Genomic DNA, 72089 nt, shown 5'->3' on the forward strand with positions numbered 1-72089 from the left:
CCCGACTTATTTATGACAAGATTAAATGTTTTGATTTTTGGCTATTTTAGCAAAAGGTGGGTTGGACATCACCCGACTTATTTATGACAAGATTAAATTTTTTGATTTTTGGCTATTTTAGCAAAAGGTGGGGTTGGACCCGATGAGGGTTGCCTACGTATCTCACATCCGGTGAGAATCAAACCCGCGTAGTTCGGTCAAATAAACTATTATTGAGAAGACCCTTTTCCATTTTCTATATATATATTTTTTTTATTATTATTATTTTCACAACAATCAAATAGACTATTATTCTATTATTTTTCACTCATAACAAACAAACAAATTAACGAAAAACATAAAACATTCCTTCTTTTTTGAGAGGGTGGGGTTGGACCCGATGAGGGTTGCCTACGTATCTCACATCCGGTGAGAATCAAACCCGCGTAGTTCGGGCAATCAAGGATAAGTAGATGAACTACTTATTATTATCTTTGTGAAAGAACTACTTTAAAAGAAGAAAGGAAGTATTGATTTTCTTTTTAAAAGAAAGACTTCTAAGATATATTTTTTTTGAATTTTCATTTGTTTTTTTCTTATTCTAAAAAGAAAATATTTTTGGAATTCTACTTTAATAAAAGAAATGCTTCTAAAAAATATTTTTGAATTTTGAATTTTCTTTTCAATATTTAAAGAAGAGGGAAAATATTTTCGGATTTTTTTTATTATATATATATATATATATATACGTTTTTTTTAAATAATTAAACAAAAAAAACTTTCTAAAGAAGTCAATAATGGAAAATATTTTTGGATTTTTGTTTTGAAAACTGGGAGTCTAAAAAAAAACTTTTCTAGACTTTGCAAGACAAATATTTTTGCAACAAATAAAGATATATATACATTTTTGGAAATAAAGAAAACTTTTGGATTTTTATATATGTATATTTGCAACAAATAATAAAATCGCTTGCAAAACAAACTATATTTTTTTTTAAAAAAACAAACTATTTTATTTATATTTTTTTTTGAACAACCAAGACAGAACAACGATTTTTTTTCCTTCTATTTTTTCCTTTGCCTTTAATAAAACAAACTAATAAGATGCTTTTTTTTCATTTTCTCAAAATTTCGGCAGAGTTTTGACAGTATTTGAGTATTGGATTTTTTTCAACAATAAACATTCAATTCCCTAACCGCCATTTTTTTTTTAATTTCACAATATTCATAATATTCAAACACCGGTCAGTGAGACAAAATAAATGCGCGGAAAACAAATAGGATGCATCAGGATGGTCTTTTCATATCAGGTTGCTAGTCCTAGACGGACCCAACCCCTGTGTTGAGTCCCCTAAGTCAAATGCACATGATGCAAATAAGCGTTCCTACTAGGGATCCGGCATGAGGCTTTGTTATACTAAGTTGATAACCTGGGTATTTGTTCTAGACCTGGCTTACCCGAGCGGACAACTCGAGCCAAGGATGGGAGCTGTGTACCGGTAACCAAAGGGCCATCCGGTTTTGCAACTCCTCCGAATCCTCGTTCTATTTTGGTATATGACACTAACAGAAAGAAGCCACGACCAGCGTGCACTCCTCAAGAGAGAGAAGAGAGGGGTTTCGGCACAGTTTATATATACAGTCCAAATAATATCAAAGCAGTAAAAGCAGCATTTAGCACATTAGGCTCAAACACGTAAAAAACCAGATAATAAATAAAGCCAAACAATAACAATTATTTCAAGCTCGAATTCTTAACCCTGAACCAGTGGTTCTGGGTATAATCCCCAGCAGAGTCGCCAGAGCTGTCACACCTCCTTTTTCCGCGCCCGAGGGGGCGCAGGGGAGTTTTTTCCAATTAAAGGACAATCGAAACGGGATTTGTTTATTTATTTCAGAGTCGCCACTTGGGAGGTTTAGGGTGTCCCAAGTCACCAATTTTAATCCCGAATCGAGGAAAATAATGACTCTATATTACAGTCTGCGTACCAGAAATCTGGATAAGGAATTCTGTTAACCCGGGAGAAGGTGTTAGGCATTCCCGAGTTCCGTGGTTCTAGCACGGTCGCTCAACTGTTATATTTGGCTTATTTATCTGATTTTTAATACAATATGAACTTATGTGCAAATTTATCTTTTAACCGCTTTACTATTATTGTTTTTAGGAATGTGAACATCGCTTAAAATATATCTTTGGACTGTGTCACATGAAATGCACCCACAATCCGAAACATATTTTATTTGATGTTTTAGGATTTGGATTTGGGTCGCATGAAATGTACACCCAAGTTTAAGAAAGTAAATTATTAAACACACGCCTAAAGAGACTATCGCGTTATTATTTTGCGGAGGCCGTGAAGTTCGCTAAACGACCCTCCTGAATTCTAAGTAATTTTAAACAAAGTATTTACTGAGGGCCCCGCAATATGTGTTTTTTATTTGTCGAGGCTCATCTCATTTTTATTTTTTTATTAGAATTTGCAACGTCATGGAAATGCATCTCAGACCACGTCACAGTCAATGTACTCGTGATTAGAGACACATTTCAATTCCGTTGAGATTTAGATTTGGGTCACATAAATGTGCACCCGAGTTTAGGAAAATTAAATTATTAAAGGCGCGCCTAGAGCAACTAGCGCATTATTCTTTTGGGTAGGGCCGTGAAATTTGTTAAACGGCCCGTCCCAGAATCTAAGTGTTCATTATGATACATATATCTGTGAGGGCCCCGCAATTTGTCCCTTTTATTCGGCGAGGCTCGTCTTGTTTTATTCTTTATTATTATTATTATTATTTTTTTTTTTTTTTAAAAAGGATGCCATTTTTATGTCTTTAACAATACTAAAACTTACGGCCTCTTTACAACTAAAATCCCATGACTTGTTAGAAGTTTAATAAAAGGAGTTTAGTGAATGAGTGTTTCGGCAGCAGTAACAGCATGCAATAATACTATTTTTTTCGAATGATCTAACTGAAGGAAAGGACGAACAGATTAACGTCAAACTTGTGTCATAGAACGACTAGTCCCACTTAATTAAATGGCATCAAATAAACAAGAATCACATAACGCAAAATAAGCAAAATGCATACGATGAAAACACAAGCAGAAAATTATCATACCAATTTCTATGTTTCTATATTACATAACGTAACATTTCCTTATCTAATACTTGAGGTTTACTAACCTTTTGAACCTCGGCAAACTCAGGACGACGAACACGACCCCGACGGAATTCAAGCCAGACCTCACTGGACGCGGAACAACGACGAAACCACGGACAAACAACTCGACGAACCAAAGACGACCTCGATGGAAAGCTTGGACCCTACAACTGTCGAAGCCCCAAGATTGTTGGTTGCTACTGTATCTCCGACGCGGCAACTGGTACGAGGAGATGGGCAGAAGGGATCGTTTGGACGTGAGGATGGCTTGCCTGTTGGTGGCAGTGGGTCGACTGGGCAACGCGACGCCGCGAAAGGTAACAGCAGTCGCTGCTCGACGGAGGCTGGACACGGTGGAGGAAGCTGACGGACTGGACGACGGGGGGCTGGTGTTTGGGTGGTGGTGTTGGGCAGAGGTCGACGGAGAGGGGTCAGCTGGCCGGGCAACGATGGTGGTAATGGAGGTTGCTAGTGGCGGGCTGCTTGGAGGTTGACGACGCTGCTTGCCGGACTGGTTTGGGTGGAGCTGGAGCTCGTGGCGGATAGCAATGGTGGTTGACGGAGGTGCGTCTGGTTCGTGATGGAGGTGGTTTTGTTGGTTGTTATGGGGGAGTTGGTCGGGACGGAGTGGTGGTCGTGAGGCAGTTTGGGAATGGAGTTGGGTAGTGATGGAGGAGTTTAGGGTTTTTGGTCTTGGTTTTCGCTGGTGTTTGCTTCTTCTTCTTCTTGAAGAAGAAGATTGAACAGTGGTCGTCCAGTCGGGTTTTTGACGCGGGGAAGTGATGGTCCGAGCTTTTTTCAGTAGGGTTTTTGTTTGGAAGAAGATGGGGAAGTTTGGGAGGGTTTCGCTGGTTTTCCTTTTTTTTCCGTTAGGTTTTTCTTCTTCTTCTTCATCAAGAAGAAGATGTACAGTACCCTCCCCTTTAAAATTCCAAAAGTCCCTTTCCTTGGTCCCCCCTTTTAAAAAATTTCAAAAATCCAAAATCCCTCAAAGTCTGTCCGTGTTTTGTAATGCTTTGCCCATGAAAATGTGCAACACGCGTGGTGGGGTTCGAGGCATATGTCCCCCACGCGTGGTGGGGTTCCCCACGTGTCCTGGACACGGTTTATTATGGGCTAGGTCCGAAAATTAGGCCTAAAACCGGGTAGTTTAAACCCGAATATTATTCTTTTGCCAGGACCCGAGAAATAGGAACACGTTTCTTAACTAGTCCTATGTAAGCACAATAACTACCAAAAAATAAGACTAGTATTAAACAAAACTATATCTTTTTAAATATTTTTCAAGGTTTAAAATAGCTACAAAATATTAATAAAACTATTTTTTTGCAATTTTCATTTTTAAATATTAAGATAAAATATGAGGTAATATTTTTGTATTTTTTCAAAGTTAAAAATGCCTATAAAACTTTAATAGAATTATTATTTTTGTATTTTTTCGAAATTATATAAGGTATAAAAATAAAGTGCAATTTTTGTATTTTTCAAGTTTATGAGAAATACATAAACTAAAATTTATATATATATTTTTTGAAATTTTCTTTTTGCAACGAAATAAAGTAAAAATAGTTAAAATAGCTATACTAGACTCAATTTCACATATTCACGCTAAACATGTGAAAATTCTCGGGGAGGGTCAAAAATCACGTGCTTACAACGAACATGGTAATTTTTCTCATGGGGCTTCAACTGACGAGAAGCATAAGCAATAACTTTACCCTCCTACATCAACACACACCCAATACCAACTCTCAAAGCATCACAATACACGGTATATGAACCTGAAGCTGATGGTAACACTAACACTAGAGCTGTGGTCAAGGCGGTCTTGAGCTTCTGAAAGCTTTCCTCGCACTCATCCGACCACCTGAATAAAGCACACTTCTGAGTCAACTTGGTCAAGGGCGATGCGATAGAGGAGAATCCCTTAACAAACCGGCGATAATAGCCCGCCAAACCAAGAAAGCTGCGAATCTCTGTAGCTGAGGACAGTTTGGGCCAACTCTGGACCGTCTGTATCTTCTTTGGATCAACTTGAATACCCTCGCTGGACACCACATGCCCCAAGAAAGCCACAAAACTAAGCCAAAACTCACACTTGGAGAACTTTGCATACTCCACGTGCTCCTCCTGACTACATGAATACACCAGAATATCATCAATGAAAACTATGACAAATGAGTCGAGATACGGCCGGAACACGCTGTTCATCAAGTGCATAAATGTTGCTGGGGCATTAGTCATCCCAAAAGACATCACCAAGAATTCATAATGACCATATCAGGTCCTGAAAGCTGTCTTAAGAATATACGAGTCCCTGATATTCAGCTGGTGATAACCTGAACGGAGATCAATCTTGGAGAACACTCTCGCTCCTTGAATCTGGTCAAATAAATCATCAATACGAGGCAAAGGATACTTGTTCTTGATTGTGACCTTTTTCAACTACCTGTAATCAATGCACATACTCATAGTGCCATCCTTCTTCTTCACAAATAGAACAGGCGCCCCAAGGCGACACACTAGGCCGAATGAACCCCTTATCAAGGAGTTCCTGAAGCTGTTCCTTTAACTCCTTCAACTCCACTGGTCCCATACGATACGGTGGAATAGGTATGGCCTGAGTGCCTGGTACCAGATCAATACCAAAATCAATATCCCTGTCTGGTGGCATACCCGATAGGTTTGCAAGAAACACATCGGGAAAATCTCTCACAACTAGAATAGAATCAACACTGGGAGTCTCTACACCGACTTCCCTCATAAAGGCTAAATACGAAAGACAACCCTTCCCAACCATATGTTGGTCCTTCATAAACAAAATCACCTTACTGGGGACAAAATAAGAAGAACCTCACCACTCAATCCATGGCACACCCGGCATAGCCAATGTCATTGTCTTAGCATGACAGTCCAAAATAGCATGACACAAATATAGACAATCCATGCCCAATATAACATCAAAGTCTACCATACATAACAACAACAGATCCACTCAGGTCTCCTGGCCCCCAATAGTCACCACACACGACCGGTACATACGGTCTACAACAACAGTATCACCCACCGGAGTAGATACATGAATATGTGAAATATGAGACTCACGTGGTGTATCCAAATAATGAGCAAAGTATGATGATACATAACAAAAGGTGGAACCGGGATCAAATAACACAGAGGCATCTTTGCGGCAGATTGAGACAATACCTGTAATTATAGCATCTGAAGCAACAACATCTTGTCTACCTGGGAGGGCATAGAAACGAGCCTGACCACCACCTGATCGAACTCCCCTTCTATGGCAACCCCTAGCTGACTGGACCCCACCTCTAGCAACCTGAGTGGGCGGTGGAATAACTGGAGCTGGAGTTAAGGGCTGGCCCTCTGTTGAGATGGACCCTCAAGAAGACGAGGACACTGCCTCCTTATATGCCCAAACTCTCCACACTCATAACAACTATCCGGTGCTGGAGATGGGGACTTAAGGGAATTCCTGGCATCAGAATGACCAGTAGAAGGACATGGCATGGAAGAACCTTGAACTGATGGAGCACGGGAAGAACTCTGGGCTGGAAGGGCACTGAGTGATGAATAGCCCTGTTGAGAACTGTGAGAACCATGACCCAATGATGCCCCATGATAACCTGGGTGAGCTGACTAAGCCTCCCTGAATGGACGACCCCTGTCGTGCTAAAACTAACCCCTCGAAGGAGCACTACCAAAGCTACAAGATCCCCGAGGCCTATTTGCCGCCCTCTCCTCTTGCTCCTGGCGACGAACCGACTCAATCTCATGGGCGATGTCAACAACCTCCTCAAAAGTAGCACCTGACACCCTCTCCCTAGTCATGAGAATCCGAAGTTGATATGTGAGGCCATCAACGAACCTCCTGATCCTCTCTCGATCTGTGGGAACCAACCAGACCGCATGACGAGATAACTCAGAGAACCGCATCTCATACTGTGTCATAGTCATATCTCCCTGATGCAACTGTTCGAACTGCCTGCACAGCTCCTCTCGGTAAGACTGTGGCACATATTTCTCCAGAAAGAGAATAGAGAACTATTGCTAGGTAAGGGGAGCTTCACCAATAGGCTTACGCCTCTTATAAGCCTCCCACCAAGTAAAGGCAGCTCCTGAAAATTGAAACGTAGTAAATGCTACACCATTGGTCTCCAGAATACCCATTGTACGAAGAATCCTCTAACACTTGTCCAAGAAACCCTGGGCATCCTCGCCCTCAGTACCGCTGAAAGTCGGAGGCTGAAGTCTACCAAACCTCTCCAATCGACACTGCTCATCGTCAGGCATAACTGGTACCACATACTCCTGAGCTGGTGCAACCGGCTGGGCTAGAGGTGCCCCTGGTGTCTGAAGTCCCTACACAACCTGCCCAGGTGTGAGAGCAACGGGAGCTTGAGTGCCTCCCCCAGCCTAAATAGTAGTTGCAGACGTAGTAAGTGAGACCGCCTGAGCCAAACCGGTACACACTGATAGAATTTGAGCTAAAGCCTCCTGAAGGCCTAGAATCACAATAAGCACAGCTGGTGCTGCTGGAGCGTCCACAACTAGGACCTGATCCTGAACTGGGGTGGCTGGTGGATCTGTAGGTGCTGCCCTAGCTATTGTGCGGGCTACACCCCTGCCCCGACCACGACCTTGACCGCGTCCCTGGCCTCTAGTGTCCCACGTTGGTGGTTGTCCATCCTAACCGGTAGTACGTGTCCTCACCATCTGTGTGAGAATAGAATAATAGAAGTTTAGTACTTGGATCAACAGATTCACATGACAAGAATTTCAAGAATATGAAGTCTTTCCTAAAGGTTCTGCAGCCTCCCGAGGATAAGTACAGACATCTCCATACCGATCCGCGAGACTCTACTAAACCTGCTCATGACTCATGAGACCTATGTAACCTAGGCTCTGATACCAACTTGTCACGACCCCAAATACCCGATCGTGATGTCGCCTATCATAATACTAGGCAAGCCAACCCAACAAGTAACCACAGTCAATTTTTTTTACTAAATACATTTTTTCTAACATTTAATTGAGTCTCAACCTTTATAAGGAATTCATAAATTACTGAAATGTGCGGAAAAACATTATAGAAAATAGACCAACATAGCCCAAACATCTGGTGTCACGAGTCTAGAGTCTCTAAATACACAAATCCGACTATCTAATACATAACCAGTCTAAAATACAGAAAGAAACAAGATAGGAAGGAGGAAAGCAGGGCTACGGACGCCATGCAGCTATCTTGCAGTCTCTGGCAAACTCCACCAATGCTGGGGACCCTCACTCTGCCGCTCAGGCATCTTGGATCTGCACACAAGGTGCAAAGAGTAACGTGAGTATGCTAACTCAGTAAGTAACTAAAGTAAATAAGGTCTGAAAGCAGTGACGAGCAGTTAAAATAATATAAAAGCAGTTAAAAATTATATAAAAGAGTAAACAATAGAATATCACATCAAACTCAACAAATTTTAAAACCAGTTCCTTCATAAAGCTTTAGTTTCAATTGAAATACTTTGAAATCATTTACTTAGCAGTTTTCAACAGAGGCTCATCATAAAAGGAGAGTGAAATCAGCAAAACTATCATAAATGGGCCCCTCGGGAAAGGTATCACTCATAAATATAGCCCCTCGGGCAAGCCTCTCAGTCACTCGTGACTCAGCTCTCGTCACTCAGTACTCACACTCAGCACTCAGGCTCAAATGCACCTCATAATAGTAATAATCATGATAACTGTTGTGGCGTGCAGCCCGATCCATAGTTTATAATCGACTACGCTCACTAGGGGTGTACAGATTCCGGAGGGGCTCCTACAACCCAAATGTCATATCACTGCGGCGCGCAACCCGATCCAATATATATATCATTGCGGTGTGCAGCCCAATTGATAATATATACATATAATATTTGTTGTGGCATGCAACCCGATCCATAATATATACATATAATATTTGTTTCGGCGTGCAACCCGATCAGTAATATTTATAATCCTCACCATTAGGTCCTCAACCTCTCTCAGTCATTAACCTCACAGCCACTCGGGCATAACAGTGGGAATCAGGGAACTCGGTCAAAACAATTCTCACATTAATGAAGTAGGGTGATAAAATCAGTTTTAAATAATAAAGAAGTAAAACATGTCTGAGGATACACTTTCAAACAAATAGAGTGAGGAAAATAGTAAAATGCCCCTAAGGGTCGCAACAGATCGGCACAAGGCCCCAAACATGGCATACAACCCATAATACAGTATAAATTTCTAAAATACGGGATATCATAAGATTTTAAATCAAGTACACGGCTTAATAGTCGCTACGGGACGGACCAAGTCACAATCCCTACCGTGCATGCCCACACGCTCGTCACCTAGCATGTGCGTCACCTCATTATCAAAACAATTCAAAATACCGAGGTTTTGTACCCTCAGTTCCAGATTTACAATGGTTACTTATCTCAAACCGGATGAATTACTACTCAGTGATGACTTTGCCTCTCGCCTAGGCCTCCACCCACGCCGAATCTACCCAAAATCAAAATCATAACATTAAAATATGCTAAAGGGATGAAGCTCGTGCAAAATTAATCAAATTATACCAAAAATCCCGAAATTGGTCCAACCTGACCCCTAGGCACACATCTCGAAATTCGATAAAAGTCACATCAATGGAATCCTTATCCTTCCACGAGTTCATACATACCAAGAATACCAAAATCCGACCACAAATGACCCCTCAAATCCCTAGATTAAAGTCTGAATATTCCAAGCCCTAACTCCCTAATTTATTCTTCAAATTCCCCAAATTTCATGTTTAATTAGGTAGAAATCACAATAGGATTGAGTATTAAGTCCAAAATTCTTATCTCCAATAAGTTCTCTTTGATTCCCTCTTCAATCTCTCTTAAAAAACTCCAAAACTGAGTCAAAAATGGTGAACTTAGGCCAAAACTCGTGAAAATGGCCTTTTAAACATTCTGCCCAGCGATCAGAAATCCTTCTTCGCGAACGGGGTCAAAGCCTCGCGTTAGCGAAGCACAAAATACCATTGATCAAATATTCTCTTACGCAAACGCAAACGCGCCCACCCTATCGCGAACGCGATGCTTCAGTTACTCGAACATTCGCGAACACGATATACCCATCGCGAACGCGGTGAACAATGAACCGGTCCTTAGCGAACGCGGGGACCACATTACAAACGCGAAGGACAATGCTCCTGCCTCACACCCCATCCCTTCGCGAATGTGAGGGTCCACTCGCGAACGCGAAGCACAAATTGTCTGCAACACTACAACAGATTTCTCCAATTTTCTTTAACTTGAAATGGTCCGTTCAACCATCCGAAACTCTCGAGGCCCTCGGGACCTCAACCAAACATGCCAACATATCTATAACCTTATTCAAACTTGTTCCAACCTTTGGAACGCCCAAAACAACATCAAAACACCAAAATCACATCGGATTCAAGCCTAAGAATTCCAAAAACTTCCAAATTCCGCTTTCGATTAAAAACTTTATCAAACCACATCTGAATGACCTGAAATTTTGCACACACATCCCAAACGACACAACGGACCTACTGACACTCTCAGAATTCCATTCTGACCTCTATATCAAAATCTCACCTATCAACCGGAAAACGCCAAAATTTCAATTTCGCTAATTCAAGCCTAAATCTACTCCAGACTTTCAAAACACATTTCGATCACGCTCCTAAGTCCCAAATCACCTCCCGAAGCTGTCCAAACCATCAGAATTCACATTCGAGCCCTTTTTCACATAAGTCAACATCCAGTTGACTTTTTCAACTTAAGCTTACTCAAAAGAGACTAAGTGTCTCAAACCTTACCAAAACCTCTCCGGACTCGAACCAATCAACTCGATAACATATAATATACTGAACAAAGCAATAAGAAGCAGAAATGGGGAAAACAGAGCTGTAATTCATGAAACGACCGGTCGGGTCGTTACAGTAGAAGAGCCCTACGCGGCCGCACCCGGAAATATGCGGATTGCAGAAACTGAAAAATGCAGATGCAGTCTAGAATTGTGCGGCTGCAAAGATTCAATCTTGTAATGATGAAGCAAAGTGCGGACCACACATGGAATTGTGCGGTCGCAGAACCTCTAAAAGGGCATTTTTGTCTGAAATTTCCAACTTTGTAAAAATAGAATAGTTTCACGAAATTAGGTCAAGTTTTGAATATTAAAAGTGTTGTTTCCATTATTTCTTGCTTCTTTAGGCAACTTTAGCTTATTTTGGTGATTTAACATTGGGTTTTTATATTTTAATCTTGCAATATGAGTTTTATTATCTTTTCTTCTTTGTTTTCTTCTATACCCACTATGAGTAGCTAGATTCTCACTGGGGTTGTGACCCAACCCTAAAGTGTAAACCTAATGGGTGTTTGATTTATACCTTGTTTGTGATTGGGTGTTTACTATTTAGTCTTGTTCTTGCTTTTAATTATAGAATTAATGGTTGCAAACACTAGTTCATGCCTACTTGACTTGGTCTCTACTTGAGAAAGAGAGACTTAGTCTAGGAAAACTTGGCTAACAAGAAATTGGGACAAAATCAAGAGGTTAATAGTCCTAATTAAAGGGTTGAACCTAGAGATAGTAAAACCCGATTTGAGCATTTTATCAATTGTTTGTTCAATACCCATTTGGACTTGAGAAAGCCGAATTAGGCAAAATCACTCTCTTACCAAGAGGTATTAATTAGGTACTTGAGTGTTGATAGCTATAATACACCCCGTAAAACAAAACAAGCTTTAGAGTTTACAACCCGTTAGGCAAACACATAGGTGAAGGTCATAGCATAGGCCTTTTACAATATCTAGAAAAAACAACAAAAATAATTTCTTAGTTTCAATTATTTATCTTGCAATCTTAGTTTAAACTAGACGTAGAATCAACCAATTTTGTGGAAGTGTAATTTAAGATAGTTGAAGCTCATTCACCATAATATATACCTCTAAATCCAATTCGTATAGTTTCCTGTGGAATTTGACCCCGACTCTGTTGGGTATTACTACTGCATCGACCGTTTCATAACCTCAAATAGAGGTGTGACTTGGACGAGATCACCTCTTAGGCATTTTTCCTAGTTGAGAAGAACCGAACCTCCTAGGCATTCTCCCTAATCGGAAGAGTATTTAACTTTTCTTAAGTTCAGGGGTCTCACATGGAAAACAGAGTCAGTTTTTAGTTTCCTTAAGTCGTTAATCTTTAGATTTCCTTAAGTTCATCCCTCCCTCCCTCCCGAAAATAGGGTCACTTATTAGTTTTTCCTAAGCTGTCAGTTTTAGTTTCCTTAAGTTTTTAATCTTTAGTTTACCTTGATTTCAGGGGTCCCGCCTGGAAAATAGGGTCAGTTTTTAGTTTCCTTAAGTCGTTAATCTTTATCTCTCATTAAGTTCAGGGGTCCCGCCTGGAAAATAGGGACAGCTTTTAATTTTCTCAAGTTATTAGTCTTTAGTTTTCCTTGAGTTCAAGGGTCCCGCCTAGAAAATATGGTCAGTTTTTAGTTTTCTTAAGTTATCAATCTTTAGTTTTTTGTGAGTTCAGGGGTCCTGCCTGGAAAATAGGGCCAGATTTTAATTTTTTTAAGTTGTTAGTCTTTAGTTTTCCTTGAGTTCAGGGGTCACGCTTGGAAAATAGGTTCAGTTTTTAGTTGTCAATCTTTAGTTTTCCTAAAGTTTAAGGGCCTTGCCTGGAAAATAGGGTCAATTTTTAGTTTTCTTAAGTCGTCAATCTTTGGTTTTCCTTAAGGTCCGGGATCTCGCCTGGAAAATAGGGCCAGTTTTTAATTTTCTTAAGTTGTTAGCCTTTAGTTTTCCTTAAGTTCAGGAGTCCCGCCTGGAAAATAAAGTTAATTTTTAGTTTCCTTAAGTCGTTAATTTTTAGTTTTTCTTAAGTTCAGGGGTCCCTCCTGGAAAATAGGGTCAGCTTTTAATTTTCTTAAGTTGTTAGTCTTTAGTTTTCCTTGAGTTCAAGAGTCCTGCTTGGAGAATAGGGTCATCTTTTTTTTAGTTTCTTTAAGTTGTTAATATTTATATTTCCTTAAGTTTAGGGGTTCCACCTGGAAAATATGGTTAGTTTTAGTTTTCTTAAGTCGTTAATCTTTAGTTTTCCTTAGGACAATTTTACTCTTAGGAGATGCACTTCCTAGTCTAACTTTTTAGTTTTATTCACAGGAGATGCACATCCTGGTCGATTCTTTAGTTTTACTCTCATTATTGCATCATTCATCAATAACATAGGTAATTTACAATTTTGCTAACAACTCACAAATCTTCCTAGTGCAAACTGGGGATAAAAATTTTGTTCGTTTGATTGTTTTGATTGCATGCATCCACCTGGAGAATGAGGTCAATATTTCAGAAATTGGCTTTAAGTTCAAATCAGAGAAGAATCAAGAGCCCGCCTGAAAAACAGGGTCAACTTTCAGTTTTCAAGTTTGAGTCAAAGACAGCAGGATCCCGCCTGAAAAACAGGGCCAACTTTCAATTTTCAAGTTTAAGAAGCAAGAGCTCACTTGAATATGTAGGTTTACAAGTGCAAACCTACTTCAAGTTCAAGCTTATTTCAAGTTCAAGTCAGAAGCACCAGGAGCCCGCATGAAGAACAGGGTTAACTATCAATTTCCAATTTAAATCAGAAGTACTAGGAGTCTGCCTGAAGAACAGGGTCAACTTTTAGTTTTCAATTTTAAGTCAGAACAATAGGATCCCGCCTGAAGGATAGGGGCAACCTTTTTTAGTTCAAATCCCAAGTAGCACGAGCTTGCCAGAAGAACAATGTTTGCAAGTTCGAGTCTACTCCAATTTCACGTTTATTTCAAGTCGAAGCAGCAGGTGCCCGCTGAAGAACAAGGTCAACTTTTAGTTTTCTTTAAGTTCAAGTCAGCAGGAGCTTACCTGAAGAATAGGGTTGATTCTGAGATTCATGTTGAAGATTCAAGGAAGATTCGAGACAAGAAGTAGATAGGATCTTGTATTTTTCTTTTATTTTTGCTGTAATTTTTCCTTTTATTTTTAATGTAATGGCAAGAACCGCGACCGGAATCACAATGGCACTTCACTCGACTCTCCAACTCGGTATCCTTCTTTATCTTTTCTACTTCTAAACTACACATGGTCTGATTCCTTTATAGCCAAGGATATGTAGGCAGCTCAGATACCGGAGCTCGGTCACAATCTTTTTAGCCATCTTTATTTTCTTTTGAATAAGTGTCGGGTCAGAAATCAATTACATTGCTTACTTAATTCTTTGCACAAAAACACTTTGTGTTTTCAAGCAAAGAGGGGCAGTTGTAAGCATGTAATTTTTTACCCGCATGATTTTTAAGAGTTATTTTTAGTATTCGTAGTATTTTTAGTATCTATTTAAATTTATGAAATTTTAGTATATTTTTATCTTCAATTTTAAATTTTAAACATAAAATTGAAAATATAAAAATAGTACATTACATATTTTCTTATTTTTTACTTTAGGTCATAAGTATTTTGCAGTAATATTTTGATTTTCACCATGATTTCAATTTATTTCTTTTTCTCTTCCCTTATTTGAAAAAATATATATAGCTTCATATTATGATATAGTTGTACTTTAATTAATTGGAATTAATTTTATCTTATTTAACGGTAAGAAGTTTTAGTTTGTTAATATTAGAATTGAATAGTCCAAAAATTTGAGCTCAAATACCGATTAGCCCAGCAAGAATTGAGCCTAATCTCCCCAAACCCCACGACCCATCACCTTGACCCATGACCCGCACCAGCTGACCCAACCTATAACCTTTTAATCTCAGCCCTTTATTACCACTAAATCCAATGGCCAACATTAAATTTCCGAACCATATCCACATCTTCCTTCAAACCCTACCCATAGGACTTGAGAATCCAGCTGCCACCACCTAGTTGAAAAAAAAGAGAACGAAGCAGAGGGGTTTTGGAGTGGGGTGGGGTGGGGTGGGGGGAGTCACGCATGAACATGGAGGGGAACAGACGAGAAAGGGATACAATAGAGAGTAGAAGGGAAAGAAACAGAATTTATAACATGCGCACAAAGCCACAAAAGAAAACAAGAGCATATTCCTCTCCATCTCCGGCCAAACTCGGATTCTTTCACTTTTTCCCTTTTACTTCAGCTTGCTAGTGAACTTTTCTCTTCAGGAATCGTTTGGTTGTTGCTATTGCTGCACAACCACCAGAAGCTCTAACAAACTCCATCAACCCATTGATATTTCAAAAGCCCTTACAAAAGATTCGAGCGACAAAGAGGTGACGGGATTGTTCGTTTTGGTGCTCGAGTTTTTCCGGTTTTGGCTCTTGTTCGTACCACTATTGTTGTAATTAAAAGGGTGTCACACCTTGAGGTCCATTCTTCTCTTAAGTACTTTGCCTTGAATTACATTAATTAGGTGTTAGTTTTATTGAGTTACCCATGATTTATCACTAATTGACTAGAGTACATTGATATGATAATAATTATTCGAGTTGCCGACTGAATTTCTTTGGGTTAAATACATACTGGGATTATCAATTAATGGGTCGCAGATGATGCCTTTGTATTGGTGGTGAAACTGCGTTACACATGGAATATTGGAACGCTGACATGGCATGACACGTGGAACAATGATATGGCGACAAGTGGTTTTCTTAATTGATAGAGGAGAAGGCACAAGAAGAAATACCCACAAGACGGTACGGAAAAGAGAATCGGCCCTAACAGTTGGCAAAGAATAAATAAGGACGAAATGAATAAAGAGTAAAAAAAAAGGAAAAGTACGTGAACCAGAAGTAAATAAGAAAGGGGAATCAGAACAGATATGAGGCATTTCTAGCAATAGATATGCCAGTTATAGATATCCGAGATAATGGGCAATCAATATCATTAATACCTATAATCAACCCAAATTATGTAGGAAAAACTGTTACTATTGTATATTCCTATATAAGGACACATAATTCTATTTGTAGGGACAGATTGGAGGCAATATTGAAATATACTCTTTACTTTTCTGCTTTCTCGAAATTCACTACCTTGACTTTGCAATTGTCTATCAATTATTTCCTAAGTTATTATTATTAATTTTCTTTGATATCGTTGTGAAAGTGAAGTAAAACTTGGTTATCAGTAACCCGTTTTCTTCTAAAATTAGATTTTGGCCAAAAGAATTATTTTGGTTAAACAAATTGGTTCTGTTGCCGGGAAACTGATAATCTTTTCACGTTCCAAATTCACTTTTCTGACAAAAAATCATGTCAACTGCCAACTACAATAATCAATTGAACCAACAGGAGGGAGGAACTCCACCAATCCCTTCACCACAAGAATCTCCTCGACAGTGCCGAGAGGGTACACCTCAAAGATCAACGCCACATACAAATGATCAACAAGGGGACGAGCGAACTGCCGAACATGATGCATTAAAACAATTAATCGCAGAACACGTCAACAGTGCCCTTCGAGCTTTTGTTAGTGGATTGCCAACTGCGCCACCAACTCCTCCTCCAAACAATACCTCAACTATAGAAAACCCACACTCGGAACTTGCTAATTCAGGAAGCGGAGAAACTTCTAATGAATCTCGTGATGGAAGGTCAGGTACACCAAATAATTTTGATTTACAAAGTTAGGTACTAAATTTGAAGAATCAACTGAAAGAGCAGAATGATTGCATAGAACAAATACCTAGCGTACCACCCATGATTAAAGGAGTGAATATTGATAAATATTCACAACAACCATGAAAGCCAAGTGCAGCACCTTTGCTGATTCCTAAGGAGTTTAAAATGTTTGATATTCCAAAATATGATAGAACAACCGACCCACGAGATCACATAACCACGTTTACAACTGGCGTGAAAGGCAACGATTTAACCAAACAAGAAATTGAATAAGTGTTGGTAAAAAAATTTGGTGAAACACTCACCAAGGGTGCATTAACATGGTATTCCCTTTTACCCGAAAATTCTATAAATTCTTTTGCTGAGCTTACAGTTTCATTTATAAAAGCACATTCGGGAGCTCAAAAAGTTGAGAAGAGGATGGAAGACATCTTTAAAATAAAACAAAGGGATACTTAGCTACTCAAGGAATTTTTGGATAGATTTCAACATGAAAGGATGATGCTACTATGAGTACCTGATAATTGGGCAGCCATGCCATTTGAAAGTAACTTAAATAAAATAAATCCCAAAAGCCGCGAGGAGACTTAAGTAAAGCTTACGAGAATTCACTGCTACAACATGGAATGATGTGTACAATAGGTACATCACGAAGTTGCGGATAGAAGAAGACACGATCACTCAGGCAAGTGGTGATGAAAGAATTTGTTCAAGACGAGCAGAATTTGAAAAAAGGTCCGGTAAAAACAGGCACGAACCTTACATGGGATATGTAGGCATGTAATTTTTGACCCTCCCCAAGATTTTACACATTTTAGCGTAAATATTTAATTTAGGTTTAGTATCGCTATTCTAAATAGTGTTGACTCTTTTACTTTATTTTTATCACAAAAAATATTTTTTTTTATCTTTAGGTTAAAGTCAATTAGTATATTTATATTTATAGTATTATAACATTTGAAAATACAAAAAAAAAAGTTAGTTTCACTCGTAGTATTTAATTTTATATTAGTTTATTTTAATTTAGAGTAATTTTTACATTTTTATAGATACATTGTATTGTTTGGTTTTTTTTAGCCTAAGTTCAAACCCAAAAGACATGGTCCAATCCAATTACCCTTAGCCCATTCTTCCCAACCTATTAGACCACTTAAGTTCAAGATTTAATCCTAGTAATTTATTTCCTTCTAATTCAATGGTTATCATCCCTTCCCACCTCCATATAAAATACTCAATTATAAAAACCATACCCTAAATTTACCAATTCCTACACCTAGACTATACACAAAAAAACAGCAGCCTTTCAATTAGAAAAACCAACCCCAAATCAATTTCCCAGACTTCCTCCTTGTTAAATCCTTTCCAGCCACCAGCACATACACCTTTTCCTCTTAAATTCTTTGACCAACTTTCCTTAATCAATCTTTTTTTTTCAATTTTGTTATCTTTCCTCTTCTACGAATGTTATAGCAATTTTCCATCTGACCACCTTTTTCACTAAAAACCTTCCTTCCAAACTCTCAAAATCACGTAGAAATGGTCCCTTCTGCCTTCGCACGTTCGACGGGTCAACCCGGTAGAACACGGGCAGAATGAGTTTACACCTAAAGTTCCGATCAAGATCGCGTCTAGTTGAGCTTATTTTGAGACCTAAAGTTCAAAGGTCTATTCTTTATCTTATCTCTTTAGTAAAGATTTTGGGACTTAAATATGTTCTTTGTGATAAGATTATTCAATAAATTGATTTGAATCTTGAATTTGATCAGGTTATGAATTATTTGTTTTTGCCATTTGTTGAGTTAATTAAAAGCCTTGTGTGGATTTCTTTTGAGTTTATTTTGCAAGTATTATTTTCTATTTGATTTATAACAAAGTAAAGGAACATGAGTAATTTGGTTATAAGGAAAGAAAACGGCACTGCCCGTCATTTTGACAATGGAAATGGCCCCAAATTTTAATCAAGGATTAATAATGAGTGGACAAACTACTTTTATTTGAAAATTGAGTATATTGTCAAAATTGCCTTTGCTTTTATTGAATCTCCTCTGTAGCAGTAGCTACATTTTTTGCTGAGTTTAAGGATCATATGGGAACTAAAGTAGTGTGTTTGCTTTTCTTTTGTCTCTCTTTAGTCTTAGTTTCCCATATTATAACCTTGATTCTTGTTGCACCATTATATATGTGCATGAAAAGGGTAAATTATTTTAGCTTCAGAAGCTTTTACTCAGTATGCTTGGGACTGTCGTTGCCCGGTAGTTGTAGTATTATGCATGTACTAATTTGATTTGAAAATAAGGAGTAACGAAAGTGGGCAGTGGGTTTTTGGACTAAAACTAAAAGAGTTTGGACTCAAGACAATTTCATTACTCCTTGTTCTTATTTTTGAATTGAATCGCTCGGAGCATGCTAGGTCGTTAGCGCTCAGGTAGGCAAACTTTAGCATACTTGAGGAATTTGATTATGTATACGTTCGCGTAACATAATTATGATTTTCATCAAACTTTGACCAAATAATCTTAATATTAGCAAAGCGTGATTAATTGTGTACACGTACGCGTGACATGATTCTTGATGCACCAAACAAAATGAGTACATGTACGCTTGACTCGTTTCAAGATAATTACGAATAATCAAGTAATTAAAAGCGTTAAAAGGTAAAACGTATATAGGTTCTAAAACACGTAATTAAACAATTTAATTAAGCCAGGTAGGATTAAAAGCGACCGTGCTAAAACCACGGAACTCGGGAATGCCTAACACCTTCTCCCGGATTAACATAATTCCTTACCCGATTTTCTAGTTTCGCAGAGTGTAAAACAGAGTCAAACTTTCTCATTTCAGGATTTGAAACCGGTGACTTAGGACACCATAAATTATCCTAAGTGGAAACTCTAAGTTTTAAATAAATAATTCCGTTTCGGTTTTTGTCACTTTAATTGGAGAAACTCCCTTATATTCCCCTCGGGGTGTAAAAAGGAGTTGTGACAACTCTGGCGACTCTGCTGAGGACAAGAACCCAGAACTTCTGGTTCAGGGTTCAGAATTCGAGCTTGTTAATATGATCTATGCTTGGCTTTATTGTTTGTTGATATTACTGTATTTGTGGGCCTAATGTGTACTAAACTGTCTTCTTACGCCTCCCTTCTGAGTCTTCTAAAAATATGGTGCACACGTATGCGTGGCCCATTTTTCTGTTAGAAGTTATACCAAATAGAACGAGGTTGGGTCAACAACAAGGCCGTGTAGACTTTCGTGCTCCCGATACGTTGCCCTCACCTCGGCTCGAGCTGTCCGCTCGGGTAAGCCAGGTCTTGAACCCAATCCCAGGTTTAAACTTTGAATAACATAACCGCGTGCATGATCCCTAGTAGGAACGTTTGTTTGCATCACCTGCATTTGACTTAGGGGACTCAACCCAGAGGTTGGGTCCGTCTAGGACAAGTGTACCCGAAATGAAAGACCATCCTGATGCATCTTACGTGTTGTTTGTATATTTGTTTGCTTCGGCTTGTATGTTGACCGCCTAAGTAAAAAAAAAAAAACAAAAGTGAGGTAGGATAGAGAATTCACCCGGTTCTGAAAATTCCGGTATTAGAAAATGCCTCGAAATTCTGCCAAAATTTTGAAACAAAAAAGAAAGAAAAATGTATTTCAAAAAATGAAAGTGAGTCAATATCAAATTTTTTCCAATTATGTCAAAACTGACCGAACTACGCGGGTCTGATTCTCACCGGATGTGAGATACGTAGGCAAACCTCATTGGTTCCGGCCCACCATTTTTAAACAATTCAATAATATTTTTCTTTACTTTCTTCTTTAGAAAGTCTTTCTTTTAGACCCCAATTTAAAAAAAATATACAAAAATCTCAAAATCCAAAAATATTTGTTTGAAAATTCAAAAAAAAAATATTCTCTTTTTTTGTAGTATTTCTTTCATAAATTCAAAATAAAAGTCCAAAAATATTTCTTTTCTTCTTTAGAAATTTTCAGAAAAAAAGAAAGAAAAAAGAAAAAGAAGTTAAAATTCAAGAAAATATTTTTTTCTCTTCTTTAGACGTCTTTCTTTTCAAAAAATTCTTAAAAAAAACAAATCGAAATTCAAAAATATTTTCTTTCTTCATTGTAAGTATTTCTTTAAGAAAAAACAAATTTCAAAATTCAAAAAAAAAAGAGTTAGTTTATTTACTTTATTTCCGGTCTTCCGAACTACGCAAGATCTGATTCATGTACCCACATGATATGTAGGCAACCCACATCAGGTTCGATCACCTAAAGAGAAAAAAATGAAAAAATGAAAAAAAAGTAATGATAATAATAAGGACTGACTAAGTCTATTCTAACGTGTCTTTTGTTTTGAATTGTGAAGAAAGTTTGAGGTGGTCAGTTTGTGGTAAGCAGACAATACAAGATCTAAGGAAAAATGATAACTAACATCGAAGCTGTTACAAGTGCTCAAGAGACTCAGGGTCAGAGGGTTCAACAAGAGTTTACTATAGTTAAGGAAAATAGAATACTGAAACAACAAATGACCAAAATGTGTCAAGCATGGGCCAACGACCAAGGACAACCTTGTCATGAGTCACAATTTGCTACCCAGCAAGAGCAGTACCACTCTCCTAAGTACCAGTCGTACTTGTTTGATCTTCCTGCAAATATTGAGAAGCCTGCCCGAAAGATGGCACATGAAGAAATGACCCAAAGACTGAAAAGCTTAGAACAACAGTTAAAAACATGCAAGGGTTGGTAGGTCAAAAGAGTATTGCCTTCAAGGATCTCTGTATGTTCCCGGATGTTCGTTTTCCACTTGGTTTCAAGATTCCCAAATTTGAAAAGTATGATGGACACAGAGACCCCATAGCCCACTGAAAAGGTATTGCAATCAACTAATAGGTGCGGGAAGAAATGAAGAATTGCTAATAGCATATTTTGGGGAAAGCCTTACGGGAGTAGCATCCGAATGGTTTATGGATCAAGACACATCTCGCTGGTACGCCTGGGATGAAGTGGAACAGACCTTTTTCAAACAGTTCCAATACAACATCGACATCGTCCCAAACCGTAATTCCCTTTCAAACCTGAAGAAGAGACCAACTGAAAGTTTCAGGGAATATGCTATTAAATGGAGAGAGCAAGCAGCTAGAGTTAAGCCACTCATGGATGACCACGAGTTAATCACTGTCTTTCTTCAGGCTCAAGAGCCAGATTATTTTTAAAACATGATGTCCGCAGTGGGTAAATCCTTCTCGAAAGCAATAAAAATGGGGGAAATGATTGAGGATGGTCTTAAGACAGGCAGAATTATAAGTCAAATAGTTCTCAAAGCCGCAACTCAGGCTGTCCAGATTGAATCTGATAATTTTAGTGACACGAATGAGAAGGATGAAGAAATCATGATGACAACATGGTCGAGAAGAGGTCCCAAGAGAACATCTCGAAGGTATGACCAGCCTCGTCTGTTTTTCAATAACTCCCCTGACTATTACTATCCTCCCGAGAACCCACAATACTCTGCTGCCCCACCTCAGTATGTTGTCCAGCCACCAAAACACCCTAGAAGGCGAGCACGAGCATCACAAAATCTCCACCAACTTCCATAAAATTTTCAAGTGCCCTATTACCCACATCCAAGCTAGGGGTATAACGGGAAATAAAGATTGAAAGATAATTTTACACCAATAGGAGAGTCTTATGCAAGCTTGTTTGAGAAATTAAAGCATTATGACATGATTGCACCTATTCCTCCAAATCATGTGGACCCACGTGCAAGAAGGTTTGACCCTTCTAAAAGGTGTGAATACCATTCCAATGCCCAGGGACACAATGTTGAAAACTATCGGGATTTGAAAAGAGAAATAGAAAGGATGATCCATGAAAAGTTGATTGTGATCCAAGGCAGTGACACCTAGAATATCGTGCAGAATCCTTTACCTGCACATGATGATGCACACTTTATGGGGATGATGCCTGGTGACATGGAGTATGAAAATCCTCTTGGGAGCTTGCCGACTGAAATTGGAGAAGGCCATGGTGATTCTGATGAGCAAATTTTTGGCTAAATGTCAAGCTTAGCAATTGAAAAGTCATTCCCTCCTCACTAGGAAGGAATCTTGGTAGCTTTTTTGATATTTTTTCTATTATCTGGGTTATTTTAGGGTTGTGATGTAGATTTTATTTGTTTTATTGAGTCAAACCCTTCTATCTCCATTCTGTCTATGTGAGTCTTGTCCGTTTGTTCTATTGCTATTTTCATTATTCGGATTATTTTAGGGTTGTAACTCGGATCTTAGGTTGTTTGTCTTGTTTTTAAACCCTTTCATCCTTTACTCAATAAAATACAGTTTGTCCTTTTGTGTCATTCTGTTCTTAATTCTTTTTCCGTTCGTTCTAATGACATGACATGCATGCGGACATTTTGGCCAGATCTTAGGAACTGACTTAATCTATAATTGGATAGCTGGAAAAAAACACTTTTGAGGATGAATAAAGAGTTGAAATACTTTGGAATTAAGGTCGAGTAAAATTCACCTTCAAATCATTGTGAAGATCGGGTTTGAAGATGTTTAATCAATTGAAGTTTAATGGAAAGTTTGACATTAAGGGATGGAAAGTGTCTTGTGACCACGACACACCAAGAAGACAGACATGTTTGTCAATGCTGTGATCGCGAAAAGATACTATGTTTGGCGTTCTCGAGGTTAGGAGGCCCTTTTCAAAATAACAATAAAAGTCCATGCCCCAAGAGTACAAACTGGGGCAGCTTTTAGAAAGTTCTAAGTGAAAAAAAAGAGTAAACGAATTGTCAAAGGTCCATGCCCTCAAAAAATAGAAGCTGGGGCAACTTGTTTTGAAAACAAAAGGAAACAAAAAGATAAAAGAAAAAAACAGAAAGAAAGATGAAAAATAGTTTAGGTCAGATGTTTGAACTACGTTCGACCTGATTCCTTAAAAAAGGGATACGTAGGAAGCCTCACGGTTCGATCCAACCAAATAAGAATTCAAAGAAAAAGAAAGAAAACAAAATTTCCAAAAATCCCCAATAGATGAAATTGGGGCAGAGATTTTATTTCACCTTTGAAAAAGTCGATTCCAAGAATTGTAAGTCTATAATCTCCTTTACTTTGAGCCTATTTTGAGCCTTCATGACGTCCTTTCTTTCCAACATTGTCCAAAATCCTTCCAAATAAAGACCTTCTGATATGCCATCAAGAATGCCAAGAGAAGCATGCAATGAGTAATGGTTGTCACGCGACGTAGAACCCTGTCAAGATGCTCGCACAAGAAAGCAAAAGAAAAATAAAAATAAAAGAAAATAAGAGAGTCTTACTAGTGAAAACCTTCACGGGCACTGTAAGACGATTGTAAGTAGAGGTAAATAAATAAGAGAGACTTGTTGGCGCAAACTCCCCGGGGCACCACTAGTCGAAAGTGATTCATGAAGCCGATGCAAAGGATCGGCACGAACAAGCCCGACTTCAAAGGTCATAAGAATGGAAAAAGGGAAGATTGGATTAGTCTGATAGATCGGGTCGTTGAGTCCAAAATGAATATCATGACCATTAAGGCTAGTTATTGGAAAAAAATAGAAAAGGAAAAAAACTCTTCCTTCTATCCATCCGACAAAGGCATTTCTTGTTAATACTTATTTCTTTGCATCATTGTGTCCTTCACTCGGAGTCAGTCCTTGTCAAAAAAGCAAGAAGAGATTTCAAAATCTGCTACCAGCTTTTCAGTTGCACAAAGTAAATTCGGCCAGCGCACTCGGTTGTTACTTTCAACATGCCTGGAGGATTCATGCAAAGGCTCCCCCCAAAAAGACTCTTGTAAGTCTACTTGGCGCAAGCAAAATATAACTTGTGATTCTCTCTAACAGACAAATTGCTCAAAAGCAAGAAGTCACTGAAGATATCAGAAAAGGTCACTTGAGCAAAGATCTCCAATCGGGATAAGGCTGATTGAGCCACAAATACAAATGGTACTGGGTCTGAAATAGTCAGGGTTGATGCAGAGTAAAAGTCTTTTGAAACTGACTCAAGCCGATTGAGAAAAAGCCAAGCTGCCTAAGACTCAAGGCCACAAACCGACCACCACTTTTAAAACTAACAAATTTTTCTTTATTTGAAACAGGAACAAAGCAGGGCAAGGATAGTGGTTAAAAAAAGAGAAAAAGAAAACAAAAAGAAAAAACAGAAAAAAGGAGAAGAGCCGACAAAGGGAAGTTTCTTAAATTTTTGCCTTTATTTGTCTTGCTATTGTGCATAAAATCTGATCATTGATCTCCACATTTTTTCTCCTAGGATATAAAGTCCTAGTCTGATAGATTTTCCTCCCAATTAAAATTTTAGTCTGATGAATCTTTCTCCTAAGATAACAAAGAAAATGGACCTAGTCTAATGAATTTTCTCCTAGGATCAAAATCTTAGTCTAATGAATTTTTCTCCTAAGATAAAATACCTGGTCTGATGAATCTTTCTCCTAAGATAATACATAAAACCCTAGTCTGATGAATCTTTCTCCTAGGATAAATGTCTTAGTCTAATGAATATTTCTCCTAAGATGGAAGACCTAGTCTGATGAACTTTCTCCTAGGATAGAAATCTTAGTCTAAGGAATCTTTCTCCTAAGATACCAAAAAAAAGAAGAAGAAAAGAGACCTAGTCTGATGAACTTTCTCCTAGGATCAAAATCTTAGTCTGATGAATCTTTCTCCTAAGATAGAAAACCTAGTCTGATAAATTTTCTCCTAGGATCAAAATCTTAGTCTGATGAATCTTTCTCCTAAGATAACAAAAAAAAACAAAAAAAAACCTAGTCTGGATTAAAAAAAAGTCATTTGTTCATGCCCTCGAAAAAAAAAAGCAATGGCCAATTTGTTTTAAAATATTTTTTGTCAAAAAAAAATTCCTTCTTGGTTCATTTTAGCATAAGGTATTCCCTAGCCTTCTTTTCCAACATAGGGTCCCACTCCCTAGCTGATGCCAGCATAACCTGGTAATCTTTTCCAATAGAGGGTCCCACTCCCTAGCTGATGCCAACATAACCTGGTAATCTTTTCCAACATAGGGTCTCATTCCTTAGTTGATGCCAGCATAACCTGGTAATCTTTCCAATCTAGGGCCTCAAATACCCAGTCGATTTCATTTTAGATATAGGGTCTCCAATCCCTAATCTTTTTTTCCCAAGGATACACAATCCTAACTTTTATTGCTTTCAATAAAGAAGTTGTTTAGAATTTTGTTACAATAACTCACGAATTTTTCCTAGTGAAACCTAGGGCAGAAAAATTTTGTTTGTTTGTTTGTTTTGGTGTCTGAGCAGGTTTTACATCGAGACACAGGGTTCGAGAAGACCAAAAGAAGGAGTTTCAATCCAAAATAAAAGAAAAAAGAAGAAAAAGAAAAAGAAGTGAACTCAAAGTTCAGAAGCGGAGAAAAGATGTGGACTGCACAAGACGTGATTGAAGTCACAAGCTTTGCATACCCCCCCCCTTGATCCGAAAAGTTGAAAAAGGAATGAACCAACACCTGCAGCTAACAAGCATCAAGATTCAGATCAGAGTACGCATGAAGAATCAACCAAGACTCAAGATCAAGCTTCAGAAGGCTCATAGATAGGAATCTTGTAACTCGTAGCTGATAGGCTTAGTTAGTCTTTTCAATTTTGATTTTTGATGTAATAATAAGACCGCGGACCGGAACCTCGACAGAACGGAACCTCGCTCGGCTCTCCACATCGGTACACTCTATCACCTCATTCACTTCTGAACTACACGTGACCTGATTCCTTTATAGCCAAGGATATGTAGGCAGCTCAGATACCAGGGCTCGATCATACTCTCCTTTCTCTTAGTTTTTGGTCTCTCTATGTAAGGGTCGGGTCAAAAAGACTTATCTCATCGTTCTTTGTCTGAAAATTCTTCGTGTTTCCAGTCAAAGAGGGGCAGCTGTAGACATGTAATTTTTGACCCTCCCCAAGATTTTACACATTTTAGCGTAAATATTTAATTTAGGTTTAGTATCGCTATTCTAAATAGTATTGACTATTTTACTTTATTTTTATCACAAAAAATAAAAAATAAAATATTTTTTTATCTTTAGGTTAAAGTTAATTAGTATATTTATATTTATAGTATTATAACATTTGAAAATACAAAAAAAAAATTAGTTTCACTCATAGTATTTAGTTTTATATTAGTTTATTTTAATTTAGAGTAATTTTTACATTTTTATAGATATATTGTATTATCTGGTCTTTTTAGCCTAAGTTCAAACCCAAAAAATATGGTCCAACTCAATTACTCATAGCCCATTCATTCCAACCCATTAGCCCACTTAAGTACCAGATTTAATCCTATCCATCTATTTTCCTCTAATCCAATGACCATCATACCTTCCCACCTCCATATAAAATACCAAATTATAGAAACTCTACCCTAAATTTTTCAATTCTTAGACCTAGACTACACAAAAAAACCGGCAGCCTTTTAATTAGAAAAACCAACCCCAAATCAATTTCTCAGACTTCCTCCTCGTCAAATCCTTTCCGGCCACCAGCACATACACCTTTTCCTCTTAAATTCTTTGAACAACTTTCCTTAATCAATCTTTTTCTTTCTTTTCATTTTTTTCTATTTTGTTATCTTTCCTCTTCTACAAATGTTATAGCAATTTTCCATCTGACCACCTTTTTCACTAAAAACCTTCCTTCCAAATTCTCAAAATCATGTAGAAACGGTCCCTTCTGCCTTCGCACATCCGACGGGTCAACCCGGTAGAACACTGGCAGAACGAGTTTACACCTAAAGTTCCGATCAAGATCGCATCTAGTTGAGCTTATGTTGAGACCTAAAGTTCAAAGGTGTGTTCTTTATCTCATCTCTTTAGTAAAGATTTTGGGACCTAAATATGTTCTTTGTGATAAGATTATTCAATAAATTGATTTGAATCTTGAATTTGGTCAGGTTATGAATTATTTATTTTTGCCATTTGTTGAGTTAATTAAAAAGCCTTGTGTGGATTCCTTGTGAGTTTATTTTGCAAGTATTGTTTTCTGTTTGATTTATAACAAAGTAAAGGAACATGAGTAATTTGGTTATAAGGAAAGAAAACGGCACCACCCATCATTTTGACAATGGAAATGGCCCCAAATTTTAATCAAGGATTAATAATGAGTGGGCACACTACTTTTATTTGAAAATTTATATATTGCCAAGATTGTCTTTGCTCTTATTGAATCTCCTCTGTAGTAGTAGCTACATTTTCTGCTGAGTTTAAGGATCATATGGGAACCAAAGTAGTGTGTTTGCTTTTCTTTTGACTTTCTTTAGTCTTAGTTGCCCATATAATATAACCTTGATTCTTGTTGCACCATTATATATGTGCGTGAAAATGGTAAATTATTTTAGCTTCAGAAGCTTTTACTCAATATACTTGGGCATGTCGTTGCCCGGTAGCTGTAGTATTATGCATGTACTAATTTGATTTGAAAATAAGGAGTAACGAAAGTGGGTAGTAGGTTTTTGGACTAAAACTAAAAGAGTTTGGACTCAAGACAATTTCATTACTCCTTGTTCTTGTTTTTGAGTTGAACCGCTCCGGGCATGCTAGGTCGTTAGCGCTCGGGTAGGCAAACCTTAGCATGCTTGAGGAATTTGATTATGTATACGTTCGGGTAACATAATTATGATTTCCATCATTAAAACTAAGGTACACGTTCGCGTGACTTTGACAAAATAATCTTAATATTAGCACAACATGATTAATTGTGTACACGTACGCATGACATGATTCTTGAGCACCAAAAAAATGAGTACACGTACGCGTGACTCGTTTCAAGATAATTACGAATAATCAAGTAATTAAAAGTGGTAAAAGGTAAAATTCATATAGGTTCTAAAAGATGTAATTAAACAATTTAATTAAGCCGGGTAGGATTAAAAGTGACCTTGCTAAAACCACGAAACTCAGGAACCCTAACACCTTCTCCCGGGTTAACAGAATTCCTTACCCGGTTTTCTGGTTTCGCAGACTATAAAACAGAGTCAAACTTCCTCGATTCGGGATTTTAAACTGGTGACTTGGGACACCATAAATTATCCCAAGTGGTGACTCTGAATTTTAAATAAATAATCTTTTTTCGGTTTTTGTCACTTTAATTGGAGAAACTCCCTTATATCCCCCTCAGCGTGTAAAAAGGAGGTATAACAGGACCTGCAGGACGGGATTTACGGTCCAAATAAGAAAACTTATGGTATGATTCTAGATCAAGGCATAGAGATGCCGGTTCATTATCCAAGTTCGGAAAAAGGCAAGATGCGCGAGGCAATAATGCTAATACTAATGCAAGGATTGGCGATTACAGTTTCAATATTAGCACTTCTGAGTTGGTAGCTCTTCTAAGGAGTATGGGAGATAAGGTGCGATGGCCGAAAGAAATGAGATCAAACCCTAGCATAAGAAATCCAGATTTCTGGTGCGAGTTTCATAATGACCATGGCTATAAAACAGCAGATTACAGATTATTACAAGGTGAAGTAGAGCATTTGTTAAAACAAGGTTATCTAACTAACTTGTTTAGTGAGAAAAGTAAGCAATCTTATATGAAGAATAGACAAGAGCCTCCGAAACCTCCATCACCAAAAAGAACGTTAACGTGATAAGCGAGGGAGAAGAGGTAAATGGTGTGACATATACGACTGCAAAGAAGACATCAAAAGTCACGGTTACCCATGTGAAACGAGTTCACCATGTTTTGGAGGAAGACGATATAACGTTTGATGATGCAGATGCAGATGGCTTGATAATCCCTCACAATGATGCACTGGTAATATCTTTACTTGTACATGATACTAATGTGAAACAAGTTTTGATTGATCCAGGTAACTCCATAAATATTATTCTTCTGAGAGTGGTAAATGAGATGCAAGCTGATGACAAGATGGTGCTGAAAGCACGTACCTTATCTGTATTCGATAATTCAAACGTTGTAACAAAAGGGGAAATGGTGCTTACCACATTTGCAGAAGGAGTTGTCAAGGACACAAAATTTCAGGTGATAGACATGGACATGGCTTATAATATGATTCTTGGCAGGTTATAGATTCATGATATGGATGTTGTACCGTTTACTTTACATCAAGTTATTAAGTTTCCTGTGCAATGATGATGCAAATAAGAAATAGCAACTACAGAATTCAGTTGAGGACATAAGAACACAAACCTCAACTGAAAACGGTTCAAGACAGACAGATGTATATTCAAGACCTAATGTCATTCAAGAGCCTGAAGAGAATAAAAACATCAAAATAACAATTGAAGAACTCGAGGCTATCACACTTTCCGAGTAGTGGCCAGATAGAAAAGTTTATGTTGGAATGAAGCTAAGCCCGAGAATGAAAGCTAAAATTGTCAAATTTTTACAAGCTAACGCAAATTGCTTTGCTTGGTCGCATTCAGATATGACAAGTATACCACCGGAGATGATGACCCACAAGCTAAATGAAAATCCATCATATCCACTTGTCAAAAAGAAGAATGGAAGCAAGGATCATTCAAAAATCAGGTGATCCAGGATGAGGTACAAAAACTTTTAAAAATTAGGTCAATACGAGAGGTAAAATATCCTAACTGACTAGCTAATACTGTAGTAGTACCAAAAAACAATGGAAAATGGTGAGTTTGTCTAGATTACACTGACTTAAATAAAGCTTGTCCTAAAGATTCATTCCCTTTACTGCACATAGATCAACTAGTTGATTTTACTCCAGGTTATGAGTTGTTATATTTTTTAGATGCCTATTCAGGGTATAACTAGATAAAGATGGACCCTTTAGATGAAGAAAAAACTTTCTTTATCACAGATAGAGGGACTTACTATTATAAAGTCATGTCTTTTGGTCTAAAAAATGATGGATCCATATACCAAAGATTGGTAACAAAAATGTTTCAAGACATCTGGGAAAGACTATGGAAGTCTACATTGATGATATTCTAGTCAAATCAGCACAGGCAGGAGATCATATCCCGTATTTGTCGGACACTTTTTAGATTCTTCGCATGTTAAATCTAGAAAAATGTGCCTTTGGCGTGGCTTCAGGTAAGTTTTTAGGTTTTCTTATTTCTAATCGAGGTATTGAAGTAAACCCTGCACAGATAAAAGCCATTGAGGAGATACCAGACATACTCACGAGCAAAAAAGAGGTGCAGAGATGGACAGGTAGGATAACAGCTTTGAAAAGATTTATTTCCAATCCTCGGAGAAAAGTTTTAAGTTCTTTTCAGTATTGAAAAAGTAAAACCAATTTGAGTGGATTGATGAATGTCAACAAGCTCTCATAAATCTAAAAGCATATTTGTCAAATTCACCCCTACTGGCTAAACCGAAGGATGGAGAAAGGCTACTCATCTATGTTGTTGTGTCAGAAATGGCGGTAAGTGCAGTATTGGTACGAGAAGATAAAGGTAAACAATCTCCAATTTATTATGTTAGCAAATCTTTGTTGGATGCTGAAACTCGATATCCTCACTTAAAAAAACTTGCTTTAGCATTAATTATGGCATCTAGAAGTTGAGGAATTATTTTCAATGTCATCCTATCTCTGTATTGACCGCTTATCCCCTAAGAAATATATTGCATAAGGAAGAACTATCAGGTAGGTTAGCTAAATGGGATGTAGAACTCAATAAATACGATATCGTATACCAACCTAGAACTGCGATAAAATCACAAGTTTTAGCAGATTTTGTGGCAGATTTCAGCGTAGGAATAGTTCCTGAAGCAGAAAAGGAACTATAGGCATTCACCGGATCTAATTCGGGTACTTGGACCCTATTTATTGATGGCTCCTCGAATGTTAAAGGGGCAGATTTAGGTATTGTTCTAATCCCACCTTCGGGGGAAATCATAAGACAAGCAATAAAGTGTCATCCCATTACTAACAATGAAACAAAGTACGAGGCTGTAATTGCAGGTCTGGAACTGGCACGGGAACTCGAAATAGAGCGGATTATAATCAAAAGTGATTCGCAACTAGTAGTTAACCAGATGCAGTGGACTTACATAGCTAGGGAGGTATGAATGCAGCAATATTTGGAAAAATCACGACAATTACAATCATGGAAAATCGTGCAAATACCCAGGGAGGAAAATGTGGAAGCAGATGCATTGGCTAATATTGCATCTATTGCAGAAGTAACGAATGCAGAAAATGCTACTGTAATACATTTGTTTCATTTGGCACTTGACCAAGATAAAAATGAGGTAAATTTAAATATTTAACATGGGATTGGAGAAACGAGTTTGTTAACTTTCTGCAGTATGGAATTCTACCTAAAGACAAGAAAAAGGATCAGTCATTTCGACGAAAAGCTGCCCGTTACTGTTTGGTTCGTAGAAACCTATATCAAAAGATGCTCGGAGGACCTTTACCAAGATGTCTAGGACTTTCTCAAACAGAATATGTGATGAGAGAAGTACATTGTCACGACCCTAAACCCGAACCAAGTCGTGATGGCGCCTCTCGTGAAGACAAGGCCAACCAATTAAACCCAATTCACTTTTTAAATAGTTAAATAACATAAAAGTAGTTTAAAACATAATATAGCAATACTAAGTAGCAGATAATGTCAATAAAGTGTAGAATTACAACCCAACACAGCCCTAACCGGGGTGTCACTAGTCATGAGCATCTATAAAACCTAACACAAGTCTGAAAGGTCTACAACTAGTACAAAAGTCTGATATGAGATAGAAATGATAAAGAGGGAGAAACACGGGTCTGCGGACGTCAAGCAACTACCTTGTGAACTCCGAATGTCCGCTGGGAGCTCTCAACTCGCACTAGCTGGATCTGCAACGCCTGAATCTGCACACAGGGGTGCAGGGAGTAAAGTGAGTACTCCAACTCAGTGAGTAACAAATGTAAATAACGACTGAAAGTAAGAAAACACGTAAGGCACAAGGCATTCTATAATGAAGCAGTAAAACCAATTAAAAGCAGTACAACAGTGGAAAGTCAAGTAAAATCCTCTTTCAACAAATAAACAAGTAATTGACAGGTAATTAAGGTAGAGTAAACAAATAGAAGTTCGCCTCTCGGGTACAGTATCAACAAATCTGCCCCTCGGGCAACATCATAGAACAATACCAGCCCCTCGGGCTCAATCTCACATCACAATGGGTACCCGCGCTCACTGGGGGTGTGCAGACTCCTGGAGGGGCCCCTTACGGCCCAAGCGCAATAACAATCCATCTCTTGGCATCAAAACTAGGCCATCGACCTCATATCAATCATGCCACCTCGTGGCACATATATCTCAGGCCCTCGGCCTCAAATTAGTATCAGTGTTTCCTCACAACTAGGCCTTCGGCCCTACTCAGTCAAAAATACTTACAAGCCCCTCGGGCAATAGTAAACAGTGTTTCTCAGCCCAAACATCATTTAAAATATCATTTAAGTCTTAAAACTGAGTAAACATGGTTGAGCATGAAAACAGTGAAAAATAACAGGACTGAGTTCAAGTGTAAAGTCAAAACAACGAGGAAATATCAATAAAAATCCCCGAAGGGTTCAAATAGTTGGCACTAGGCCCAAATATGGCATTCAACCCAAATAATGATGATAGCAAATAGTTTTCAATCAAATACGCAGTAAAATCATCAATCGGGATGGACCAAGTCACAATTTCCAATAGTGCATGACCCCACGCTCGTCATCAAGTGTGTGTCTCACCTCAATATAGCACTACGATGTACAAATCCGGGGTTTCAAACCCTCAAAGCATCATTTACAATCATTACTCACCTCGAACCAGCTAAATCTCTAGCTCGCGACGCCTTTGCCCCTCGAATCGTCTCCATGTGCGTCGAATCTATCCAAAATCAGAACGAGTACGTCAACATATGCTTAGGGAACAAAGCCCAAGCAGAAACAATCAACAAAGGGCATAAATCCCGAAATTACCAAACCCGACCCCCGGGCCCACATCTCGAAATTTGAAAATTTTCACATCAATAGATTCCTTATCTCCCCACGAGTTCATACATGTCAAAAGTTCTCAAATCCGACCCCAAATGGTCCTTCAAATCCACAATTAAAGGCCTAAGTTCTAAAGCCCTAGTTTCCCCAATTTTAACCTTTGATTTTCATAATTTCTAGCCCTAATCCATGAATTAATAGCATAGGAACGAGTTTTAGGTCCAAATTCCTTACCTCAATGAAGTTCTCGTGAAATCCCCCTCTCAAATCGCCCAAGAAGCTCCCAAGCCGAAGTCAAAAATGGTGAAATAGCTAAATCTCGCGAAATGATATAACTTATATGTTCTGCCCAGGATTTTCCGCATCTACGGTCCAAGACCCGCTTCTGCGGAATTCACTTACCCAGCTTACATCGTATCTGCGACATCGCAGATGCGGTCCCCATACCGCTTCTGTGGTCTCTGCTCATCTGGACCTTTTTCGCTTCTGCGATAGATCACCCGCACGTGCAGCACCGCACGTGCAGTCCCCAATCCGCAGGTGCGAAAATACCAGAAGCAGCAAATTCAGTTGCTGCAACAAAATTCCAACTTCTCCATTAACCACCCGAAATCATCCCGAGGCCCCCGGGACCTCAACCAAAAGCACAAACATAACCCAATACCTTATTCAAACTTGTTCCAATCATCAAAATGCCTCAAACAACATCAAATCTACCAAATCACATCAGATTCAAGCCTAAGTTTCTAAAATTCTTACGAAATACGCTTTCGATCAAAAACCCAATCAAACCACGTCCGAATGACCTGGAAATTTACACACACATCCCAGATGACACGACGAAGCTACTACAACTTTCGGAATCTCATTCCGACCACTATATCAAATTCTCGCCTACCAACCAAAAATTGCCAAAATATCAACTTTGCCAATTTAAGCCTAAAACTACTCCTACCCTCCAAAACCCATTCCGATCATACTCCTAAGCCATAAATTACCTCTCGAAGCTAACCGAACCATCGAAACTCGCATTCGAGCCCTCTAACACATAAGTCAACATCCGATTGACTTTTCCAACTCAAACTCCCTTAAAAGAGACTAAGTGTCTCAAACCTTACCAAAATCATTTCGGATACGATCCGACCAACCTGATACCATTAAACACGGATAATGAAGATAAAGAAGCAGAAATAGGGGAAACGGAGCGGTAACTCATGAGACGACTGGTCGGGTCGTCACATACATGAGGGACATTGTGGAAATCACGCAGGATGAAGATCCTTGGTAAAAACTCTAATAAGAGCAGGATACTATTAGCTAAAAGTGGAAGAAGATACGGAAAGTTTTGTGGCCAAGTGTGACAAATGCCAATGATTTGGCAATAGCATGCATCGCCTAGCGGAGCTATTACATCCGGTTATTTCACCATGGCTTTTTATGAAGTGGGGGATGGATATCATGGGACCACTGCCACTAGCTAAAGGAAAGGTACGGTTTTTATTAGTATTACCAGATTATTTTTCCAAATAGGTAAAAGCATGAGCCTTCAAACATGTGCGGGAGAAAGAAGTCATGGACTTTATTTGGCGAAACATTATATGCCAGTTCGGAGTTCCAAAAGAAATCATATGTGATAATGGACGGCAATTCATAGGCACAAAATCACATAAGTTTTTCAGAGTTGGCAGATTAAAAGGATAACTTCCACACCGTACCACTTTGTGGACAATGAACAAGCCGAATCAACAAATAAAGTTATTATTAATAACTTGATAGTAAATATTAGAGGAGTCAAAAGGCAAGTGGACTGAAGTGCTACCAGGAGTCTTATGGGCTTATCGAACGACAGCAAAGACAAGTACGAGAGAGACTCCATTTTCACTTGTTAATGGTGCTGAAGCCTTAATTCCAGTTGAAGTAGGTGAACCAAGTACAAGATATACACAAGCAATTAAAGAATCAAATGAGGAAGAGATGCGAATAAATTTAGATTTGCTTGAAGAAAGGAGAGAAGCAGCTCTAATAAGAATGGCGGCTCAGAAACAAATTATTGATCCATACTACTACCGGAAAGCTCATCTTAGATACTTCAAGATTGGGGACTTCATCCTCAAAAAGTTTTTTCAATCAACAAAAGCAGCTAATGCAGGGAAGTTGAGTCCAAATTGGGAAGGACCCAATAGAATTTGAAGCATCGCTGGAAAGGGAGCATATGAGTTGGAAACCATGGAAGGCAAAGTACTACCATCAAATTGGAATGTTGTTCATTTAAAGAAGTATTACTTCTAGGCAAAAGAAGTACCCATGGTCAGGTATCACTCAAATATGATTTTATTTTTGTTCTTTCTAAGTATACTAACCACTTTAGATGATTGGCAAAAAGTTAGCCCGTACCAAATGATGATATTAGACCCGAAAGACACGAGGAATACTGAATTATTTACGGTCTAGGTTACAACCTTTCTGATGGAGAAAAAAAGTTAGGCAGTCATCATCTAAATGTATACCTCCGAGTCCCGTGTGTATTTTTTTTTTTTTCAGGGAGTGGACCAAAAGGAAGAAACAATCCAGTGCTTGAGATTTCATACTTCAAAGCTCTAACACGAGGGGATTATATATATATATATATATATATATATATATATATATATATATATATATATATATATATATATATATATATATATATATATATATAGAGAGAGAGAGAGAGAGAGAGAGAGAGAGAGAGAGAGAAAAAGACAAAAAGTCAGAATTCAAGCCTGAATCAGCCTAAGAGCCAAAAATCAAGCCTGAATCAAAACCTTTGAAGAAACCTTGAGAAGGTGTAAAACTCGCAAAAAGGACACAATATGGATACAAGATATACCACAAGTTCTTATGAGATAGGTTAAGGTCAATAATTAGTCACGAGACAATAGACCCGGAATTTTGAAACCTGTTACAAATAAAGCAGTTGTGAAAGAGTCGTAAATGTTGTATTGCATAACTGAAGAATGATGTACAAAATTTGAAAGTTCAAAGCATAAAACTTCCTCAAATTATTTCTTTTTTTACTTATTTCATATATTTACACCAATATGAAGATGAGACGTCATCTTCATCAGTGTCGCTTATAAAAGGGCCCTCTTTTATAAAAAATTTGTGTCTATCAAAATCACGGACTGTTAAAGCATTTTTAATACAAGATTGAATGTCAAAGAGTGGAACAAAACTCAAACATCAAAATAGGCGGAAAAGAAAGCCGAGATTTATATATTAAACTTTGTAAAAACAAAGTACTTGTTTGTCATCAAACCCCAGAACAAGATAGGGGTAAACCAACAACCATTCCAAAAAAAGAAAAGAAAAACTTCCCACCAAAAAGTTCTAAATAAAACAATCAAGTAACAAAAAATATTAGGAGGCATCATCTACTGGAACATCAGCAACGAGAGCATCATTGACGAAAGTAGAGGGGTCAGCTTGAGAAGAAGATGCTTGAATATTAGCTTCACTAGGAGCAAGTCCATCATCTTCGGGAACTTCACCTTTAGGTGAAGGAAAGCTTTGGCTTTGCTGATTTTTTTCAATTGCCCCTTTAACTTTAGCAATCTCAACGTTAAGGTCAAAATCCTCCTGGTTGACTTCCATTAGAGTCTCGAGGCGAGTATTCAAAAAAGCCCTACTCACTTTAAGTGATAGCTTATCCTCGAGAGCCTCATAATCTTTCTCTCACTAATCAATCTCGGTTATCAACTCTTCCTTCTCTATTTTGGAAGAATCAAAAGTTGCCTTCAAAGGGGTAAAAGAACTTTCCAAGAACTTAACCTTATCAGTAGAGGCACAAAGATCTTCTTGAGTTTGAGTTAGTGTTTGAACCAACTCTCCTGCATAAGTCTCTTTCTGGTTAAGGAGTTCCCTCAAACTCCTTATCTCTTCGGTTGCCTTTGAAAGCTGCTAAGCAAATAAGGACTCAAGAATATCCTTTTCCTTACCAACTTGACTTGAAGAAGCCTTTATAATCGCTAACTTAGCAACGATTATTTGCATTTGTTGCTCTAAGGCTATCACGACCCTAAACCTAACTCGGTCGTGATAGCGCCTCTCGTGAAGATAAGGCCAGCCGACTCACTTCCAATTCACTTTAATCAATTAAAATGATAATTACTAAGTCTTTAATCAGAAATAAAATCCCAAAATAAGCATTTAACAGTATAATTTGCAGAAATAAATCCAACACAGCCCGACATCGGGGTGTCACCAGTCATGAGCATCTAAAACAATACTACCAGTCTGAAAGTCTACTCCACCACTAAATAACTGAATCCGAAAAAAAATAAGATAAAGGGAGGTTGCATTGGGCTGCGAATCGCCAAACAGCTATCTAGTAAACCTCCGAAGATCTGCTGGAACTGTCAACCCTCAGTAGCAGGACCTGTAGTGCCCGAATCTGCATACAGAGGTGCAGGGAGTAAAGTGAATACTTCTAACTCAGTGAGTAATAAGAATAAATGAAGACTGAACGATATAAAATCACGTTAAACACAACATTTAGCTATCAGAGCCATAACAAAATCAGTAACACAATTTAACAATGAAATCTCATAAAAATACCTTTTTAAGCAGTCAACAATAGATAGGAAAAACAACTAGGAATGGTAAACACATAAGAACTGCCCCTCGGGCACAATAACATCAAATCAGCACCTTGGGCAATATCACAGAACAATACCAGCCCCTCGGGTTATATCTCATGTCACAATGGCTACCCGCGCTTATTGGGGGTGTGCAAACTCCTGAAGGGGCCCCTTACGGACCAAGCGCAATATCAAGCCATCTCGTGGCATCATAAATAGGCTCTCGGCCTCATATCAATATCAAGCCACCTCGTGGCGTACAATCTCAGGCCCTCGGCCTCATTATCATAATTAGTGTATCACTGTTGCGGCGTGCAGCCCGACCCAAAAGTATCCTCACAATACAGGCCCTTGGCCTTACTCAGTCAGAATCTCATAAGCCCTTCGGGAAATAGTAAAAATATGCATCTCAGCTCAAAATATCTTTAAAACATCATTTAAGGTTTCTAAAACAGATTAACATAGCTGAGTTTTGAAAACATTGAAAGATTTGGCATAACTAGGCACAAGTATGAAATCAAACAGTGAGGAAAATATCATTAACGATCCCCTAAGGGTTCAAACAGTTGGCACAAATCCCAAATATGGAATTTAGCCCAACGTATAACAATATCAAACAATTAGCTACCAAATATACAGAAAAATAGTCATTCGGGGTGGACTAAGTCACAATCGCCAACGGTGCACAACCCCACGCTCATCATCTAGCATGTGTGTCACCTCAACAAAGCCAAACGTTGTATAATCTGGGGTTTCATACCCTCAGAACAACATTAAAATCATGTTGTTGTTCACCCGAGTTACTGTTCATGCTACTGTGAAAAAATGCAACAACTTTTCTTCTAGTCTAAATTGATCCGCTAACCTTTCGAGATCCACCCGAGGCCCTCAGAAATCTCAACAAATATACCAACACGTCCCATAACATCATTTGCACTTAGTCGAGCCTTCGAAACATCAAAAACAACAACAAAACACCAAAATCACATCAAATTCAAGCCTATGAACTTTGAAATTCCTAAATTCCACCAACGATGTCGAAACTATCCAAAACAACTCCGATTGACCTGAACTTTTGCAGACATATCCAAAATGATATTATGAACCTGTTCCAACTGTCGGAATTCTATTCTGACCCTGATAGCCTATTTTCCACTGCTGACCGGAAATCGCTAAAAACTAACTTTTGCTAGTTCAAGCCTAATTCTACACCGGACACACTCTTAGGTGCCAAATCACCTAACGAAGATATCCGAGCCATAAAATCCGCACTCCTAGGTCGTTTCCCAATAAGTCAAATCTCGATTGACTTTTCTAACTCTAAAACTACCAAAACCATTTTGGATTCGATCCGACCAACCTGATACCACATAACACGGATAAACAAAGCATAAAGAAGCAGAAATGGGGAAAATGGAGTGGTAACTCATGAGACGACTGGTCGGGTCATCACAAAGGCATCCTTCTCCTCTGCTAACACTTTCTTCTTCAGTTGAAGACCTTTAAATTGCTCTTTCCAATTATCAGCCTCGGTGCGGTAATCAATAATTTGTTGGTCAGCATGGACGATCCTTTTCATTAGTTCAGTACCTATCAAATTGATCTATAAAAAGGGGGTTATGGATAAAATGAAAAGAGAAGAAAGAAGGAATAAAATCAAACTCGAATCTTCATAGATGAATGAATAACATCGTTCATCCAAGTCAACGAACTATGACTCTCCAACTTTGCCTTCTCCATAGGACCGAGAAAAGGCTTCAACCATACGTTGGCTTGACCCAACTTCTTCAATAAGTTCCTACCTTTAGGAACCTCAACAACGATTTTCTTCATCGCCTTCTTGCTACCGGAAGGATCAAATTCTATGTGAGAAGTAGTAGCAACTGAAATGGCAGATGTGGTGAAAGCAGTCACCGGGGGAGCATCAGCAGCAACTTCAGGTAAGGGAACTCGAGGATAATTGGGGACTAACGTTGGAAAATAGGTAAGGGGAAACTCCTCAGAAACGGGTTCAAAGGCTTCCTCATTTCCGAAGCCACGAGTAAATAATTGTTTCAACAGAAGCAGGGTGGGATCATTCACTTCTTCATCAGAGATCACTAACATGGCACTTTCTGGATCATCCAAAGGTCTAGAGGGAACTAAGCTTGATGGAGGGGTAACTTCATAATCAGAAATAACGCATCTCCTGACTCGGGGATTACGAACTAAAGAAACCTCTTCTAGTTCTTCGTCATCCTCAGAGCCACGGGATCCATCAACCTTTGTTTTTAAAGAAGAGCTCAAAATTCTTTCTTTAGCAAGACTCACGGTAAGTCTTGTGGATGAAACAGAAATAGGACTGATGCCATGAATAGGATATCCTAGCAAAGGAAAAAAGGCATGGTAAGAAACTCTTAAGTTAGAAAAAGAGAGAAAGAAAAAGACTACGCGAGAAAAGTACCGTGTGTCTTAACTTTCCAGTTGAATCTCTGTGAGAGATATTTCCAAGATCTTCTCTCCATAGGGGCAACAGATTGTAACTTCTCTACCCAAGCACGAAAGTTAGGAATCTCTTCAAAAACTTCCATGGTTGCTGAAAGAGTAGGCACGATAATACATGAGTATCTTTTTTGAGAAAGGAAAAAGACAAGGTAAAAGTACTTACGTGCAGAATTCTATTTTTTTGGAAAAGGCATCTTTTGTTCACCCACTAGAGTACTAGTGAGAGCAGCAACGAAGCGGTCATATCAGCCACGGTCTCTATCATCTTCAGGGCGAATTAATACTCTATTACTGCTGGCTATAAGGGACTTCACAAAATAATTTAGGGAGTAAAGATGAAGCAGATGACAGAAAGTAAAAGGCATAGAAGCCAAGTTCGACAAATAACTGAGGCATGTAATAGCTCTCTAAACAATAGGACCAATATGTCCTAAGCACATATTGAAGTAATGGAAGAGTTCAATGATCGCTGGATCAATAGGAGGTTTAAAGCCTAGGGTAAAGGGATATGTGTATACGAAGGAATAACCAGTCTGATATAAAGTTATTCTCTGGTTGGCACCTGGAACTAAAATTGGGAAGTCAGGTTTCCAATAACATTCTCTTCGAACGAGAGCGAGAAGACCATTAGTAATCAAAGTTGGGTAACGGTCAACACGACTAAGGGAAGCCGTGGAAGAAACTTGACTCTTCATAGATTCGCAATCAGTTACAAAGGAAAACTCTCGAGGGACAATTTCATTGACAGTGGGTTCACATAAAGCTTCAGTTGAATCTTTATCTCTAGAAGAAGAACTTGGGGTTATAGGATCCTAGGTCTAGAAGAAGACGGATTGACAGCACTACTTTGAGAGAGGGAACCACGGTTAGAAATAGAACCAAGGCTACGCAGCCTACCACCCCTTCTACTTCTAGTAGGGACATTAGAAGAAACAAACTCGTCGACAATTACAATTTTGTAAGGATCAGGAGAAGACATGATTATCTAAAGAAGAATAAGGAAAAAATACAGCAAAGTGTAAGACAAGAGGACGAAGGAGGAAAGGCTTCAGGAAGTCAAAAAGGGGTGAGGTATTTATAAGAAGACACGACTATTATGGTCATTATAAAGCGCCATAATGGAACCGTCACTTCGTGACTGATGTGACTGCAGAAAAGCCCTAAAAAGCGTTGAGGAACTGAAGAAACAATTAGCAAAAGCCACGTGGCATGATCATTAAATGGAAGTGATATGTATCGCATCGGTTTAGAAGGAGGTATGATTGCATTTGAAAAAACGACGTGTCACGACCCCAGTTCGCCCTCCGTGAACCATCGTGACAGCACCTAGTCTCTACGACTAGGTAAGCCCAAATTGCGAAAGAAAAACCAATATTTTGCGGAAGTAAAACAATTTAAAACAGAAATAAGGTAATAATAGTGTTTAAATGAGCCGCTCGTCATACACCATATTTAAATCTCAAAACCCATACCTAAATCCAAGACCCGGAAACCCACGAATCACAAGCTAAGAGATACATAAGAAGCCCTAACTCCAGAAATGTCTAATAAAGGGAAATATTGAAGGGCTACATTATTACACTAAGATAGAGAGGGACTCCTCAGTCTGCGGACGCGGCAGATATACCTTGAAGTCTCTACAGAGCGCCTCGCCTCAAGGATAGTGAGTCTGAGCAGAGGTACATGGATCTGCACATGAAAAATATGCACAGAAAGGGCATGAGTACACCACAGCGGTACTCAGTAAGTGTCAAGCCTAACCTCGGTCGGGTAGTGACAAGGAAGGTCAGGGCCCTACTGAGATAAAATAAAGAATATAAGGCATGACAATATAAATAAGCAATACAGTTGAAAACTAACGATAATAATTTAATACAGGAAAACAAGGAATTCAATAACTGAAATAGAGGCAAAACAATCACAAGGAAATAACCGGGGATCTCTCAGTATCCCAAGGATCTCTTAGTAACCTCAATATATGCCAGGGATCTCTTGGTATCCCGAGGATCTCTCGGTATCCTCAATCTATACTAGGGATCTCTTGGTATCCCGAGGATCTCTCGGTATCCTCAATATATGCTAGGGATCTCTTGGTATCCGGAGGATCTCTCGGTATCATCAATATATGCTAGGGATCTCTTGGTATCCTCAATGTATGATAGGGATCTCATGATCTCTTGGTATCCTCAATGTATGATAGGGATCTCTTGGTATCCCGCACTTCAGCTCAAATCGTAAATGCGTACAGGGGATCTCCCAGGATGCCGCCCCGTATTCCCAAAGTAAAACACACAACAATGGTACAAGGAATACTCAAATAAACTCAACTTCATAACAAGGTAACACAGACAATTTAATCTAGCATGCTTCACGTAATACAAATAAGGAAGTTAAAGCAAATAAAGCAATTAAATCAATTCGACATGTTTCTCTAACTAACAACAGGTTTAAAAGTGCAAGTAGAATAAATAGAAAGGGAAAACACAATTAAAGTTACTTAATGAAAACCGGATTTTCAATAATTAGCACAAGTATGCACTCGTCACCTCACGTACAAGGCATTTCAATTATCACAATACCATTCCTAAGGGAAAAGTCCCCCACACAAGGTTAGACAAGCCACTTACCTCAAACCGGCTCAAAATCAACCTGAGACCACGTTCTTGGCACGAGTACTCGACTCCAAATGGCCCAAATCTATTCAATTCAATTTTATAATGTAAATAACACTTCAAGTAACAGATTTTGCAATTAAATTCTAAGCTAATACGCGAAATTAGGTAAATAACCAAAATGCCCCTCGGGCCCACATCTCGGAATCAGGTAAAATTTACATTTTCAGAATTTTCATACCCTCACGAGTCTAACCATACCAAAATTATCCAATTCCGATACCATTTGGTCCTTCAAATCATCATTTTACATTTTTGAAAGATTTCACAATTTTCTTCCCAAATTCCATCCCAATTCATGAATTAATTGATGAATTCAATGATAAATTCATGTACTCTAGCCAAATCCGAGTTAGAATCACTTACCCCAATGAATTTCTTGAAAAACCTTCGAAAAATTGCCAAAAACCGAGCTCTCAAGGTCAAAATATGAAATAAAACCCTAAACCTCGTATTTGTAGTGCACCTCCCGGATTTCCACCACTGCTGACCGCACAAAAACCACCGCTGACCACACAAAAACCATTGTTGTCCGCGGTGGATTTGACTGCAGTGACAGACTTTAGTATTTTGGCCATAACTTTCTCTACAGATGTCCAAATTGTGATTGCTTCACCTTTCTGGAAATTAGACACGAAGGGCTACAACTTTCGTTTTTAAATCATCTCAAAGTTCCTTGTAAATCAAACGATATAAGCTTACGAAGTCAGACTAGTGAAACTATTCTCACCGCGGACCGCATTGGATTTTGTGCGGCCGCAAAGCCCCCACCGCGGCAGCACAAAATCCTGTGCGGACCGCACTGGTGGGTTCAGAGGTCTGTAACTCCTAAAACATCCCGGAACCTGCCCGGAACTCACCCGAGCCCCCGGTACTTCAAACCAAATGTACCAACACATCCCATAACATCATTCAAACTTGTTCAAAACTTCGGAACGCTCACAACAACATCAAATCACCAATTTAACATAGGATTCGAGCCTAAGAACTCCAAGAACTCTTAAATTATGCTTTCGATCAAAAGTTTATCAAATCTCGTCCAAATGACCTGAAATTTTGCAAGCACGTCACATTCAACACTACGGAGCTACTCCAACTTTCAGAATTCCATTCTGACCCGTAGATCAAAATCTCACAATCGGATCGGAAACTTCAAAAATTCGACTTTCAGCATTTCAAGCCTAAATTAGCTACGGACCTCCAAAACACAATCCGATCATGTCCCTAAGTCCGAAATCACCCAACAGAGCTAACGGAACCATCGGATTTCCATTCTGAGGCTGTCTTCACACTATTCCAACTACGATCACCTTTCCAAGCTCTTATTTAGGGACTAAGTGTCCCAAAACTCTCCGAAACTCAAAACGGAACATCCCGGCAAATTAAAATAGCAGAAATAAACTCAGGAAAAGCAGTTAATAGGGGATCGGGGCATTAATTCTTAAGACGACCGGTCGGGTCGTCACATGGCGGCAGGGAATTTCCGCCATAAAAACTTTCCACTTTTTCGAATATTCAGTAAAGTGGGGGGACTATCTGTCTTGGTGGTGTAAAAGTGTTACACGTGGAATATTGGAATGCTGACATGGCATGACACATAGAATAATGATATGACAACAAGTGGTTTTCTTAATTGATAGAGAAGAGAAGGCAAGGGAAGAAATACCCACGAGACGGTACGGAAAAGAGAACCAGGCCTATTACTTGGCAAAGAATAAATGAGGACAGAATGAATAAAGAGTAAAAAGAGGGAAAGGAACATGAACTGGAAGTAAATAAGGAAGAGGAATCGGAACAGATATGAGGCATTTATAGCAACAAATACGTCAGTTATGGATATCCGAGATAATGAGCAATTAATATCATTAATGCCAATAATCAACCTAAATTATGTGGAAAAAAATTGTTACTATTGTATATTCCTATATAAGGACACTTAATTCTATTTGTTGGGACAGATTGGAGGCAATATTGAAATATGTTCTTTACTTTTCTGTTTTCTCGAAATTCTCTACCTTGACTTTGCAATTTATCTATCAATTATTTCCTAAGTTATTTTTATTAATTTCCTTTGATATCATTGTGAAAGTGAAGTATAATTTGGTTATTAGTAACCCGTTTTCTTCTAAAATTAGATTTTGGCCAAAAGTCTTATTTTTGGTTAAACAACCTTAATGAACTAAAATAAATGTGAGGCTAAATAGTAGGAAATATAGTAATCTTTGTTCAAGGTTTAAATTAGTTTACAGGCAGTGGGGGTGATTCGGGTTAACATAAAAGAAGGTTCGGGATTCACAAGGCATATTGGTTACGCCTGATAACTACAAATTAAAATGATTTGAGCTTAAGATGATTTTTGTTATTTCTTTATTTGCTTTCTTATTAATTTGATTGCTAGGAGCATGCCTTAGGCCGACTACACCTGGGTAGGCAATTTTTAGAATTTTCCATTTCTTATGAGGTTAGAGGTTGTCCCTTAGTTTATTATTTATCTGGGAAATGCCCCGAAGGCTTGTAAATATTTTATCAGGAGAATACCCCAAAGCACATGTAAATGAAGGCCAAAGACGGGATGACGTGAGGAAGCATAGAATAGAACTTCAGTATTTTATTTTTTTATTTCTTCTTTTGTTTTCTTTTTATTTAGGTGGGGACAACCTCGAACCTCTTTTATGCTTGTTTTTCTTTTTTGTGTGTTTTACCTTAATTAGAATATTCTCAAAAGCCGACTAGATCAAATAAGCAATAGTACTAGTTACGGAATTCGGAGCATGTCTAACACTTTCTCCCCGAGTCCCCCTTAATCAGAATCTTTGGTGCAGTCAGTTTGGAGTCAAACGTGTTTTGAAATAAAATTATGTCTAAACGGTGGCCTGAAACACTGAAATAAAATGTTAGGTGGGGACTCTGAACACTCTTTTAAAATACAATTTTGTCACTTTTCATAATTGAAACCCTTTCGAGCTTTTAAAATCGCTTTTATCTATTTAAAGGAGTTAATAAGGTGAAAAAAGGGTGTGACAGCTTACATTAAATCCCCGAACCATAAAAAACCCACATCTTTCTTCAAACCCTATTCCTAGGACTTGAGAATCTAGCCGCCACCACCTAGCTGCAAAAAAAAAAGAGCGAAGCAGGGGTTTTTTTTGGGGGGGGGGAGGGGAGAATCACGCACGAACAAGGAGGAGAACAGATGAGAAAGGGATATAGGTAAGAGTAGAAGGGAAAGCAACACGCACAAAGCTGCAAAAGAAAACAAGAGCATATTCCTCTCCTTCTCCGACCATACTCATATTCTTTCACTCTTTCCCTTTTACTTCAGCTTGCCAGTGAATTTTTCTCTTCAGAAATCGTTTGGTTGCTGCTACTGCTGCACAGCCACCAGAAGCTCTAACAAACTCCACCAACCCATTCAAGTTTCAAAAACCCTTACAAAAAGATTTGAGCGACAAAGAGGTATCAGGATTGTTCGTTTCGGTGCTCGAGTTTTTTCCGGTTCCGGCTCTTGTTCGTACCACTATTATTGTAACTAAATGGTGTCACACCTTGAAGTCCATTCTTCTTAAATACTTTGCCTTGAATTACATTAATTAGGCGTTAGTTTTATTGAGTCACCCATGATTTATTACTGATTAGCTAGAGTACATTGATATGATATAATTATTTGAGTTACCGATTGAATTTCTTTGGGTTGGATATACCGGGATTATCAGCTAATGGGTTGCAGATGATGCCTTAATGAACTAAAATAAATTTGAGGCTAAATAGTAGGAAATAGAGTAATCTTTGTTCATGGGTTAAATTGGTTTGTGGGCAGTGGGGGTGATTGGGGTTAACATAAAAGAAGGTTTGGGATTCACAAGACATATTGGTTACGCCTGGTAACTACAAATTAAAATAATTTGAGCTTAAGATGATTGTTGTTATTTCTTTATTTGCTTTCTTATTAATTTGATCGCTAGGAGCATACCTTAGGCCGACCACACCTGGGTAGGCAATCTTTAGAATTTTCCGTTTCTTATGAGGTTAGAGGTTGTCCCTCAGTTTATTATTTATCCGGGGGAATGCCCCGAAAGCTTGTAAACATTTTACTAGGGGAATGCCCCAAAGTACATGTAAATGAAGCCCAAGACGGTATGATGTGAAGAATCATAGAATAGAACTTTATTCATTTTTTTATTTTTTATTTCTTCTTTTGTTTTCTTTTTATTTAGGTGAGGATAACCTAGAACCTCCTTTGTGCTTGTTTTTTCTTTTTGTGTGTTTACCTTAATTAAAATATTCTCAAAAGCCGAGTAGATCAAATATGCAACCGTACTATTTACGAGACTCGAGGAATGCCTAACACCTTCTCCACAAGTCAAATGAACCCCCTTACTCAGATTCTCTCGTGCAATCAGTTTGGAGTTGTGTGTATTGAAAGAAAATTAATTTTAGATGGTGGCCTGACACATCGAAATCAAATGTCAGGTGGTGACTCTGAACAATCTTTTAAAACACAATTTTATCACTTTTCATAATTGAAATCTTTTTGAGCTTTAAAATCGCTTTTATCTATTTAGAGGGGTTAATAAGGTGGGGGAAAAAGGGTGTGACATACCTGTTATCAATCTGTATTGCAGTAAATATATTAAGTAATAATCTTTCTGAACACAGAAATAGAAAGTTAGTAGAAATTAAATTCCGAAAACAGTAAACTTCTTCAAAATAAATTCTGGAAAAACGTTGTAGGAACAAATCGAGCCCACTGAATACACAGTGTGTCCTTAAGGAAATTATTCCCCTCAAGTACCCGAGGTTTTGGAATATATCCTCCCAGGATAGAACGATTTAACTCACCAGTGTATCGGTACCTAAAACTCTGGTGATCGGCGAAACACTCAATGGTCGTAAAATACACTGGAATATTTTGTGCAGAAGAAGAAGAAGATTCAGAAAATTTCGTAAGTTAATATTCTGGGATTTGAAGGTCTATTTATAGCCAACTTGGTGATGTTTCTGAAGAGGTTTGCAACCTTTCAGAACAATCATGGCTGTTGGAATAGGTGTGACACTCTGAAGAGGTTTGCAACCTTTCAGAACAGTCATAGCTGTTGGAACAGATGTGACACTCTGAAGAGGTTTGCAACCTTTCAGAACAGTCATGACTGTTGGAAATTTTTGCGGGAAATTTAAAACGAATTTAAATTAATCCAGGAAAGAAAAGCGGGCCGGACCGGACTGGGTCGCGGGTCATTGGTTATTTCGGATTGAATTTTCTTTAATTAATTTAATTAAATATTTGAAAAGAATTTTGTCCAAAAAGATTAATCAATCAATCGATCTTTGACAAATCCGAATCCGAATCCGAATCCGAATCCGAATCCGAAGTCGAAGTCGAAGTCGAAGTCGAAGCCGAGCGAGCGACGACGACGACGGTGCGAGGCTTGCCTTCTTACTAGCTCTTTAAGAGCTAAAGGATGAACTTCTCTATATAAACACCAAGACTTACTTTCTTTCTACCAATGAGGTATAAAGTGCATTAGTGAACTCATTCAAAATTTCACTTCCCTCCATTTCTTTCCCACCATTTTCCATTCACCCTTCTTTTATTATTAAACAAAATCCAACAATCCCCCACATGAATGGGGAATGACTATAAACTTAAAGGAATGCACGGACGTGTGTGTGTTTTACAAGCAAGAATTGATTGCCTCTGGATAAGTAGGTTTCCCTTTGAACTTTCCGTAGTGAACTTATATCGGATATACTCGGTCAATCGGTAGATTTGATATCTTTGAACCGTCGAGCTTTGTTGTATACCTAGACAACATAAGTCACACAATCAATCCTTAACCATCTATGGTTCTCACGGTTGTGTTTGTTTCAGCCATGAACACCGCCTAGTTTCATGAGTGCTTAGAGAATGGGCCTTTACTCATTCTCCTTGAAACGGCTTACACTTCACACTTACATAGGTGATTCCTAAACGTGTAATCCTAAAGACACACTATCTGGTCATATCCTACCAGACTTAGCAAATCATTAAAAGCTTTAAGCTTTATTGACTCATCAAAAAGCCTTAATGCTTTACCTCGTTTTTGAACATTGTCTTCATCACGAGAATGGGTTGAGTTAGTTGACAATGTTGAACCGTCATTCATAACTTTGTTTGAGCTCTTTGAACCTAGCTCTTGGGATTTCTAGTCTGCTAGGTAGAGTTACCGCCATGATGACTTGTCCTAGGCCTTTAACCCCATTCCCTTTGATGATCTTTCAACTGCCTCTCTAGATAGGCCTTTTGTAAGTGGATCCGACACGTTATCTCTTGACTTTACGTAGTCAATTGTGATAACACCACTAGAGAGTAGTTGTCTAACGGTATTGTGTCTCCGTCGAATATGACGAGATTTTCCGTTATACATAACGCTCCCTGCCCTACCTATTGCCGCTTGACTATCACAATGTATACAAATAGGTGCCAAAGGTTTGGGCCAAAATGGAATATCCTCCAAAAAATTCCGGAGCCATTCAGCTTCTTCACTGGCTTTATCTAAAGCTATGAATTCAGATTCCATTGTAGAACGGGCGATGCACGTTTGTTTGGATGATTTCCAAGACACTACTCCACCCCCAATTGTGAAAACATATCCACTCATGAATTTAACTTCAGATGACACGGTGATCCAATTTACATCACTATATCCCTCGATCACGGAAGGATATTTGTTATAATGCAAAGCATAATTTTGGGTATGTTTCAGATATCCCAAAACTCGTTTCATTGCCATCCAATGTATTTGATTGGGATTACTTGTAAACCGACTCAGTTTGCTAATAGCACATGCTATATCTGGTCACGTACAATTCATGATATACATCAAACTTCCCAATACTCATACATAGTCCAGATGTGAGTCACTTTCACCTTCATTCTTTTGAAGTGCATAACTCACGTCAATTGGAGTCTTGGCAATTTTGAAATCTAAATACTTGAACTTGTCAAGTACCTTTTCAATGTAGTGAGACTGTGATAATGCTAGACCTTGTGGAGTCTTGCGAATTCTGATTCCTAAGATCACATCAGCAACTCCTAAGTCTTTCATGTCGAATTTGCTAGACAACATGCGTTTTGTAGCATTTATATCTGTCATATTTTTGCTCATTATCAACATGTCATCAACATATAAACAAACAATGACTTCATGACCTGGAGTGTTTTTAATGTAAACACATTTGTCACACTCGTTGATTTTAAATCCATTTGCCAACATTGTTTGGTCAAATTTTGCATGCCATTATTTGAGTGCTTGTTTAAATCCATAAAGCGACTTAACAAGTTTGCAAACTTTCTTTTCTTTACCAGGAGACCCTCGGCTCAAAAAAAAGCAACATGAGCCGATATATTAGTAGCATAAGAAATGCATAACAAAATAACAGCAATATAAGAGATATGAAATACAGAATACGAAATACGAAATAGATGGCAGGTATAGTAAAACTAGCAGGTAAAGCCCTGCATCAATAGACACCAATGACATTCTTAGTATAACTTCTAACTGGCTAGCCTCACTCTATTGTGCTGTAGAAATATTCACACTTTCCCCTAACCTACAACCTTAATGCTCGACCTCCATAATTCCCTGTCAAGGGCCATGTCCTCAGTAATCCTAAGTCGCGCCATGTCCTGTCTGATCACCTCTCCCCAATACTTCTTAGGTCGCCCTCTACCTCTCCGCATGCCCACTACAGACAGTCGCTCACACCTCCTCATCGGTGCATCAGTGCTCCTCCTCTGAATGTGCCCGAACCATCTGAGTCTTACTTCCCGCATCTTGTCCTCTATGGGGGCCACACCCACCTTCTCTCGAATATCTTCATTCCTAATCTTATCCATTTGCCAACATTGTTTGGTCAAATTTTGCATGCCATTGTTTGGGTGCTTGTTTAAGTCCATAAAGCGACTTAACAAGTTTGCAAACTTTCTTTTCTTTACCAGGAACCACAAAACCCTCAGGTTGTTCCATGTAAATCTCTTCCTCCAATTTTCCATTTAAGAAAGCTGTTTTAATATCCATTTGATGGATTTCAAGACCATACACGACCGCTAGTGTCACTAATAACCTAATAGATGTTATCCTTGTTACTGGCGAGTAAGTGTCAAAGTAATCAAGGCCTTCCTTTTGTCTATAACCTTTGACAACAAGTCTTGCCTTATATTTGTCAATAGTGCCATCAGCTTTAATTTTTTGTTTAAAGATCCATTTAGAACCTAAAGGCTTATTTCCAGGAGGAAGATCAACCAATTCCCATGTATGGTTATCCAAAATTGATTGAATCTCACCATTGACTGCCTCTTTCCAAAATGCTGAATCAGAAGACGACATAGCTGCTTTAAAAGTTTGAGGCTCATTTTCAAGCAAGAATGTCACAAAATCTGGTCCAAAGGAAGTAGATGTTCTTTGACATTTGCTACGCCTTGGATCTTCTATACTTGGAGTATTTTCCTTTGGTTCTTCCCGAGGTCATTTAGGTCTTTCACTTAACGACTCGCTTTCAGTTTTATACGGATAGATGCTTTCAAAGAATTCAGCATTATCTGATTCCATTACCGTATTAACATGAATCTCGGGATTATCGGATTTATGAACAAAAAACCGACATGCTTTACTGTTTGTAGCATATCCAATAAAAACGTAATCTACTGTTTTTGGTCCAATTTTAACCCTTTTAGGTAAAGGAACCTGTACCTTTGCTAGACACCCCCACGTTTTGAAATATTTCAAGTTGGGTTTTCTTCCTTTCTATTTTTCATATGGAATAGATTGCGTTTTGCTGTGGGGTACTCTTTTGAGTATCCGGTTAGCTGTAAGGATAGCTTTCCCCCACAAACTCTACGGTAATCCGGAACTTATTAATAAAGAATTCATCATTTCTTTTAAAGTCCAATTTTTCCTTTCTGCAATTCCATTGGATTGGGGTGTGTAAGGTGTAGTAGTTTGATGGATAATTCCATATTCCGAATATATTTCTACAAACGGAGATTCATATTCTCCACATCTATCACTTCTAATCATTTTGATATTTTTATTCAATTGATTTTCTACCTCATTCTTGTATTGCTTGAATGCTTCAATTGCTTCATCCTTACTATTAAGCAAATAAACATAACAATATCTAGTGCAATCGTCAATAAAAGTAATAAAATACTTTTTTCCACCTCGAGATGGTGTCGACTTCATATCGCAAATGTCAGTATGAATTAAGTCTAAAGGATTTGAATTCCTTTCAACAGACTTATATGGATGTTTTACAAACTTAGATTCAACACATATTTGACATTTCAATTTATTACACTCGAATTTAGGCAATACTTCTAAATTAATTAACTTCCGCAAGGTTTTATAATTGACATGTCCTAAACGAATATGCCATAAATCATTTGACTCCAATAAATAAGATGAAGCTGAAATTTTATTCATACTGTCAACAACCATTACATTGAGTTTGAAAAGGCCCTCCGTGAGGTAGCTTTTTCCAGCATACATTTCGTTCTTGCTTACAACAACTTTATCAGAAACAAATACACATTTGAATCCATTCTTTACAAGTAAAGAAGTAGAAACTAAATTCTTCCTAATAGTAGGAACATGAAGAACGTTGTTGAGCGTTAACACCTTGTCGGAAGTCATCTTTAGGAATATCTTCCCATAACCTTCAATCTTGGCTGTTGCATTATTTTCCATGGAAATTTCTTCTTCGGGACCAGCAGTAGAGTAAGTCGCAAATGCTTTTTTGACAGTACAAACATGTCGAGTGGCTCCAGAGTCAATCCACCACTCCTTCGGATTTCCAACAAGGTTGCATTCCGAAAGCATTGCACAAAGATCATCAATGTCATCATTCTTCTCCACTATGTTGGCTTGTCTCTTCTTATTATCCTTTTTCGGGAGACGACAATCAGGGCTTTTGTGACCAACTTTTCCACAATTGTAGCAGTTGACCTTGAACTTCTTTTTGTTCTGCTCCTTAGTTTTTCCAGAAGGCCTCTTCCTCTTCTTACTTTTTGGAGCAGTCTCCTCAACGATATTAGCTCCCATAATCGTTGAATTTCCACGAGACTTCTTCTCGGCTATTTTGTTGTCTTCCTCGATCTTTAGACGTATCACAAGATCTTCCAACTTCATTTCTTTGCGTTTGTGCTTCAGATAGTTCTTGAAATCCCTCCACGAAGGAGGCAATTTTTCAATCATAGCAGCTAATTGAAATGCTTCATTCACGACCATACCTTCAGCAATAAGGTCGTGAAAAATAAGTTGAAGCTCCTGAACTTGGGTTCCCACAGTTTTGCTATCTATCATTTTATAGTCTAGAAACTTGGCAACCACGAACTTCTTCAAGCATGCATCTTCTGTCTTGTACTTCTTCTCAAGTGCGTCTCATAATTCTTTCGAAGTATTTATTGCACTATACACATTGTACAAGTCATCCTCTAAAGCACTTAAGATGTAACCTTTGCAAAGAAAATCTGCCTGCTTACATGCCTCAACAACCATGAACTTTTCATTATCCGGCATGTCCGCAGCAGGAACTGGAGGCTCTTCACTAGTGAATTTCTGCATACCAAGAGTGGTAAGCCAGAAGAACACCCTTTGCTGGCATCCTTTGAAGTTGGTTCCAGAAAATTTCCCCGGTTTCTCGGCCGGAGGAACAACAGTGCGGCTTGACGAGGCTATCGTCGCTGCACCAACAGTCGCGGAAGGAATTCCATTCTCATTTGCCATTTCTTACTGTCAACAACAGAAGAGATCAATTAATGGCAAAACCAAAACAGTAAATAATACTGTAATTAATAAACAGTACGTAATAAAAACAACTGAAGTTTTTATATACTGTTTTTCCGGAAAAACGATGAAGTTTTTATATTCTTCAAATTGTTTTCTGAATTTTAATACTCTGATGAAGTTTTTATATCTTCAAATCAGAATAATAAAATTCCGACAAAATACAGAATATAATTAATAATTTCCTTAAGATTGTTATCAATCTGTATTGCAGTAAATATATTAAGTAATAATCTTTCTGAAAACAGAAACAGAAAGTTAGTAGAAATTAAATTCCGAAAACAGTAAACTTCTTCAAAATAAATTCTGGAAAAACGTTGTAGGAACAAATCGAGCCCACTGAATACACAGTGTGTCCTTAAGGAAATTATTCCCCTCAAGTACCCGAGGTTTTGGAATATATCCTCCCAGGATAGAACGATTTAAATCACCAGTGTATCGGTACCTAAAACTCTGGTGACCGGCGAAACACTCAATGGTCGTAAAACACACTGGAATATTTTGTGCAGAAGAAGAAGAAGATTCAGAAAATTTCGTAAGTTAATATTCTGGGATTTAAAGGCCTATTTATAGCCAACTTGGTGATGTTTCTGAAGAGGTTTGCAACCTTTCAGAACAATCATGGCTGTTGGAACAGGTGTGACACTCTGAAGAGGTTTACAACCTTTCAGAACAGTCATAGCTGTTGGAACAGGTGTGACACTCTGAAGAGGTTTGCAACCTTTCAGAACAGTCATGACTGTTGGAAATTTTTGCGGGGAATTTAAAACGAATTTAAATTAATCCAGGAAAGAAAAGCGGGCCGGACCGGATTGGGTCGCGGGTCATTGGTTATTTCGGATTGAATTTTCTTTAATTAATTTAATTAAATATTTGAAAAGAATTTTGTCCAAAAAGATTAATCAATCAATCTTTGACAAATCCGAATCCGAGCGAGCGAGCGACGACGGCGCGAGACTTGCCTTCTTACTATATAAACACCAAGACTTACTTTCTTTCTACCAATGGGGGACAAAGTGCATTAGTGAACTCATTCAAAATTTCAGTTCCCTCCATTTCTTTCCCACCATTTTCCATTCACCCTTCTTTTGTTATTAAATAAAATCCAACAATACCGTACTTGAGGAACCCTTGATTTAGATCAATCTATGTTACCAAGGTCCCCTCACCCACTGCATGAATTTCAAGGACACAAAAATCCCTCTTAAAGGAAAGGGGAAAAAAAAAGAAAAAAAGAAAGGGGAGGATCGAAATATGAATGACTCAATAAGGTGGGAAATTATGTATGAATAACTTTCGAGCGTAACAATTGTATGAAACAGATTGATCTCACAAAAGTATCTGGTAAAAAAGGAGCCTACCCTTGTTGCTCTGCATGAGGACTTGGAACCTACTCATGTTTTGCACGGTCACTTGGAATTTATATGTGTTCTGCACGGCACATGGAACCTAGCTGTGTTCTTCACGATCACTTGGTACCTACTCGTACTCTGCACAACCACCTGGAACCTACACGTACTCAATAAAGATATTTTAAAACCTAGCTATGCTCTACAAGGCACTTAGAATCTAGTTGTGTTCTGCATCACCCCTTGGAATATACCCGTATAGAACATGGCCTCTTGGAACCTACCATTAAAACCTTCTCGTGCTCTACACAATAACTTGAAACTATCCATTCTCTACAGGGCTACTTCAAACCGTGTTCTATAAGGCCATTTGGAATTTAATTGTGCTCTGCACGTCCACTTGAAACCTACCTGTGCTTTGCATCGCCACTTTAAAACCTACCCGGGCTTTGCACGACACTGTTCCTTTTGGACACTTTTTAACTTACTAGGCGTTGGATTTTGATACGGCAATGGGTACAAAGTGACTAAATCAAGTGTCAATTTTTCAAAAGATACCTACCCCATGCCATTTGATTCATTGGGAAATACTGTACGATTTGCATGATTACCTCTTGAATTTTACTCAAATGCTTCAATCACATTAATCATAGTATCACGGATGCACCATTAAAGATATCTTTAATTATATATTGATATTTTAAAAAATTAAAAGGTCAATTTATAAAGAAAAAAATTACGCATGTGATATTAACTTTCAAGAGATTTAATTTATTTTCAGCTCCTTCATGAGGATGACATCTGAGTAATTCTATTGCGAGACTAAAGTAGAAATATCAAGAAACATTAAATTGTATCATTACAAGGTCTTTTTCATGGAGGGGGATGGGGCTTTAGTATATTACTTCTTATTGAAAATAACTACCCAAAGAAAATGCCAAAAAGAAAAAAGTATTGGAATTGGATATTATTTAAATATCATACAAGTATAAATGATATTTAAGCAATAGATAAATGCATCCATGTCCTTATCCTTACTTGATTGCATGGTTCGTGGGATAGTGACATTGAAGGAGAAAATAAGATAATGTATTTAATGTTTGCATGTAGCTTTGGACATAACCCCCCCCCCCCCCATAATATGCCCCTATCATGAAGCTTTATCTCTATGATCATATGACCCACCATTTATAATATCTTTTTCCTAGCTTTTATCTCCCAAAAACATTTATAATATCTTTTTCCTAGCTTTTATCTCCCAAAAATTAATTCATTCACAGTTTTCTTGTTACCTTCTCTTTTGTTATTCCTACTTTTCTGGTTACTTAGCCAATTTGTATAGCTTATCACATTCATTTGGATTTTAAAAGAATTTTTTGTACGAAAGTGCTTTATTCCTTAAGTGAAATTTTTTAACGTGAATTCGAATTGGTCGGGTTCCAAAATGGATGTTATGTACGAGATGGAAACACCCCAAAAAATAATTAAGAAAGAAGGAGGTGTATACAATTCAAAAGCATGTCACTTATCAAACTACTGTATTTAAACATTAATTACTACAAATATTTATTACTTTCGGTTGCTTTTTCTACTTACCACTAAGGAATATGATGTTTTTAATCAAAGCTCTATTAGCAAAAAAAAAAAAAAAAAATATAGGGATAGGATGTGATAATTAAATTTTTTTCATTCATGACCAAAGGTCCGAGTTCGAGGATGAAACTCCTCTCCATTTCCTTTTTCTCCATTTTCCCTAAGTTCTTACTTAGATAAAAAGATACTTATCCTATTTTAAATCAATGGCTTAGATCTAATTAAGTAACTGAAAGTCTAACCATGGTTAGAGTAAAAAATAAATTTATAACAAATTTATGAACCTTTCCATAATTACTCCTATTTCCAGATTTCAAACTTCCATCTCGTCCCTCCATCTTGATTTTCCTCTTTTATCCATCTATTATTACTAATTGCAATGGAGTAATTTTCTTTTCTTGCACTTAGTAATCAAACGTATTCAAATTATTATCCCCGCTCTAGCTTTATTTTTTATTTTTTTAAAAAGTGTCATCTCTGTTGATATTGGCTTAATTATAGATATTTGATACTATATAGTAATTGATTGACATCATAGTGTGTTTTTCCCTCTTTTTCTCATGGATATTGATCAATATTGACTGTTAATCGGTGACGTCGATAACAAACAAACAAAAAAAATATTGGAAATGGTATAAATTATGGAATTTGAGAACTTTTTTGTATTTGGTTCTTACCAACGACAAACCCCCCATATTTTAAATATTGAATCAATCATATTAATTAAAATTTTAGCAAATTTAATCCATGCAATATTGATAATTAATTTTATCCTAAGAGATGAAAATATTGCGAAAAGAGGGGATACAGTGGACTATATAGTCAACATAAGGGTTAGAACTTTGAAAAATGAGAAATTCGTAAAGAGATGAAAAAAGCTTAATTTATTTATGGATAAGAAGAAGTGTAGCTAGAATTGTGAAATTTTTAGAGAGTAACCACGATTAAAACCTTCATTTAATTAGTTAAATTTAAACAATCGATTTTAAAATGGGACATTTGTCTCTTATCCAAGTTATAACTTGGGGAAAATGAAGAAAGAGAAAATGGAGTGGAGTTACGTCTCGAGTACGATTAATAGAAATGGAATTACTCGATATGGAGTGTCTTCCCTCCTTACTCGGTCTTCCTTACACAAATTTGAATTAGTCAGTCATTAATTTCTCATATCAAATGAATAAAGAACAAAATAAAGTTCTTTTTCCACTAATGATTTCATTTTGTAGGGTGGGTGATTTTTCAGGAATAATTTGGAAAAGAAAAAATAGAGATCAGTTGACTTGACTATTGCGCTAATGGTATTAAAATTATCTTCCGAAGAAAACTGTTAGAAAACGGCAGACATATTTGAATTATAAAGAAATGATATTCGAATAAAATGATACTATATAATTCACAGGAAAGTTAAATATTAATATTTCCAAGAGACTTTAGCACCATCACTAGATTAATATACATGTGTTAGTTTTAAATTCTCTTTTATCAACCATTGTCCCCATTTTATATGTGGAATTTCTCAAACCTTCAAAAAGAATTGCATACAAGTTTTAAAATAGTACATTAAAGTGACAACTATCTCATTACCTCTTACCTAACTTCTAATCTACCACCAACGGATGTGGTGCAGTGCAGAGGCGGACCCAGGATTTGTGTGCAGCGGGGTACCACTATTAATATAGATATATCAGCTAATAACGACAAAATATGACGTGTTAACTCCTTAAAAACTTAGTGACTTTGAGTCAGTGATCGAAAGTACATAAAAAAAATATCCAAAATTTAGTCTAATAAGACACGATTGAAAGTCTGTAAAGCAGAAGTCTCAGTCGTTGTCGTTAAATCGATGGACATCTGCTACTTTGCCGAAATGATCCTTAAAGGCAGAAGCTTTTTTGGAGTTTTTTAATTACTATTTTTAGGAAAAATTGAATTACTTATTTTTATACATGTAAAGAAACTGGTAATGCTTATAAAATTAGTTATCATGATAAAGAAGATGATTGACTTCTTGCTAATGAAATAACTTATCCCCTTCTAATTTCCTTTAATATTTGTTTATGTCTCTCTATTACCTTTTTGATGTTTAGAAGGATATTTCTCAAAAAGCGTTTGAGACTATTTTGTGTAGAAGTTGACTACTATGTACTAGTATTAAATAATTATTCATGAACTTAGAAAACATAAAGGGAAAAAAATATCAAGGTAGAGCACTAAATACAGGAGATACCAATCTATCTTGAATTGAAAGAGGAAAAAAAATTGAATGAAAAGAAGCTGGTGATGGGTCTCGAACCCTGGTCAAGTGGAGACAAATGCTGGTACTAAACGAACGAAGCCAGTCCTTCTTTTGTGTTTAGGGGGCACATCAAAATTATTTAAGGGGTCCTTGTCGTATATACAAATATATATACATGGTTTTTGTTGAGGCTAACGGGTTCCGGTGACCCCTCTACTGTCCATGCAGGTCCGCCTCTGGTGCAGTGGATAAGGTTGTTTCTCCTTCAACCAGAGGCCTCGAGTTCGAGCTCTCGGTATGGAAAAATCCTTGGTAGGGAGAACTACCCCCGAATGGGGTCTTACCCAGCGCGAATCCGGATATAGTCAGACTCCAATGCGGATACCGAACTCAGGGAAACAAAAAAAAAACCTTCTAATCTTATTATGCTAGATATTTCCAAAAGAAAAGTTAAATTGAAGGAACAAAAGAAGATGTTTTTTCCAGAGGTAACAATTAAATTGAAATGTAGAAAGTGTCATTCATATATTTGAAATGCCTCTAATCTAATTGAAAAGTAACCACTTTTTAATGCGAAAATAAACATGGATAAGAATATTATTATCTAAAACATCGAAGAACTCTAATAATTTTTCTTGAAGTTTGAAAATTTGTTAAAGTAATAAACTCTAGGAAAAATTCATAGATTAATTCAAACTTCAAGAATGATTCATCAAGTTCAAACTTTATGTTTATAGTGTAACTTTGAACCACATAAATTTGGAAATAATTTTTTTTCACTTGTCAATCTTCATTTACTAAGCTTTCACTTCTTCCATTCTAGTAATTTCTTTTATATGTAGGTGTTTGGCAACAATAATAATAATGCCACAATCTCAAATAAGCAGGAGACTTATGTCTTTTTGTTTTCACTTTTTTTGAAAATAAAATAATAGACTTTTATATCAATAAATTATATCATTAAAGATAAAACAATAATTTCAGTTTGTAAGAGAAAAGAAATAGGTGAAAGTGCAATTAGCAACATGTATGGGGATCCAGAAACGATGGATCCAGAGGTGTTCAAAACTAATCCGAAATCGAAAATCGAACCAAACCGAAGTTTAATGGCTTACTGCTAACACGTTAACGACTTAACGGACGGGGAACGGATTGAGATTTTTTTATTAACGGCTTATCGGTTTGGGGGCGGATTATTCAATTTTCTTAACGGATAATCCGTTAACCCGTTAAGAATATATATATATATTCAAAATTTATTTTGTTTATATATATTAAATATAAAAAAAGACAAAAACCCTTGACTTTAGTTTCCACTTTCCAGTACTCTATCTGTCTAGTCTCTAGGACTAACGTTACTTGCAGTGACCTGGAGCTAAAGCCAGTTGGTATATTATAAGTCAAGCTCATCGAAGCCAAAGAGTTGACTAATAAAGACATCATTGGGAAGTCTGATCCTTTTGTTGAGTTGTTTATACGTCCACTACGCGATAGGACAAAGACCAGCAAAGTTATTGTAAGAGAACTTCCATCTATTATTGTCCTTCTTAATTTATTTATCTCCCGACGAGGAATGTATAACGCCAGATTTTGTTTCCTTTGTTAAGGATAACTGTTTAAATCCGATCTGGAATGAGCACTTTGAGTTCATAGTTGAAGACATATCCACTCAATATTTAACAATTAGAGTTTATGATGATGAAGGGATTCAGGCTGCTGAATTCATTGGTTGTGCTCGAATAGATTTGAAAGACCTTGAGCCCGGTAAAGTGAAGAATGTGTGGCTGAAACTACTCTAGGATCTGGATATACAACGGGACAACAAAAACAGAGGATAGGTAAGAATATGTTGATATGTATGTCTGGTGTAATTTCGATTTGTGAATATGTATGATAGGCCGATAAACCGCCCAATAACCGTCCGATAAGAGCTAAACCGATACCAATCCGCCTGATATCTTATCGGGTGGCTAACGGATTAGTGCATTTAAAAGCCGATAACCGTTAAGCCAAACCGTTAAGAGTAATTAACCGCCCAATCCGCCCGATAAACAACCCTAGATGGATCCCAAGCACCAAAAAGTTCGCATCTCACAAAAATATTATAGACCAACTTCTCAAAAGGTGTTGAGAGGTTTCTTTTTATTTCCTTTTTAAAAAAAAAAATATTTTTGGTCATATATTTCTTGGGATTAGATGCAACAGTACCTGTTTTCCCCCATTAATTCCAGAATACAAAACAAAGAACAGGAAAAACTAAAAAAAGGAGAAGAAAGGCGAAAGTCACAGATTATGTTTGTCATTGAAAATTTACCTTTATCATAATTATTGTAATAATGGAATATCACCCAACACATAATTATGATTTGTTGAGGTTGGTGATTAAGATGTAATGATTCTATTATTGTATGTAATTCTGCACTCTAAATGATGACGGACAATATAATGATTTATTGATTAAGTTTGGTAAGGATATAGTCATGATAAATTAGAAATATTTGTTGATGCTTGACAGTGGGTAGATTTAATTTAAACAATCATCACCTTTGTAAAATAATAAATCCCCTTATATATTTCATCAAAAGTCAACAAGGTTACTTTAATCGTCATTCCAAGGGCGTTATGTAAAAAAATTAGGACATTCTAATCTAGAATCAACAACAGACTCAGTAGTTTCTAGGGCCGTTCAAAATCGAACCGAAACTGTTAATCCAATCGAACGAACCGAAGGCTTATTGGCTTATTGATATCGAATTATCGGAGTAATGGATGGTGAACGGATTGAGATCTTATAATTAGTGGCTTAACGATTTGGAGGAGAATTATTCTATTTTCTTATCGGATAAACCACTAACCCATTAAGAATTTTTATATTTATACTTTTACCCCGATTTATATAAAGTACTATTAAAACCTAAATGGCTAAATCCCTAATTCCTAATTCTCAATAGAACTGTCGTATGTCTGTAGCTAATGGCATTAGCAGTCGTCTAATTGGCTTCTAATCAGGAAAAGCTACTACAACTAACAGAGACAGTTTGATCTGTGCATTTGGCCATTTGATATTGATTGTTCAAAAATTTTCTAATTGGTTTAGCCGATAAACCATCCGATAACCGCGAACTAATTGTCAATTTGATATCAATTCGCCCGTTATCTTATTGGATGGCTAGCGGATTATTACATTTATAATCCGATAACCGATAAGCCGAACTGTTAAACGTGATTATCCGCCCGATAAGCACCCCTAGTAATTTCCCACAAGTGGGATTTGGGGAGAGTAAGATGTACGCAGCCTTACCCCTATATCTAATTTCCCACAAGTAAAGTTTGGGGAGGGCAAGATATACGCAGCTTTACCCTATATCTAGGTAAATATTTTCCTGAAAATCCAAAGAGTAGAAATGTAATTTAGATGGAGATAATGCATAACTACTCTCTCTATATATATAGGAAATGTCTTGCTTTTATATTGATCAATCCAAAATACTCGGGTTGAATTTTTTTCCAAAATACTTAGTTTTTTCTTTTGCCTAAAGGGACATTTTCTCCTCTAATATTTGTTACTCCATTTCTTTGAGAATTCTGCTTCAAAATTCGAATCATATATACTTTTGAATCCCTTTCACATATTCTTCATATAAAATCGAATATATTATAGCTGATTTAAAGTTAAATAATGTTATTGAAATTTTGACACACTTTTTAGATATAATTGTGATTGTTACGTTATTGTGTAACCTTTAAATATTTCAATTTTATTTTAAAATTGAATCACTCAAGTCACCTTGAAATCCCATCATTATATTTGAGATGGAAGGATGATAAATTAAAATAAGGTCAAACTAAGAAAATCAATAATAATCACATAGATTGAAAATAAAATTATATCGCTGTACAAATTAGGTAAAAGGGCAAAAAAGAAAAGGTCAAAGCAGAAGAGGGGGGGGGGGGCAAGAGTGGTAAATAACAGGAATAAAAAGGGTAAAAGTAAAGAAGGATGTGGGGTCATGGTCATCGGTGCGTGGAGGGAAAGCAACCGAAAGTTGAGGGTAAAGTGGCAGACAAAAACAAAACTAACCAAACAAAAACAAAAGAAAAAAACGGAAAATAGAAAGAAAAAGAAAAGAGAATAAAAAGGGAAGAGAACAAAGAGAGAAAAAATAGAAGAGTGTCACATCTCACTGACTGAAAAACCCTGTTTACAATCATGTCAGTGTTGTTTAGTACATTATCTTTACGAAGTAAGAATATTAATATATGACAATTTTTTTAAAATTAGATATGGAGTAAGAATATTAATTTGACTTCTCACCAAAGTAAATATCAAAAGAATGATTGAAAATTATTCTACTATAGAAATAGTTGTTTGTCTTCAAATGGTGATATTAGGATTTCAAAATCGACTTTCAGATTAAAGAAACTCTACAAAATTATTGTTTGCTTAAAATATCATATAAAAGTATACAAGATGAAATAAAGAGTTGGAAAATAAAGTATGTAGAAATTGAACTACATTCAGTCAGGACTATGTAATTTTATTTCTTGTTTATTTTCTATATTATTTTGGTTCATCAAGTCTAATTTTATGCTACTTTAATTTCTGACACTTGAAAAAAATTTACATTGCTTAAAAGTTGCATAAAGTAGTTTCTAATAAGTTGTAGAATATCAAATAAGTTTGTAATACAATCTGATATATTATCTCTAATTTCAATTTAAAATTTAAAATCTAATTTGAGAAGTACTTCAAATTTAAAAGTTCACTTTAAAAAAAAAACAATATAACTTTCAAATATTCTTTTCCATTCTCAACTTTAAATACGTTTTGTTTCAAATTTCAGTTACATATTGTCTCATTCGGTGACACAGTTCATGGACAGATTAAAAGGGTAAAAGGGTGTCCCTCCGTTCACTTTTAATTATCAAGTATTTTAAAAATTAAATTTTCAATTTTACTTCTTACTTTTCACATATCAAGAAAAAATAATTTTTTTATTTTATTTTATCCTTTAATATTAATTACTCCATGCAAGTCATTTTTCAAATATATTATTTAATATGAGTATTATGATAGATTATACACTTTATTTATTATTCCATCCGTTCCAGTTTACATGAACCTATTTCTTTTTTGACATGTTCCAAAAAGAATGATTCCTTTTTAAATTTAGAAATAAATTAGCTTAAATTTTCAATTTGATCATTAATAAGAGGATTTTATAACCACACAAATATTTTAGATCCTATTTTAACTTGTTTAGGATTATAAATTCAAAAAAAAATTTAAATTTTGTACTCATTCAAACCGATTCACGTAAATCGGAACGAACGAAGGTAATATTTATTAAGGGATTGCAAAGAAAACAATTGCGCAAGTAAAAGTGGTCAAAGGAGTAGTAATTTAAGTTGCGCTGAGTTCACAATGAAGTCAGTGCTAGTGGTCCATTATCTTTACTTAAAATTCCAAATTTGCCCTTCAGATATTTACTTTTCAATCCTCATCGGGTGTCAGCAGCGTAAGTCCACGTTTCCTTTAATAACAACTCCTCCTCCAATTTTTCTCTTTCTTCCGCTGCACAGTAATAGTTAAGAAGAAGTTTAGAAGAGAATAGAAGAGCCCAGGATTCTGTATCAGAGTCATCACAATTTGGGAAAAATCAATATCCGAAGAATCTCTTTCAACTGAGAGAATTAAGAAAAAGGGGTTTTAGAGAAGTGGATTAGTAGTGATGATAAAGGCTGTTTGGTAGTGATGATAAAGGCTGTTTGGTTGTGAGTATTATAATAATTCTATTTATTCATTTTTGGGTGGGATTAATGAATAGGGGAGGAATAGGAATAGGAATAGGAGGGCCAATGCGAAGGTCGTTTAAGGATTCTCTCAAAGTTCTTGAAGCTGATATTCAGCATGCTAATACTCTGTAAGTCCTGCTTCCTTTTTTTAAAAAAACCATCTTTTTTTCATTCTTCTTTTTTTGCTCTGTTTATCCATTTTTGTTGTTGTTTTCTATAATTTACTGCATATCCATAAAACCCTTTTGTGCACTATAGGATTTTTATGGTTCCACACCATTTTCAAGTCTACTTTTATTTTTCCCTTTTCTTTTGATATTTCGGTTCTCAAGTGTTTTTTTCTGTTTTTGATTTGTTTGCTGTCATATTTTGTTCAGAACGAAAATTTTCTGATATGGGTTTTTGTTTCTTGTTAAAAAATTTGAAGCTTCATTCTCTCTGATTTTTCTGCTTTTTGATTTTTATTTCTGACATTATTTGATTTTTTCCCCTTTCTTCCTATATGTTCTTTCGTTCTGGGGTTAGATTTGCTAAGATGTTGTGGCAGTGATGACACGTGTTTACCCTTTTGCTTTTCCTTTTTTTGTTTAACTGTGTTTAGAAGTGTAGCGCATTTGATACTATGGTTGTTATCAGTGTTTGTTTGGAGTTCACTTCTTTGATTGCTTCAAATAGAGATAAAGGTATCATTTTTAATGCTAATCTGATGCTTAGCTTGTAAAAGCCGCTAAACACTATTACATTATTATGATTATGTAGCCTTTGTTTATGATTCCAAGGCCTACCTTCATTTTAACTTTATCCATTATGATACCTGCTCCAAGGGAATTCTGCTGGGTTTTTTTAGGTGCGGTGGGGATGGGGGTGGGGTTATGGGGCCTGGAGTTGCATATTTGGGTAGAGTTTAATTAATTGGTTTTATACAACTGACAATGTAAAAATTTCTATACTATCATGTCATGTAAAAGAGTAATATAGTTAACCGTAATACGGCAGGTTACCAAATACAATATGTTAAAATATGGTGATAGCGTAAGGAGTTTAATAAGTTAAATCCATTCGTGTGAAGTTGTTTCTTTCGTTGAAAATTAAATTGTTGCAATGTGGTTACATAGCTAAACAATAGCAGAAGGAAGTAAATTGTCGCATTCTGTATTTTTCCTCATTTCAAGTTTTCCGTTTTCTTTTTCTCCCACCCTTTCCTTTATTTAGGGGTTTTTTAAATCGGTTAGGTTGGTTTGATGACTTTCCTTTGTTCTGTATGGTGAACATGTTTGTCTGGACCAGGTAATTCAGTGTTTATTTGGTCCTTCTATGTTTTGTCATTTAGAGTCTGATTGTTGGAATTTGGGGTGCAGAGCATCTGACTTTTCCAGAGAGTACGATGGAGCTTGCCTACAGATGCGAATGTCCTACAGTCCAGCTGCGCACCTCTTCCTTTTCTTAGTGCAGTGGACTGATTGCCACCTTGCTGGTGCCCTTGGATTATTGAGAATTCTAATTTACAAGGTCTGCATTTTCCTGTTCATGCATTGCTAAACCCCTCTATATCAAACTGTTTATTGTGTGCAATAACCGTGGCATTGGATCACTCTCTTGTTCCTTGCTCTAGGTTTATGTTGATGGCACCACAACCATGTCAACTCATGAAAGGAAAGCAAGCATTAGGGAATTCTATGGTGAGTTTCTACATTTTCCTTCATTTGATACAATCACGTAAACTCTTAAGATAAATTAGCTGTGCTGGATAATGGTTTCGAATAATCATTAATCTTGTGCAGCTGTTATTTATCCCTCCTTACTTCAACTTGAAAGAGGTGTTACGGATTCAGAAGACAAAAAGCAAAAAGCAGTTTGCTCGGAGAGATACAGGAGAAGAGATGATGAGGATTACAGACAGTCTTCTGACTCGGACATTGAAAGGGAAGACGAATGTGGAATCTGCATGGAAATGAACAGCAAAATTGTCCTTCCCAAATGCAATCACGCCCTGTGCTTGAAATGCTATCATGAATGGTATGTTCCATGTGTAAGATAGAAACTTCCTGTTAAGTTTAAACAATAGATTTGATAGTCAGTTCTCGAGTATGGAGCGTCTGGTAAATTTTATGCTACTTCTAAGAACATTAACTCTCCCATCCTACTCCACCCCCACAGTTAAAGTTAAGAAAATTCCTTCAGGAAAAGGAAAGGATTGTCACTGCTGGAGAAACTAGATAATCATAAGAAATTTAAGGATCTCTGCATAGGAGAAAAACTATTTCAGGTGTACTCATTTTATCCCCCTTCTTATGTATGTATAAATGCTTATATAACAGCCACCAAGTGCTTCTTGGTGTAGAAGTCCTGTGGATATTCCCGCTTTTTGGTAGTCTAGGGCTCTCGACAGCCAAGGCAGGTACAATTTAATAGCTAGGTCTAGGTTGTTAGGGTTAGGTCAGTATTTATTTTTTGTTTGCTTGGTAGCCACAGAATTTTAGGATATGAAAGTTTCCTTATTCAAGCTGATTTTTTGTACCTTAGTGTTTGAAATATATTATAGAGATGACAATGCTTGGGTAATTTTGTGCATCTGTATCTCCCCTTCCTTTTGTATTTGTGGCATTTGGTAATTTGTCATAATCAAATGTTTTGTAATATCAGTAACTAACAATGAACTTAATAAAAAACTAAAAAATCCACTAGCAATGAAATTACTGTGGCAATTTAAAAATTTATATGCTTCAGGCATGGTGGCAGTTTTCCCTCTGTGCGTAACGGCATAGTTGGGCATGAACATAGTAAAAGAGGACTACTTGAAGTGATATAGCCTTAAGATTAGGCTGGTCTGCTTTGTGTGCTTATACATTGCTCTTTTACTGTTATCGTTTTTAATCAAGTGATGCCTGTGTTAAAAAGTGCTCTATCCTAAATTTTTACTGTTATTCAGTTTATTGAGTGAGAGTATTGTTAGCTTTGAGCTCTGCATCAAACTAGAGGTCATCATGGAAACATCTTGTTTCCTCGGTATGTTCCAATGTTGCAGTCAGAGTGTTTATGATTTTTCCTGCTAACCGGTAACTCTGCATTGTCTGAGAAGGTGGATCACTGCAATACTGAGTTTGTGTCTTATTTTGGACATACTGTTCCGAGCTATTTTACGACCCCACACCCTGGGTGACAGGGAGAATGTTACCTAATAATAGGACCAAATGAATTATTGATGAATTTAAATGAAAAGAGGCAAACCTCATAAACTGAGGTTCTAACTGAATATATTTTCGGTGGCCCTTGCTAAGGAATGGACCTATTCTTTTGCCTTTGTATTTGGATCTAAGTTCGTTTGCTTGCTGATGAATTTTTCTTGTACAATGTCGAAATCCTGCAGTGACCTAGATATGCTGCGATTCTGCAGATTCCAAGGGGCTAATTTACAAGTGCGCACACACACACACACACACACACACATACTCGCGCTGCTCCTGGAACTTGTTTCCTAGTCCTTGTAAATATGCTTCTTCCCACTTAATGAACGTTCTGAATTGTAATGATAATTTGTAAAGATGTCTCTAGAGTCTTAGATTGGTGTCTTTCCATGGGGAACTGTTTCTTAGGGAAAGCGAGATAACAGTTTTCCCTGGTCCTCTAAAGTACTAGAGGAGGCATAAAGTTTCTGCTGGATATAAGTTGCTCTGTCATTCAATTACCTCGGAGTGGAGTAAATACGGTTCTGCTATATCTTGTTTTCTCTCCGTATTTCTGAAACCATCCCCCCCCCCCCCAACTATTGGTTCAGGAGTGGAGGAAAGTTTTTCCCTTCCTGGTTTTAGTACAAATATAGAATGGAAATCCTTTCTTGATCCTTCTCCCATTTAAAATGATCCTTTTATTCGAGAGCTTCCTTCTCAACCTTGGTGATCTATTCTACGTGCTCACCTCTTAGGCTTAAGATAGTAATTTCCTTCTCAATGGGATTTTCCCATCCGATATTTTCCTTTTAAGTGGAGTTTGCATTTCAATCGGCTGGGTGGCTTTGAATATTCTTATTTATCTAGGAAAATCATTATATCCTCCGTTCTATTTTATGTGGCACTCTTTCCTTTTTAGTCTTTTTGAAAACCTTTCTATATTAGAAACAATTCAATTTTGAACTTCCATTATACCCTTACTGACATGATTTTACAGGCGCAGTTTAAGATCACAAGTTTTAGAAGTCTTTCTATCTTCTTAAACTTCGTGTCCGGTCTAATACATTCACGTGAAATGAAACAGGAGGAGTGCCATATACTGGCACCAAATTTGCAGAATTGTGTCTTACAACCTAATGGGAAATTACTAAGAGGGGCGAAAGGGGAAAGCACTGTGGCATAGTTTTGTGGTCTGAGTATGCTAAATCGATTCTAATCTGTAGCAATTTGTAAATTGTATTGCAAATAATCAAGTTCTTATTGCATACGAAACTTGCTGCCATTTTTCTGTTAAAGGGGCTCTTTTAGGGAGAATAGCAGCTCTTGCTGGTGTTCACATATTTTTTAGTGTTGGTCGCTGCTGCACTTGCTTCAACTAGGAATTTGTACTTTATTTCTCTACAAAAAAAGTACATTCAGCATTTTATCTTATTGCTTGTCGAATTACTTACATATGATGTATGCTAAGAATGATCTAATACAACACATTGCAGGCGTTCAAGGTCACAGTCATGCCCCTTCTGCCGTGATAGCCTTAAAAGGGTAAACTCCGGGGACCTGTGGGTATACATGGATAACAAAGACGTCGTGGACATGACAACGATAACAAGGGAGAACCTTAGAAGGCTATTCATGTATATAGAGAAGTTACCCTTGATCGTGCCGGATAACGTATTTGACCACTATGACACTCATATAAGGTAGAGGAGCAATGCCCTAAAGACCAAGAAATTGGTTGCACTAGATTTAGAAATGCAGGTGGACTACTTTCCACTTTCTGAATTAGTAGAACCCGACCGCATCGGTGTGGTGCAGGGGTTGAAGCTAAGTTAGATTAGCCTGAAAAAAAGGAGCTTTTTAATTGCATCTCCTAATTTGTACATTCTTGTACAGGTTCCAGTTTACTTCTTGGAAGCACAGTACCCTTTTGTTGTTTGTTTCTAATCTTCAGCATTTGTTGTGGTTGCATTCGAAATATATGATATAGGATGTATTTAATTGCCAATTTATAACATTTCCTTTTCTTGCAAGCATTTTGAAGGATATAGCTGTTACGTTTAACCCAAGGACAAGAGATGGTTCAGAAAATTTGAAAATATTTTGGTGTTTCAAATACTGTAGAAAAAGTTTGCAAAGGTATCTTTTGTTTTTTTACGTCCCCATTCGAGAACCAAACTTCACACATTGTTTCTTCGGCACAAAGAATTTATTGACCATTTGTCTAACTATGAAGGTCGAATTATATATTTCGTTGAAAATAAAAACACAGACCAAGAAAATCTTACACACACCTCATGCTTACACCAATTTAATAAATTGCATAGCATGTCTTTAAATACATTGTTTATCGTTTAATCAGTGGATGATTAATATATATATTGTAGGAGTAATATGTATTTATCATTGATAATAATAACATAACTTAGTGTATCAATGCACATAACTTAGTGTATCATTGATAATAATGTTTATTTTATAGCATTTATCTCTAATTAATTAATACTTATTCCTACTTTAATTTTATCTATTATGATAAATCGACACAGTTAAAATGTAAATATTGAAACTGAGATTAATTTTTCCCTTTAAAGTGGAAATCCTAGTGAAAGACAGGCCACGTGCATGAAAAATAGAATGAGTTTGGGATTTTATTCAATGGAGCTTCTTTTGTATCCATGTTTGTGTTTCACATTGCGTTTTCAAGATTTTCTTGCATGTTAAGAATTAAGATTGTGGGTTTGAGCTGTTTTCTTGAATTAAGCATTATATTCGAGGTTACATGCAGTATTTTTAGGTATTGACAGTTTAGTATTAGGAATATTTTTGGAGTCCTTTTACCTTTTATTCGCAACTATCTGCATCTTGAATATAATGGGTGGTATTCTCAAGCTATAAACTTTTCTGTAAAGGTAATTCATTATTGTTCTCTTTTCATTTTGTCCCCCTTTTTCCTGAAAATGAACAATGAAGTTGCCTTTCTTAGATTAGGTATCTTGTACTTATGCCCTTATTTGGAGTTCTAATTTGTGAAAATCCAGCAGGATTCATGATTAAGTCAAAATTGGATAGTTTTTTCTAATTTCCGTTCCCTTAGTTTTGTGGAGTTATTATCATAGTTTTATGAATGGATTAGTTGGTTAGGAGTTGTTTGTTTTTGCTAGATGTAACTGATGGTGAAGGAATTGACCCTTTATGTATAAGCAGGCTAGACTTCCCATGTATTCAGTTTGAAAATAGTTTGACAGGGGATATAGAGATTGACAATAATATTAAATCAGAAAATAGTAAATATGGTATGTGCCTATTTGCAGTTGAGATTTGATCTGCCTGTTGAACATATAATGTCTTTATTACAATGGTGCGACAAGAGCCCCTTTTACAAAGTGCAAATTCCTGATATATACATAAGGTTCTCCGATGACATATGTTTTATTGTAGTTGAGCGACAGCTTAACTGATAGAGACAAGAGTAAACCTCCCGTTGACCATACTTTTATTATCTTCTCCTCTTATTTAAGCAAAGCAAAGCAGTCCCAATGTTTCCTTTGTAAACAACGAACATATAATGTTACAGAAATT

At 37.2% G+C, this 72089-nt stretch overlaps 1 protein-coding gene and 1 long non-coding RNA gene across 2 annotated transcripts; both read left to right on the forward strand.

The window, feature by feature from the left end:
- The first annotated feature begins 27514 nt into the window (after positions 1–27514).
- LOC107781209 (uncharacterized) lies at positions 27515–45540 on the forward strand. Its single transcript, XR_001646973.2, has 2 exons — positions 27515–27653; positions 45187–45540. It is a non-coding gene; the product is annotated as an uncharacterized LOC107781209 (long non-coding RNA).
- A 19603-nt stretch (positions 45541–65143) lies between these two features.
- On the forward strand, positions 65144–70540 carry LOC107781208 (E3 ubiquitin-protein ligase AIRP2). Its single transcript, XM_016601878.2, has 5 exons — positions 65144–65471; positions 66702–66852; positions 66956–67022; positions 67125–67359; positions 70004–70540. Exons 1-5 carry the CDS (start codon positions 65368–65370, stop codon positions 70212–70214), a joined length of 768 nt encoding a protein of 255 aa, XP_016457364.2. The 5' UTR covers positions 65144–65367; the 3' UTR covers positions 70215–70540.
- The last annotated feature ends 1549 nt before the right edge of the window (positions 70541–72089 follow it).

This window comes from Nicotiana tabacum, chromosome 3, assembly GCF_000715075.1.
Source record: "Nicotiana tabacum cultivar K326 chromosome 3, ASM71507v2, whole genome shotgun sequence".
Classification (NCBI taxonomy): Eukaryota; Viridiplantae; Streptophyta; class Magnoliopsida; order Solanales; family Solanaceae; genus Nicotiana; species Nicotiana tabacum.

Bases quoted from the DNA above. Each gene is read 5' to 3' on its own strand.
- LOC107781208 (XM_016601878.2), top strand. From the start codon at position 65,368: ATGAATAGGGGAGGAATAGGAATAGGAATAGGAGGGCCAATGCGAAGG. The intron at 67,023-67,124 runs GTGAGTTTCTAC...AATCTTGTGCAG, and splicing joins AAGCATTAGGGAATTCTATG to CTGTTATTTATCCCTCCTTA. The intron at 67,360-70,003 runs GTATGTTCCATG...AACACATTGCAG, and splicing joins TTGAAATGCTATCATGAATG to GCGTTCAAGGTCACAGTCAT.